Here is a 72089-nt window from a genome sequence, read left to right as displayed (position 1 = left end):
GCCTGTGACTGTTTTCACTTTTCTCCTTAACGTGGCCTTATCGGTAGCTTGGGCCTACGCAATGCGTATGGGAGGTAAAGGCCCCTCGGCCGCACTCACCACTATGCAGGACTAGTCGATCTATTCAGGGATCCAGTGACCCCGGTCCTGTATTCTCGATACTGCGGTCGGCCTCCTGTACAGTGCGTTGAAAGGTAGCGTGGGCTGGTGGACCGCACCGGGAGTTCCCAACTGCTGTGATCGCGGTCAAGGGCGTCCTTTAAGATTGTAAAAAGAGCTCCGGTGCAGGTGCGATAAGCTCTTGCTGAAGGCAACACCAGTTTGCAGGAATATTTTAGGCACGAACCCCCTAATTATAGTTATCTGTGCTGTAACATCAACGGAGCTCGGAATTACACGTCCATCTTGGATGCGCCCGGCTCCGCCCCTCCTTCTAGAAGCTTTTTTAGTGATTCTTAGATCCTCACACATGCATCTGCATGCCTTGCTCTCCAAAAAAAACTGCGCAGTAATGGCGCGAAAATGAGGCTCAGTCTATAACTAGAAAGGCCCCCAGACTAAAAAAGGTGTCTAACACAGTGCCTGCCGTTTTTCAAAACGTTCCCCAAGATTATAATGCCAATTATTAGCTAGAATCTGCATAATATGCCCCAATAAAGCAATCGTTTTAGCCCATAAAAATGTCTACCAGTTTTTAAGCCCTTTTTTTAAGCCCTTTATTCTTTTATGTTTGACTAAGAAAATGGCTTACCGGTCCCCATGAGGGGAAATGACAGCCTTCCAGCATTACATGGTCTTGTTAGAAATATGGCTAGTCATACCTTAAGCAGAAAAGTCTGCTAACTGTTTCCCCCAACTGAAGTTACTTCATCTCAACAGTCCTGTGTGGAAACAGCAATCGATTTTAGTTACTGTCTGCTAAAATCATCTTCCTCTTACAAACAGAAATCTTCATCCTTTTCTGTTTCAGAGTAAATAGTACATACCAGCACTATTTTAAAATAACAAACACTTGATAGAAGAATAAAAACTACATTTAAACACCAAAAAACTCTTAACCATCTCCGTGGAGATGTTGCCTGTGCAACAGCAAAGAGAATGACTGGGGTGGGCGGAGCCTAGGAGGGATCATGTGACCAGCTTTGCTGGGACTCTTTGCCATTTCCTGTTGGGGAAGAGAATATCCCACAAGTAAGGATGACGCCGTGGACCGGACACACCAATGTTGGAGAAAATATGTGTGGGTACAGTAAATGAGTAAGAGGAAAATTACAGCTAAACACAAACACCGCAGAAATGTAGAAATAGCCTTGGTCCCAAACGGACAGAAAATGGAAAAGTGCTGTGGTCATTAAGGGGTTAAATAATATACATAAATCCTTTTTATTTTTCATTATTTATTTATTTTTTATTTTTTTACCTTTCCTTCTGAATTTGTGTTTATTGCTCTAAATTACAGAAATATTGAATCATCCCTGGCAGTTAGCGCTGTTTAATCAGTGTGTTTAGTACTTTTTTCAAACTTGCTTCTTACTAATTTATTTTTTAGATTTGGGGCTCTTTTTGCTATGAGTAGGGGAAAATTTCCCACCACCTCTTTCACCTTATCCAGGTGCAAACTGTACCAATTTTTTTCAAGTGTATCTCTAAGGTTTTTCCATTGATTGTTATATGTTGTAATGAATAGTATTATCCTTTTGTTTACTATGATAGAGAAGATTATACCTATCACCTTTTCTAGCTCTGACATAGGCTTTTTTAATGCATTTCTTGTAATATTCTCTTTTGCAGAACCTATCCATCATGGGTACTGCATGTTCATCAAATTTGTTAAGGGATGAGCAGTTTGGCCTTAGTCTAAGATACTGGCCGACTGGAATACACTTTAAGAGGGATTGGGCTTGAGCACTACTGGCTTCCAATATACTATTGGTAGCATTTGTAACTATAGATAATCCCTCTTTCTTTATTTTTATGTCCAGAAAAGCTAGTCCTTTGGTGTCAATTTCACAGGTTAAAAAATGCTCTGATTGTTTACATTTAGAGTACTTATATATAAGTTTTTCAAGCTATCAATAGGACCATCCCACAGTAGTACAATGTCGTCCACATATCTTATCCATAATAGGACTGATTCCTCAAAGATGTCATTAAATTTGTCAAAAATGTTGTGTTCCCAGGCCGCCAGGTGGAGGCAGGGATATAGGCAAGGTGTCAGTGACTAGCCCTTGCAGTGTCCGCCACAACCTTAGTGTATATTTTCTTTCTGATTAAATAATAGGAATACAAAAAAATATGTAGTGTGAATAAAGTTAGTGGCTTATCAAGAGACTGCTAGCGATATTGGGTGATAAGTTATGGAATAAATAAAGCCTGAGTGAAATACTGGATGTGTATCTGCATCTGTATAATAACACCCAGCTCTATACAAAGACACGGTAGTGACACTGGCACATGGGTATAGCCAGAGGAGGGCTGTTTATAGGGTCAGTGGTATCTGCATCAGTATAATAACACCCAGCACTATATAATGACACAGTAGTGACACTGGCTCATGGGTATAGCCAGAGGAGGGCTGGTTATAGGGTCAGTGGTATCTGCATCAGTATAATAACACCCAGCGCTATATAATGACACAGTAGTGACACTGGCACATGGGTATAGCCAGAGGAGGGCTGGTTATAGGATCAGTGGTATCTGTATCAGTATAATAACACCCAGCGCTATATAATGACACAGTAGTGACACTGGCACATGGGTATAGCCAGAGGAGGGCTGGTTACAGAATCAGTGGTATCTGCATCAGTATAATAACACCCAGCACTATATAATGACACAGTAGTGACACTGGCACATGGGTATAGCCAAAGAAGGGCTGGTTATAGGGTCAGTGGTATCTGCATCAGTATAATAACACCCAGCACTATATAATGACACAGTAGTGACACTGGCTCATGGGTATAGCCAGAGGAGGGCTGGTTCCAGAATCAGTGGTATCTGCATCAGTATAATAACACCCAGCACTATATAATGACACAGTAGTGACACTGGCACATGGGTATAGCCAAAGAAGGGCTGGTTATAGGGTCAGTGGTATCTGCATCAGTATAATAACACCCAGCACTATATAATGACACAGTAGTGACACTGGCACATGGGTATAGCCAGAGGAGGGCTGGTTATAGGGTCAGTGGTATCTGCATCAGTATAATAACACCCAGCACTATATAATGACACAGTAGTGACACTGGCTCATGGGTATAGCCAGAGGAGGGCTGGTTACAGAATCAGTGGTATCTGCATCAGTATAAAAACACCCAGCACTATATAATGACACAGTAGTGACACTGGCACATGGGTATAACCAGAGGAGGGCTGGTTATAGGATCAGTGGTATCTGCATCTGTATAATAACACCCAGCTCTATACAAAGACACAGTAGTGACACTGGCACATGCGTATAGCCAGAGGAGGGCTGGTTATAGAATCAGTGGTATCTGCATCAGTATAATAACACCCAGCGCTATATAATGACACAGTAGTAACACTGGCTCATGGGTATAGCCAGAGGAGGGCTGGTTACAGAATCAGTGGTATCTGCATCAGTATAATAACACCCAGCACTATATAATGACACAGTAGTGACACTGGCACATGGGTATAGCCAAAGAAGGGCTGGTTATAGGGTCAGTGGTATCTGCATCAGTATAATAACACCCAGCACTATATAATGACACAGTAGTGACACTGGCACATGGGTATAGCCAGAGGAGGGCTGGTTATAGGGTCAGTGGTATCTGCATCAGTATAATAACACCCAGCACTATATAATGACACAGTAGTGACACTGGCTCATGGGTATAGCCAGAGGAGGGCTGGTTATAGGGTCAGTGGTATCTGCATCAGTATAATAACACCCAGCACTATATAATGACACAGTAGTGACACTGGCACATGGGTATAACCAGAGGAGGGTTGGTTATAGGATCAGTGGTATCTGCATCAGTATAATAACACCCAGCACTATATAATGACACAGTAGTGACACTGGCACATGGGTATAGCCAAAGAAGGGCTGGTTATAGGATCAGTGGTATCTGCATCAGTATAATAACACACAGCACTATATAATGACACAGTAGTGACACTGGCACATGGGTATAGCCAAAGAAGGGCTGGTTATAGGATCAGTGGTATCTGCATCAGTATAATAACACACAGCACTATATAATGACACAGTAGTGACACTGGCACATGGGTATAGCCAAAGAAGGGCTGGTTATAGGATCAGTGGTATCTGCATCAGTATAATAACACACAGCACTATATAATGACACAGTAGTGACACTGGCACATGGGTATAGCCAAAGAAGGGCTGGTTATAGGATCAGTGGTATCTGCATCAGTATAATAACACCCAGCACTATATAATGATACAGTAGTGACACTGGCTCATGGGTATAGCCAGAGGAGGGCTGGTTATAGGATCAGTGGTATCTGCATCAGTATAATAACACGCAGCACGATATAATGACACAGTAGTGACACTGGCACATGCGTATAGCCAGACAAGGGCTGGTTATAGGATCAGTGGTATCTGCATCAGTATAATAACACACAGCGCTATATAATGACACAGTAGTGACACTGGCACATGGGTATAGCCAGAGGAGGGCTGGTTATAGAATCAGTGGTATCTGCATCAGTATAATAACACCCAGCACTATATAATGACACAGTAGTGACACTGGCTCATGGGTATAGCCAGAGGAGGGCTGGTTACAGAATCAGTGGTATCTGCATCAGTATAATAACACCCAGCACTATATAATGACACAGTAGTGACACTGGCACATGGGTATAACCAGAGGAGGGCTGGTTATAGGATCAGTGGTATCTGCATCAGTATAATAACACCCAGCACTATATAATGACACAGTAGTGACACTGGCACATGGGTATAGCCAAAGAAGGGCTGGTTATAGGATCAGTGGTATCTGCATCAGTATAATAACACACAGCACTATATAATGACACAGTAGTGACACTGGCACATGGGTATAGCCAAAGAAGGGCTGGTTATAGGGTCAGTGGTATCTGCATCAGTATAATAACACACAGCACTATATAATGACACAGTAGTGACACTTGCTCATGGGTATAGCCAGAGGAGGGCTGGTTATAGGATCAGTGGTATCTGCATCAATATAATAACACCCAGCACTATACAAAGACACAGTAGTGACACTGGCACATGGGTATAGCCAGAGGAGGGCTGGTTATAGGATCAGTGGTATCTGCATCAGTATAAAAACACCCAGCACTATACAAAGACACAGTAGTGACACTGGCTCATGGGTATAGCCAGAGGAGGGCTGGTTATAGAATCAGTGGTATCTGCATCAGTATAATAACACCCAGCGCTATATGACACAGTAGTGACACTGGCTCATGGGTATATGCAGAGGAGGGCTGGTTATAGGATCAGTGGTATCTGCATCAGTATAATAACACCCAGCACTATATAATGACACAGTAGTGACACTGGCACATGGGTATAGCCAGAGGAGGGCTGGTTATAGGATTAGTATCTGCATCAGTAAACTAACACCAAGTACTATAAAATAATGTTTTCTTCTTAAATGGAAAGAGTCTACAGCTGCATTCATTACTTTTTGGAAACAAGAACCTGCCACCAAGAGGAGGCAAAGACAACCCAGCCAAAGGCATTCTAGCCAAAGGCACATACTGCCCCCATTGCTGTGCCCCGCACCTGCCTTTAGATCCTGCCATTGAAAGAGAATATGTTATTTTCCAATATAAATTCAAGTAACTCACAGACAAAGTCAGTGTGTTTGTCAAAATGTGGACCTCTTGTTTCCAAAAGGGACCTTACTGCTCCTACACCAACATCATGTGGTATAGAGAAATAAAGACTTTCTACGTCTAAGGACACTAATAAAGTGTCTTCAGATGCAGTTATTCCGTCAAGTTTTTTTAACAGGTCACCTGTGTCTTTCACATACGAGGGAAGGTTAGCTAGTAAGGGGCGCAGAAAGAAGTCAACATACTGTCCAAGGTTCTCAGTACAGCTCAGTGGCGTCACTAGGGTTGGTGTCACCCGGTGCGGTAAGTTATGGTGTCACCCCCCCCCCCAGAAAGCAGACACACACAAAAACACAGGCACACACACATACAAACACTCAGACACACTAAAAAACATACTCAGATGCACACACAAACACTCGGAAACACACTCAGACACACACTCACAAAAACACTGAGACACACACACACACAAAAACTCAGACACACACTTACAAAAGATGTAAACTGCACTGCATTAATTATAAAGCTCATGCCTAGAGCTGCTCCCTGGCTCAGCAGAGCATCAAATGAAAGATAAACAGAGCACTCTAAAAATAAATCACTAAAGAAAAGGGTTAGGCGCAAACTATGAAAAGTCTGCTCTCTGACTCTGTTCCAAGCCTGTCAGTGCACAGCCCCGGGCCGCGTGCCTACCGCTTCATATGGCCAATCACCTCTGCACTCTGCCCACCCCCAGACCCCCGCCCGCCCTCCTACCTGTTCAGTGTGCACTTAGTGTACCGTAACCGTAATGTTCTGGTGGGCATCATACATGGCTCCTTCACTTTAAAGACAGTGTCAAACAGTCATGCGGTCAGGTGCCAGGCATCCCCTCATGATTTGCCAGTTCCCGTTTAGAGAGACAGCACAGCAGTGAGTGACTCCACTGCTCCACATGTCACTGAGCAGTGAGCACAGATAGGCAGGCAGGTTTAGGCTAGCAGCGCAACTTTGCAAGCCCCACAGCATGCCCACAACATTCATAGCGAAATTGGGCAGGGGAGAAGAAAAGTACAAATAAGCAAAAGCAGCCGGGAAAACTATTTGTTGAAATTGCAGCACTGGCTCAAGGGGCAAAAAAATTGTGTGTCTACAACTTCCCCAGTCCCACCAATGTTCACACATGCCAGCCCCTCTAATAAAAAAAAAATCTATGCATCTCAAGATTGTATTTCTTTGAATTTCAATAAAATTAAAAAAAAAAATTTTTTTTTTTGGTGTCACCCCCTGGAGGGTGTCACCCGGGTGCGGCCCGCCCCCCCCCTAGTGACGCCACTGGTACAGCTACCAATACCAGATACAATGAGTCTAACCGGTGGTTTTGTCATGCTTTTGTGAACCATTGGAATAGTATAAAATACAGGCATTTTGGAAGAAACAGAGGAGAGCCGCTGATATCTCCTTTAATTTACCTGCTTGTAATGTAAAGGACTCCAGGGGCTTTTTCTCCCTGAGGCAGTAAATTGTATATGTATATTTAGCTATACTAGGTGCCTTCTTTCTGTTTATTAAGTAAGCATTATATCCTGAATCTAAACCCCTTAAGGAAGCTAATTCTAGGGGTGCATTGAAAAAAAAAGAAAAAAAATTTTTTTTTTTTCGTTTTTGTATTTTCTGCAGTGATTAACATGTTATGATAGAAATATTCATTTGTTAATGGCCACCCTTATAAATCTTCATTATTCCATCTAGGCTGATTGTTTAGCCAAATTACAGAAGGGTTTAGCTGTCTGGCTCTTATTGATAATATTCAGCAGCCCGGCTTGCTCTGTACCAACAGGATCTGCTAATTAATCTCTAGTGGAATTTTAAACAATTATATAACTGGAGTATGCTTTCCCGGTACCCCTCTACTCAGGGAGTAAGAATATAGCTGATTTCTTAGTTTTGAATTACCAGTTACTACTTCCCTAAAGAGCCATGGTTGTGTCTATGTAAATCAGATAATCATACTACTATAGAATTCTCTTGTGTTGTCTGATTATATTCTGCCATTTACTGTTAAATATCTAGAGGGAAAGGAAAGAAAAAAAGAAAGGGGAAGGAAAGGAAAAGGGAAAAGAAACTGAAAAGAGGGTTCTTTTCTTTTTTATTTTTTTCTTACTTTAGATCAATCTCCTTAATTTGACAGGCCTATTTTCACCTTTTTGCTCTTACCCTAGGTATAGGGTCCACTTCACTTCCTTGTTTTTTATTTATTTACACCATCACCTATACACATATATATATAATTTAGACACAATATATTCATAAAAAAAAAAAAAAAAAAACTATTCACATAATTATTCTCTCTCCTCACTAACCAGGCCCCGCCCTGACGCGGCCCCAGTAATTTTGCCCACGTTTTTTTTACACTTAGTCTTTTTTTTCTTTTTCTCACTTTTAATTAATGGAAAAATTTGTCACACAAGCGAAGAAAAATTCACCTATAATGCCTGCCAAACCTAAGGATAAAAAATCTAAACTAAGTGATACCAGCCTTGACACTACATTAAGTGATTTACCTATTCCTTCTTTTGATATACAGGCCCTGACAGTACAACTGTCTGCCGTATTCGCACCTCACTTTGAAATGCTTAAAAAAGAAATTTCTGGTATGGCCTCCGAACTATCTACTCTCTCCGCCGAATTCAGGCAGTTTCCTGCCCGAATTGGTGAAGCTGAGGAGAGAATCTCGGACTTGGAGGACCGGGTAAATGCACAAGAAGTGACCATCCAGAAACAAGACACCATAATTCAAAACATGCAATTGCGCCTGGAGGACATGGAGGACCGCTCCAGGCGCAATAACATACGTATTGTGGGCCTCCCTGAGACAGCAGAATATGAAGACCTGATGAAATTTACTTCACTAGGCCTTCCCCAAGCGTTAGGAATGGCAGCAGAATATTTGCCCCTGATTATAGAGAGAGCACACAGAGTAGGGCCAAAGAGATCCCTAGCAGATAAGGTAGCTAAGAGCAGAATGTGTATATTTAAAGTTCTTAAATTCCAGGACAAAATCGAAATAATGAAACTTTTTAGGAAGAATGGTCCGATAATGCTAGGTAATAACAAAATCCTCCTCTTTCAGGATTTCTCTACTGAGACATCCACGAAGAGAAAGTTAATGGCCCCATACTGTTCACAGCTGATAAATAATGGAGTTAAAGCCCGAATGGTCTACCCGGCTAAAGTTATAGTGGAGGATAGGGGCTCAGTACTTACATTCCAGGAAATCCCAGATATAAAAGAATATGTCAAATCAAAATTGGCAAATTGAAGTTTGAGAAATTATAATTTTATTTTTATCCTGTTCTCTTTCTCATGTTTTTGAGGTTAATGATTGTTAGGTCTCCAGCTCAGACGTGGATGAATGTGGTATGTGTGTGGTCTTATTTTAATTATAGGTTTTTTTTTGTTGTTTTTTTGTTTTTTTCTTCTTAGAATTACTAACAGATTCTTTTTGCTATATTATGGATAGAGGACAAGAAAGGGGGAGAGGTGTAATCGAGCAAATCTTTAATTTTAAGGCATGTCTCTTCACTAAATGGCTGGAGTAAATATATTATCGTGGAATGTTGGAGGAATAACCTCCCCCATGAAGAGAAAACTCATAATTAAAACTCTTGCAAAAAAAAGGCCAGATATTGCATACATTCAAGAAACCCATCTCAATGAATTAGAAGTAGCTAAACTTAAAATTAAATGGGTGGGCGAAGTAGTAGCCTCTTCAAGTACAAATAGGAAATGTGGAGTGGCGATTTTACTCCATAAAGACCTAGATTATAAAATTTTGTATATTGATAAAGATCCACAGGCCAGATATATCATACTTCAGATCCAGATTAACCAGGTTGTTTATGTGCTTTGTAATGTATATGGTCCAAATAAAAATAGCAGAGACTTCTGGGAAAACATTAAAAGTAAGATTTTCCCCTTTATAGGTGAGAATCTCATCTTAGCGGGTGATTTTAATATGACATTAGTGCCAGAATTAGACAGATTTAATAATACAAATGCAAAAGAACATAAAAAAACCGCCAAATACTTTAGAATCTTCTGTTCACAGCTTAAATTGGTAGATGTCTGGAGAATCAAAAATCCCGATGCTCTAACTTTTACTTGTGAATCTAAAGCACACAGAACCTTCTCCAGGATTGATCTCTTTTTACTATCCGAATCCTTGTCAATTGTACAAGTGGATACTGGAATTGAAGACATACTGATATCTGATCATGCACTATTATATCTTACTCTGCCCCCAGTAATTAATCATACAGATAAAAGCCAATCTCTCTTTTTTCCACAATACTTATTGAATAACCCTAGATTTGCTAATTGGCTTAGGCAAAGATGGAGGGATTATTGTACATATAATATTTCTTACTTTAACAGAATTGAGACCTTTTGGGAAGCAGCCAAGGCTGTCCTAAGAGGCGATATAAAGAGTTACTTAATAAGTAGCAAAAAGAAATTGCGGGCCCTAGAAATACAATTATCCAATAGAGTTAGAAACGCCTATCGAAGATTTGCTGAGGATCGTTCCTCGATTAATTGGAAAAAGTACCAGGAGGCTAGAAGAGAGAGAGATGTTTTCTTAGAACAGAGAGCCCAAAAGGAAGAGATTAAAATTAATGTTCAATTTAGAGGTCTTTACGGGGACTCCACGAAACATTTGGCAAAATTAATTAAAAATAGAAACAGGAAGAATTATATCCCGGTTATCAAAGAAAACGATAACTCATATACAGACTCCAGGGAGATTAGTAGAGTGCTGTTTTCATTCTACCAAAAGTTATACTCTAGGCAGGCTAGCAATACTTATAAGCAAGGCAGATTTTGGTCTAATATAAAGCTCCCGCGAATACAAGAAGATGATTTATCTTCCCTTAATGCTCCAATTAGAGCAGAGGAAATTGGGGTAATGATAGGCAAGATGCGGTTGAATAAGGCCCCCGGCCCAGATTGTCTCCCAGCAGAATTCTATAGACTACTTGCACCGGAAATTATTCCTACCCTGGAAAAGCTATTTAATAGTTATTACGGCTCAGATAATTCCATCTCTCCTTACTTCTCTGCTGCAAACATCACGCTAATTCTCAAGAAAGGTAAAAAACCGGAGGATCCGGTCTCTTATAGACCTATATCTGTTTTGAACACAGATTATAAAATACTGATGGCGATCCTAGCAGATAGACTCTCTTCATTTCTGGGTAATATCATCCACACAGATCAAGTGGGCTTTATGAAATCTAGGACTTCCATGAAAAATATTCGCAGGATAGTGACTTGCCTTGACTATTTTAATTACTTAAAAGAAAGGGAAAAAAATAACTTTATTGAGGATTTTGCTATTCTCTCGTTAGATGCCGAAAAGGCGTTCAATGCTATAGCTTGGGACCACCTTTTTAAAGTTTTAGAGGAATTTGGCTTCAAGAATCAATTCTTCCAATTTATCTGGAAAATATATATAGAAAAAAATATATAGAAATCCAATTTCGTACCTTATTGTAAATGGTGTTCTCTCGCAAAAGATCATCTTGGGAAGGGGAACGAGACAGGGGTGCCCGTTATCGCCCCTCTTGTTTAACCTGGCCCTAGAACCCTTAGCTATTCGGTTACAAAGTATGTTAGAAGGAATCAATATGGGTTCCTATTCTCTCAGGACCCTTTTATATGCCGATGATCTAGTATTATTTTTAAAGAAGTCATCTTTCTCAATACCAACCGCTTTGCAATGTCTAGAAGAGTTCAGCTCTTTTGCGGGATATAAAATCAATTTCAACAAAAGCGAACTTATGTGGATTATTAAATTAAGAAATAGTCTGAAAGAACACCCATTTAAAGTGGTCGAAGCAATTACATATCTAGGCATAATATTACATAAAAATCTGAGGAATTGGTATCGTCTTAATCTTTTACCACTGTTTCAGAAGGTTAAAGCTGATCTGGATCTGTGGAAGGTATTTCAACTTTCTATTACAGCCCGTATTAATTTAATCAAGACAATTATTTTCCCGCGATTACTTTACCCTCTTCAGAATCTTCCCTTGTTCATCCTTAGTAAGGATTTACGTAAATTGTATTCCTGCTTCTCCAAATTTATTTGGTGCGGCAGGAAACCGCGTATATCTTTGGAGAGATTCATGCAGAAATTTGAAGCAGCTGGTCTTGCTCTCCCCAATCTTAAGCTATACAATTGGGTCTGTCTAAGTAAAACAGCTGTGGACTGGATTTTAGAAAAGGAGCTGGTTTCATCCTTAGAGATTGAGAATCACATGGTCTCTCCTCTTTCTTTAAAAGCAATCTTGCATTGTCCCCTACAATCTTTACCAAATAATATAACTGCACTCATGTCTATTAGAAATGTAGTCGCGGCCTGGCAGAAGTGTTGTACATTACTTAAAGTGGATTTCACATTTTAAACATTCATGCCGATCATGGGGAATCCACAATTTTCACCGGGTATTAAGCAGGCAGTATTTAGAGAGTGGGCCGGGAAAGACCTTAAATATGTTTGTCAGATTCTTTCACAAGAAGGGCAAATAATTTCTTTTGAAATGCTCTCCCAACATTTTCATCTAGCCAGATCTAATTTTTTTGCATATCTTCAGCTGCGCCATCTTATTCATACTCGAAAATGGGACAGGAGTGGATTTGGTGCATGGTCGGATCTCAATGTATGTTTTCAAAAATTTTTGATTGGTAATTCCTCCATATCTCTTATGTATGATATTATGCTCTCCAAACAAACATTAATCCTTCAAGATAAGTTAATATCAATTTGGACCCCCTTTTTTCCGGCACTAGACTCTGGGAAAATTAAACAAAGTATGATTAACTTAAAGAAATGTGAAATTCCACGGAGTTGGAGAGAATCCCATTTAAAGCTTATTAATAACTATTATTTATCCCCTGCAAGAATGGCGAAATTATATCCGACTAATGAAGGGGTTTGTCCCCGCTGCAAGAAACCTAAGGCGGACACCTTACACATGTTTTGGTACTGTCCAAAGATTATTCAATTATGGCGGAAGTTAGAATACTGGTTTAATGTATTATATAAGACAACTGTCATTTTCTCACCCAAGGAGATAATTTGGTTAGAAGTCCCTAGTAATAAGGGCTTTCAAGCAAACATTTTAAATACTATTATTCTAGCTGTTAGACAGCAGATTGTTAAACATTGGCAATCTAATGCAGCTCTGGGATTATCCCAGATATTGCAACAGATCCAAAATCAAATTATTTTTGAATCATTTCATTTAAAAAGTGCCTCTGAAGGAAGAATAAAATCGTTCTTAGTCGGTTGGCTACCAATTATCCAATCTTATCCTGTAGCTATACAAAAAGCCATTCTGGCACCATTTCTCTCCTCAAATTCCTTCATGGATTTAGTAGCTTTGGATCTTTTCCCACATGCATGGATAACTGGTTATAGAGTAGTCTAAGGAGGGACAAAGATAATTAGTGTTAAGAGAGGATGAGAGGAAAAGTAAAGTATTCAGATAAGAAAGTCAAAGCAGTTAAAATACGAGAGGGGAAGTGACTAAAAGAAAGAACGAAAGAATCAGGCTCCGTGAGAATATTGTAGGTGAGCCCCCTTTTTTACTTTTTTTTTTTTTCCCTCTTTTTCTATGTTTGCAAGGTAGTGTGAATGGGTTAATTGGTTATTACGTCTGAAAATCCCAACAACATGTACAAACGGATTATATGAGAAGATCTTGTTATTTTTTTTCTTGCCCCATAAAATGATGTATATAAGAAGAGATCTTTATAAACCTTATGTTACTGTTTCTTGTTTATTTACACCTGACCCTGCGTGGTGCACAAAGGTGAAAATGTATGCGTTTGTGTCTGTTGTTGGACATATAAATAAAGGATATAAAAAAAAAAAATACAGGCATTTTGGGGAATTCAGGGTACAAAAACTTAAATTCTTGCTAAGAAATAAGTCTTTCTCTCTTTGTCTTACTCAGTAGCTTAAACAGATCTGACTGTATTGTTTTAGTTGGATTTGTACTTAGTTTTATGTACTGTTCCTGTACTCCTAGTTGTCTTCTCACTTCAATTACATAGATAACCTCGTCCATGAGAACCAGATTGCCTCCCTTATCCGCTGGCTTGATTATGATATTGTGGCTGTAGTTAAAGGGACACTGAACCCAAATTTTTTATTTTGTGATTCAGATAGAGCATGCAATTTAAAGCAACTTTCTAATTTACTCCTATTATTTTTTTTTCTTCGTTCTCTTTCTATCTTTATTTGAAAAAGAAGGCATCTAAGCTTTTTTTTTTTTTTTTTTTGGTTCAGACCTCTGGACAGCACTTTTTAATTGGTGGATGAATTGATCCACCAATCAGCAAGAACAACCCAGGTTGTTCACCAAAAATGGGCCGGCATCTAAACTTACATTCTTGCATTTCAAATAAAGATACCAAGAGAATAAAGAAAATTTGATAATAGGAGTAAATTAGAAAGTTGCTTAAAATTTCATGCTCTATCTGAATCACAAAAGAAAAAATTTGGGTTCAGCGTCCCTTTAACTCTTTTACTCCATGTCAAGTTGTCCCCTGTTCCACAATAACTCGGTAGTTGTTCAAAATCTTTCTCTACCGCTTTAACAAAAAAATTAATAGCTGGAACTTGGGACAAAATTGGCATGAAAGTGGATTTTGTTTCTAAGGGGGTAGATAGATCAGGGGGATTATCCAGATCTAAGTCTTCACTTCTAGGGATTTAATGATCTCAAGGGTTTCTTTATCCACTTTTGTTAAGGTGTCTTTGTCTGCCTCAGATTTTCTCATTATCTGTGCTAGTACTAGTTTCTTGGCAAATAGTTATAGATCTTTGGTGGCCTCAAACTTATCCAGCTGATGAGTAGGACTAAACGATAAACTTTTTTAGCTGATATGTGCCAGATTCAGCTTAAAAGAAGAAAGGTTTATAATCTGAAGCTCATCACCTTTAAACTTGCCTAGTAGCCCCTTCGATACCTCCTCTGTGATCTCCCCCTGTTCATTAACCATTGTTCCGGGCAATACACTCTCCTCCCCTTTTGCCTTCTCGTTTGATATCTCCTTTCATCTGTAGACGAACCTACGGATATTCCGCCTTCTCTTTCTGCTACCTCTCCTCCTCCTCCCTCTCCTATAGTGTCCCTCTGAAAATTAGTCGTTATTCTAGTTCCAATCCCTTCTCCATTTGTATCTGTTGCATTTGTGCCTGAATCATAAGATCGCTTTTGGGATTTATAAACATATACCCTTTTTAACCTATAGACTTTTATTAGTCCACCAGAGGGAGCCCTGCCATCAATTATAGCATAACGAACTGTAAAACTCAAAAATCAATCCTCAATTAAGGAATTATTTACACATGAATTATTTATTTTGCTGCATACCCTGTAAAATACCTCTGAAAAGTGTGCTTATTCCACACTCCCTAGACAGGCTCAAATTCCAAATCTATCATTTAAGTATGCTGCAAAATAGATCACGGGGGTTGGGGGTAGATAAAATTATTTATTCAGTTGCTGCTAAAAAGAGGGCTAATAAAGTGATTTTCCGTGACATTAATAATCTGCTACACATAGATCACATAGATATTATATACTGTCAGAGGCGTAACTAGAAGCCACAGGGCCCAGGTGCAAGAATCTTAGAAGGGCCCCCCCACCACCCCCCAAAAAAGTGAATTTGATACATATCTCTCACACTCACATATCAGTGCAGGCAGTGGCAGGTCAACGTTTTTTATTGTAAAAAAATATATATATATTTTTTTGAAGCTGGGCCCCCACCCTTGGGGGCCCAGTCGCAATTGCGACCTCTGCACCCCCTGTAGTTTTGCCCCTGTATACTGTATATATATATATATATATATATATATATATATATATATATATATATATATATATATATATATATATATATATTACATAGGCCATATAAGTTATTCATGTCGATAGTATATCAATCCCTATGTGGGCAAATCCTTTTCCATATCAGACCTTTCCACTTGCTGAGAAATATTCCATGATGCGCACACAACCCAAGCTCATAGATAAATGATTTCAACTGCTGTTCTCCACAGTATCTATGGAAAACGTTCTCATGAACCAGACGGACTTCCTGTTGGAGGCGGGGCATGCAGGTCGCTGCAGGTAGCTGCAGGTGTCTTGGAAGCTCCGCGCCTCGAGGTGAGGCCTAAACCACCACCAGCATATGCGATTCTGCCCTTGGCCCTCTATAGGCTTGGGCATCAGGATCTTGATCCTGCATGGGAAGTCTGGACTTTAGCCTAAGGGTGCACATTGGCTAGTGCACACCGTTTCTACATAAGCCCGTATGTACTGTAACAAGCAGCCTGAATAAGACACTTAAAGTTGCTTAGGGATCCTGCACCAGCTTCGGTCCAGTGTATTGAGAACCGCCTGAATACCACGGTCACCTACCTGTTATCTATCTATGTCCGATTAGAGGTACCCGGCTTACCTGTACTGGAGGTGTGATCAGCAGAGGCGACACCAGCGCTCTCCCATAGACGCCTGCCTGGTCGGGTGTTCTATGCAGGTGAGCGGCAGTTCCTCTGTGCCTTGCGGGACCTGAAGACGGCGCGGTGTACCCTGAAAGTGGCACGGTTCCTTAGCCTACCTGGATGGGCTTGTATCTCAAGCGGTAGTGCCCCCCTCCCTGGTTGAGAGGAAGATACAGTCGGATACTTTGAAAGAGACCAGGGCCCTTTGGAAGGGGGAATAATAGAAGTATATCCATCTCTTTCAACGTGAGAAGTCACAAGTGTTGCGGTGCACGCCGGACCTGGTTGCTACAGAGCTTGGGCTTCCTCTTTCAGGCCTATACGGGATTGGATGATCGATTGCTGGGGCGGCCAATCGGACTGCAGCACTGGTCGGCTACGGTGGCTGGTGGTCGGCCGCGCTGCGGAGTGACTCTCTTCCCCCCCATCAATGCGGTGGATCTCCGCCCCAGCTGTTTGCACATAGCCTGGGAAAGTGGGTGAGCAGAGACACCGCCGAGGTTTGCGACCACTGTGGCGAGGTACTGTTTCTATATTTGCTTGCTTGCTTACTTTTTTGCTGGGTGCAGAAGAAAACTTAAAGTCGGTGTAAGCAGCTGCTTCTTCTCTGTTAGATCAGGCTACCACAGTCACGGTGAAGTTACTACCTGTTTATTAAAGCGACCATTTGGGCTGGAGTTTTAGCCTTACCTATTATCACTTTTTGGCTTTCTACCAATCTGCACGCACATAAGCTGTATTTTTGCATGCTGAGACTTTTTAAAGCAATATATAGTTAAGGACTCTAGCATTGACAAACCCCCTGTGCAACTTCCCAAGAGGTTGCTTTCATATAATCTCTTATTTAGCAGTATGTACCTTCAGAACCTATTATTGTGGATGTTTTTATGCGATATTTAATCTGGTATACACTGTTTCATTATTTTGCCTGTTTTTGCTATATTTAAAACAACAATTTTTGTTTCTTTTTTTTTTCTTTTCCTTTTGCTGCTGGGTTGTACCTAGCTTTGTGGTATCTCACTTTGACTGCATTAACCTTTTTAGGCACATATTATTAATTGTTTTACACAGAATTCTTTTTATGAACCCTTCTATAGTTTTTTTTAGGGTTAGTTTGAATTTAGGCCATGGAGCTTTGTTTGGACATATATGGGGTTTACTTGTGAATTAATAATAACCTATAATAAGCAACATTTGTACTAATCTATTTCCCGAAAAGCTCAGTGCTACATTTTTCCTAATTATATAGGACTACATGTTAGACTTGATTTAGGACTAGGGAATCTGCTAAGAAAGGGTTACAATTTATATATTTATATAAAGACAAGAATTAGGGGATACACTTAAATAGTCACTAGGAACAGGAATATAAGCACTCTACGACCTCAGAGCACATTCTGTTATATTTCTGTGTGAGTTAAGATAATACAACAGAAATACATGCACCTTAATAGATATTTGCCCTAGGTTCTCTACTCCTAGAGAGCTGGCTTTGATGTGGATTTACTATATATAATAGAAGTAGGGATAGCTAGGTAACACCGTCACGTAATTTGTGTATTTACTATAGATTCACTTGCACGATAGATAACATTTAGAGATAATCTTGCCAGGTTAACACAAGTATGAAGTGCTGATTATATAGAGACTACAGGGATTACCTTCCTGTGCTCTTAGACGAGTAATACTTATATAATTTATATGCCCATATTCAATAGAAACACATAGTCAGAGACTACCTAAGTAAGTAGTAAGCCCCTGCATCCAATACAATTTTATATTTTGTACATTTTTATTGGAATCTGTTAAGAAATACGTCTGGTCTATGGACAGATACTTGCATCAAAGGGGCTCTCCTTCCAATATGCCTCCTAAGTCCAAAGAAAAAAAAGGGAGCAGCAGAAATCTGGATTCTAGCATAGTGTCCCCTCAAGATAACATCCCTTCAAATAACATGGCAGAATTTGCAGCTGAAGTAGCTAAAATTTTGATGCCCCAGTTTGATTCGATCAAAAAAGAGATCAGAAATGAGATATCTAACCTCACTACTGAAGTTAGACAATTTTCATCCAGAATGGATGAAATTGAGAATAGAATCTCAGACCTGGAAGACAGGTTTAATGTTTTAGATCCATCTATAGATGCCTATGGTAAAACTATTACATCCCTTCAAGCTAAGATCGAGGATCTGGAGGATCGCTCAAGGCGTAATAATTTAAAAGTGATTGGGCTCCCTGAAACCCCTGAGTTTCTGGATTTAATGACCTTTGCCTCCTCCACACTACCTCAGGCCTTGCAGATTCCAGCTCCTGCTGCTCCCTTCCAGATTGAAAGAGCCCATAGGATAGGGCAACGTCGTGAGCATAGTGAGTCCCAGAGACCTAGACCTGTGATCTTTAGATTTGTAAATTTTCAGGATAAAATGCTGTATCTCCGACATTACAGGAAATGTAACCCGTTCACTTTAGGCCAACATAAGCTGTTGATGTTTCAGGACTTTTCCTCTGAAACCATGGCAAAGAGAAGGGATATGTCCTTCTTTTATGGTAGACTCCAGAGAGAAAAGTATAATATCAAGCTTCTGTATCCTGCAAAATTAGTAGTACTAAAAGATGGCACTACATACACTCTGAACAATGTTATGGAAGCTGAAACTTTCTGTAGAGAATCAGGGGTATCTTAGCCTATGTACTGTTGTTTAGGTAGTTTAGAGGCATTAGAAAAGAGAGTTACTATGGTTTCTTGTATACGTTCTGAAGGGTATTGGAATCTGAGACAGAAATGGTATAACTGGGGTGTGTGTTTGTTTGTTCCTGCTTATAGAAATATAAATGGGGTGAGTGTGGGAGGGTTTTTTTTTTTTTTTTTTTTTTTTTTCCCCTTCTTCCGCTTTTTCTTTTTCTCTTCTCCCGTCTCTCTCACTGTCTCTCCAGTCCCCTTTCCCCTTTTCACATCCAAGGGTCTGCCACCCTCTCCTTCGGGTTCATTTCTTGACGACCGAGATTGTATATACAATGAGTTCATTTGGTTATGTATTTACGGATTAGAGACAAATAATTTCTCTGATTAGTAAGTTCAATTTACTATCATGGAATATTGGTGGTATTAACTCCCCAATTAAAAGGAAAACTATAATAAAACACCTGGGCAAATTTAACCCTGATATAGTTTTCCTACAGGAGCTCCATCTTAAGGCCCTTGAAATACCTAAATTGAAAGCTAAGTGGGTGGGAGAAGTTCTGGCGGCCCCTTTTACATCTAGGAAGAGGGGAGTGGCCATTCTAGTAAATCGGAAGTTGGAATATCAGGTAATTAATACTGTAATCGATCCTGAGGGCAGATTTTTAATCGCGGAACTGGAAATTAAACGTATAAAATACATACTGTGCAATATATATGGTCCCAATCAAAGCGACCGTAAATTTTGGTCTACACTCTCAGTCAAACTACATAACTATATTGGGTCAAATCTAATTATCGGGGGAGACCTAAATTTAATGGCAGATCCTCTGCTAGATAGCTCAAATAAAAAGGCCCTAAAAAATAGGGACCGGAAAGCTCGGACCTTTCAGAAATTCTGCAGTCAGCTGGGACTGGTGGACATATGGCGAGTCCAGAATCCGGACGCTCGAGATTACTCTTGTGTATCTCAAGTCCAACAGTCTTTCTCGAGGATCGATTATTTTTTAATTTCTGAATCCCTGCTTAACTGGAACTGGGTGTCCAGTATTGGAGACATCGTCATTTCCGATCACGCTGTGATCGGGTTGAGATGTGATACAAATGGTGGACACCGAGATAAGAACCACATATATTTCCCTAAGTACCTGAGCAACAATATCAAGTTTCAGAACCAATTACGTTTAAAATGGGACGAATACTATAATAACAATCACAGTTATATAGATAAGATCGAAGTGTTCTGGGAGGCCTCCAAGGCCGTTTTACGAGGAGAAATTAAATCTTATTCCCTACATCTGAAAAAAAATTGGACCCTAATAACTAGACAACTTGCTAATCGGGTTAAGAACGCATATAGGGCTTATCTTATAAACCACACTAAAGCTTACTGGGATGCATATGTGACTGCTAAAATGCTCCGGGATACGCATATTAAGCAAAGTAGCGTTCAGGAAGAAATGAGAATGAGAGCAATATACGGTGGCTTTACGGGCAGATCGGCGAAATTTCTGGCCAGAACCACTAAATCTTCTCCCAGACATCCAATATCTGCTATTAAACAGGGAGATATGAGATATACCAAACATACTGACATTGAAAAAGTATTCTTTGACTTTTTTCAAGATCTATACAAAAGAGAGCCTACTAACCCCGATAAGATATTGGCATTCTGGGAAAAGATTGAGATTCCAAGGTTATCTTCTGATGCCAGAGACACGATTAATGCCTCTATTACTGAGGAGGAAATCACAATAGCAATTAAGAACGCGAAAACTAATAAAGCGGCTGGACCTGATGCCCTCCCCATCGAGTACTATAGGATTTTACAGACACAGGTGACCCCAATACTGAATAAGTTATTTAATTTTTATTTTTCAGAAAACACTAATTGTTCTCCATCTTTTACAACCGCAAATATCTCATTAATTCTAAAAAAAGGTAAAGATCCGGAATTACCTAGCTCCTATAGACCGATCTCAGTCCTAAACACCGACTATAAGTTGCTGGCATCTATAATAGCCTCCCGATTGAAACCATACATGGGTGATTTAATCCACGAGAACCAATCAGGTTTCATGTCGGGCCGGAATCCTGTAAGAAATACAAGGAAACTATTAATCCTGATCGAATCCTTCTGGATCAAATATAAGTCTTTACGAGTAAGGGAAACGGAAGATAAGGCTATCTTAACGATCGACGCGGAGAAAGCATTTGATCGCGTTGACTGGGTCCATTTGTTCTCCGCGTTGGATCGGTTCGGATTTCCTGAATATTTTATTAATTATATTCAATTAATCTATAGTACCCCTTCCTCGGCGATCATCATAAATAATACATCTACCCAACGCTTTGAGCTTTCCAGAGGGACTAGACAAGGATGCCCTCTTTCTCCTTTTCTATTCAATTTGAGTATAGAACCTCTTGCCATTCGATTAAGACAAGAACTAGATGGGATTCTCATGGCAGATGAAAAGCTAGTGTTGCTCTTATATGCGGATGATCTCTTAATATTTCTTTCTAATCTTAAGGTCACTATACCCATCTTCCAAATGATTATCCAAGAATTTGGGGAGATCTCTGGATTTAAGATAAATATTTCAAAATCAGAATTAATGTGGGTATATAGAAATCCTCCTTATTATTGTAATCATCCCTTCCTTGAGGTCTCCCAGATTACTTATCTTGGTCTTTGTCTATCTAGAAATCCAGAAGAGTGGTACAAAATAAATTATAGACCATGTCTAGATTACTGCAGAAAGAAGTTAGTGGAGTGGACCCCGTTACCTATATCATTAACGGCGCGTGTAACTTTAATTAAATCTGTCCTCTTTCCAAAACTTTTTTATATTATGCAGAATATCCCGTGTTTTCTACATAAGAAAGATATTATCATGTATAATAGGGCATGTTCTCAATTCTTATGGAATGGTAAGAGACCACGCATTGCGCCCCATAGACTTATGAACTCTACGCTTTCAGCCGGCCTCGCTCTCCCTAATATTCAATCATATAATCTGGCTACCTTAGCCAGATTTGCTCTAGACTGGCTAACTGGGAAAGACCAAATCTCCTCGGTTATCTGGGAAAATCAAATGGTGGCCCCGTTCAATTTGAAGGCACTTTTACACTGTCCCCTCACTTCCTTGCCCTCCAATATATTCTATATGACCACCTTTAAGAACGTCCTGGTGGCCTGGCAGAGGCTTTGTGTGGAAAACGATTGCTCCCCCCATATATCACAATATTTAACTATATGTGGTAATCCTGAGTTCGGGCCGGGCTTAACCAACCAGATATTCAAAGCTTGGGCGTCAAAGGGTCTTCAAAATATTTGGCAACTATTAGGTACAGATGGATACCCACGACTGTTTGAGGATATTGCAACACAATACGATCTACAGCCACGCGAATTCTATGCTTATCTCCAAGTTAGACATTATCTGCAGGAGCTAAGATCAAAATACGGAAATAATTGGTCACGGGGCGAGCTACAGGCCAGGATCTCCCTGTATGCGGCAGGAATCTATACAATTTCTCCACTATATCTTCTCACAAACCAGAAAACGTCAAAGACACAGGTAACTGAGATGGTGGCAATGTGGGACACATATTTCCCAGATATAGATGAACAGACCATTATAGGGAGTTTCCAAATAATCCAGCAAAGCTGGGTACCGACTTCGTGGAGAGAGTCGCAGATAAAAATTGCTCTTAAAAGATATCTTACTCCTGCTGTTCTCTCCAAATGGTATAAATCAAGAGTCCTCTGTCCTAGATGTTCCTCATTAAGTGCAGATCTATTCCACTGTCTCTGGAGTTGCCCCAAAATCCATCAATACTGGAAGAAAATATCCTACTGGATGACAGTAATTTTGAAATTGGATCATAAAGTATCCCCAATGGATGTTTTCTTTTTGGTGAAATTTCAGGGAATAACCAAGAATTACAATCTGATAAATACGATAATCCTAACAGCTCGGAATCTTATTTTTAAACAGTGGAAAGCTTCTTCTGCACCTACAATGAAACAATTTAAAAGTGCTATGGTTAACCATCTCACAACAGAGCAATTCAATATTCCCTATCCACAAGATAAATATCTGCCTACATTCTTCAAAAAATGGGAAATACTTGTGAGATCTTGTCCTCTCGCACTTCAGAAAAAGTTAATTAAACCTCTCAGAGACTCGGAGTATGTTATGGTAAACATTTTAGCTGGCCATTTCCCCGGAGATTGGGCGTCAGATTCTGGGTCAGGGGATTAGGTGGGGCGGGAGACGAGAGAGCTGCGGATTTCCCCTTTTTTTTTTTTTTTGTTTGTTGTTATGTGTGATGTGTGAATGCCCGGGAGTGATATTAAATATTAAAAGAAGTAAAGATGAAAAATGATCACAAATTTGCACAAGTGTAGTATGTTTTTTAGACTTTGATACACATAGGATAAACTCTGGTTGATTGTCTAAATTTTGGATTATATTTATTATGTAAATCACTATTGTAAGGGGATTTGCTGACCCTTACCTTGACACGGACTGTTAATGTTTAAACTGTATATGGAATATTTTATTCATTGTGATGTATTTTTACATTGATTATTGTAATATATTATCTTTACTATAAAATAAAAGTTTAAAAAAAAAAAAAAAAAAAAGGAAAACGTTCTCGTGCGTAGATGAAGGAGAATGTAAAGAACACGTTGGGGGCAAAAAATAATAAATACGTTACAAGTTGAACTATTGAAAATGCGACTAAACAGTTCTAATTTAACCCCTTTTTTGGGCCGCCCCAATGCACCTAGTTGAACTTGATGTGTCAGGTATTAATTAACAGTCGATCTACAGTATTTTTAGGCGCAGTTAAGGCGGATAAATATGAGGATGAGATTGTGTGCTCATTTTTAGGTGCAAATTTAGGAGAAATGGATTGATAAATCTAGCTCTAGATGGCAGCACTTTTTCCTGTAGTGCTCCAGACACTATAAACCTAGGCATCTCTTCAACAAAGCTTACAGTGAGAATGAAGCAAATTTGATAATAGAAGTAAGTTGGAAACTTTTTTCAACTTTGTATGCTCTGTCTGGATCACAACTTTCCAATTTACTTCTATTATTAAATTTGTTTCTTTTTCTTGGTATCCTTTGTTGAAGGAGCAGCCGTGCAATACCCTGTCACCTATAGAAAGATCCCCGCCAACAGAGGAAGATTAAATATATTCTGGATCAATCCATTAAAATCAAGATCATTGATAAGAAATTAGCCGAATATCTATATGGGGATAAACCCAGGACTATATCTATATGTGGATAAACCCAGGACTATATCTATATGTGGATAGGACCCAGGACCCAGAATTTTTTACACGATCCCAAAAATCCATAAGGATCTCAATAGACCCCCGGGGAGACCTATAGTATCCAGTATAGAATCTGTATTTACGAATATTTCTAAATTCATAGACAAATTGCTGCAACCTGAGGTCATTAAAATGGCCAGTTTTGTAAAAGACACAGGTCACTTTTTGGAAAGAGCAAAAATGCTAGAATTGCCTACTAGCCGGTATCTACTATTTACCATGGATGTGAGGAGTCTATACACCTCCATTAAGCACAAAACTGGATTAGCAATTATAAGAAAGACACTCATGGTAAGTGGTAGATACACGGCTGAACAATGTTGTTTTGTTGAAAAATTACTCTGCCTTGTCTTATACTGGAATTATTTCCTCTTGCAGGACAATTGGTTTGTCCAGGTCAAGGGAACTGTGATGGGCTCCAACGTCGCCCCATCATACGCCAACTTGTATATGAATGAGTTAGAAGAAAGAAGGGTCTATGTGAATCAGCTATTTAAAAACAATGGCGCTGTTTGGCTTCGTTACATAGACAATGTGTTTGGCGTGTGGTGGGGCGACGTGGGATCCCTAAAAAGATTTGTTGCGGAACTTAACTCAGAGGTAAGGGACCTACATTTCACTATGACTTACAGTGAAGAATCTGTCACCTTTCTTGACACTAGAATCACCAAATGTGCAAATGGTTTAAATTTTGATCCTTTTACAAAAGATACTGACAAGAATACATTACTAAAATATGATAGCTTCCATCCTAGGAGATTAATTGATTCTCTCCCTAAAAGCCAACTTCTCAGAGTACAAAGGATTGTAAGTGAGGAAGATGATAAAACATTAAGATTAAAACAGATGAAGGATAAATTCTTGGAAAGGGGATACCCTGCAAGCCTCATAGATAGAGTAATGAAAGAAATTCAAAATTGTGTACATAGGGTGGATGAAAATAAGAATAAGAGAGATAGAATTGTATTTGTGTCACAGCATAGCTGTGAAAAGGGCCATAATATCAGCCAGCTACGCTGCCAAGTCATTGAACAGATCCAGATCCAAAGGAATGGTGCAGATAGGGAGCTACTCCTTAAACAGAGAAAGATGTGGTGGATTTTTAAAATGGAAACCATGGCACCTAAAGGGTTAAATCGTGACTTTGATCTCTCATGCTTTCTATAAAAAGTTAGTAATGTACATACAGTCATGTTGTATGTTTAATCATTAAAAGTTGCTATTGCATATATTCATATTATTATTACATTGTAAAGGCATATAATAGATTGCTGTTCAGTAGTTGAAGGTGATGCTTTGTTTTTAATATGTTGCATTATTTTGGAGATAAAAATGTCAAAATGTAATGTAAACAGTACGCCACTAGATGGTGCTAAGTGCACATCCTAGGAAACGTTTGGCGCGAATATGAGAAGGTTTAAAAGGATACTAAAAATCAAGTGTAACAGATGGCATGACTAAGGGGTTAACCCTGAAATGTTGCTATTTTTAACATGGGTCTTGAATAAAGATAATATCTTTTACCATACTGTGCTGGTACTCACATATTTTTTTAGCCGTGCAATACTGGGAGCTAGATGATCACAAATAGCCAATGAGGCCAGACTGCTTGACAGTACCTAAGATGGTTGCCACTAGTGGGGGGTGGGAGGGTTAGAGAGGTTTTGAAGAGGGGATCATGGAGGTGGGAGGTGTCAGGTAGGAGGTTAATACCTACATTAATAAAGTATTTCCATTACTAGCTAATTAATTTCAGAACTGTGGTGCACAATTGCAATTAGTGACCTTCTAATCACCAAAAAGCAATGGCAAAGCCATATATGTCTGCTATTTCTGATCAAATGGGATCACAGAGAAGGTTTTTGTGTTATGACTGCACAAGTGCTGCACAAGCGATATGTAAATCATTTCAGTGAGAAACCTAAAATTTGTGAAAAAGTTAATATTTTTTATATTTGATCACATTTGGTGGTAAAATGGTGGCATTGAAATATACCAAAATGGACCTAGATCAATACCTTGAGTTGTCTAATTAAAATAAGAATATAGTTTTGATAGGTAAATAAAAAAAAGTGAGTGATAGCAAAAATGCTAATAATTCTATGGTAATTTTTTATGTTTTTCTCTGAAATTCCCGGTAGCGAAGGGGTTAACTGTTATAAACTAGGTAAAGTTACCAAAAGTAGATATTAAAGGAGATAAAGCTTTGCATGTAACTTGTATCCGAATTGCCTCCTCCAACAGCAAACTCTGGTTTCTCTTCAGAGCGAATAAATCTTTCGCCTTTTACTAAACATTTCCGTGGAGAGGGACAACTATGAGTTTTCATCAATTTTTTGAGGTTCTGCCACATGCAGAGCTATTTTTTTATGGAAAAAGATAGAATAAAGAAGCTTGTTTCAGTTGTCATGTTGGATGTTAAATTATTACTATGGTCAGATAAATCTTTTACTTCTATAGACTTTTTTTTACAGATATGAATGGAATCAATAGTCGTTATGTTTTATTAATTGGAGCTAGTAAATATAACATTATAAGTATTGAAATGCTCTGTTTTACTGCCCCCTGCTGGACACACACAACGCGAGCAAGTGACAACAGTAACTGCTGTTTTTTCTCTACTGTATGATCATTTATAAACCCAAAATGCTTTGCACATTTTTCAGTTTCCAGCTTTTTTTTGCGCTCTCTGAAATATATAATTTATGAACATTTTTCAAGGTCCCCATACATTAGGATTCTTCATAATTCATTACATAAAACAGAATTTATCTGATTTCCCGCTAGACTAACAAAGCAGTGTCTTTAACTATGTATTAACCTCAAGCACCTACTTATTAGCCACTATTAGTTAATAACTGATTATGTAATCACTAATAAAAAATGTATAGGTCTGTGTTTTGCAGCAGACTAAATAAGCTTCCTAAAGAAAGATCTGATGCTCCTCATATCTACTATAATGCTTCAACATATATATTTATTTAATGATACCAAGTTTTTTTTTCTGTCTGCACTAATCACACCTTCTAATTTTACTAATTTCTTTTACATGCTTGCGTTTCTCTCAAGATTTATTAAATATTTTGCCCTTTAATGAAGGGACAGTCTACTCTAAAATTGTTATTGTTTAAAAAGATAGATAACGCCTTTGCTACCCATTCCCCCGCTTTGCACAACCAACATTGTACTAGTAATTTTACTTTATAACATTTAAACCTCTAAATTTCTGCCTGTTTCTAAGCCACTACAGACAGCCTCTTAATCACGTGCTTTTTTATTTGCTTTTCACGATAGGGGAGTGCTAGTTCATGTGGGTCATATAGATAACATTGTGTTCACACCCAAGGAGTTATTTAAGAGTTAGCACAACGCAGTACTAACTGCAAGTCAATAGATAATAAAATGTCATGTGATCTTAGATACAAGGTAATCACAGAGGTAAAAAGTATATTAATATAACAGTGTTGGTTATGCAAAACTGGGGAATGGGTAATAAAGGGATTAACTATCTTTTAAAACAATAAACATTCTATCGTAGACTTTCCCTTTAATGATTTCTGTGAAGAGGAACAATTATGAGACTAATAGAATTCGTTGAGGATTTGTCACATTCATAGCTACATTATCATTGATATAAAGTAGAATGGGAATTCATACAATAATAGAGTGTGTAAGCAGTTAGGTTTCTGGAGTAAATAGGTTTTTTCTATTAGAGTGTTGTGATCATGAGAGAGTGCTGTATACTCACTGACCACACAAGTGATCTAGTTTATTACACAGAGCAGATTTACTAATGGGTCTTTCTAGATTCACCGATCCTCAAATGATAAATACAAGAAAAAGCAAATCTAGTGCTGGTATCAAGAGAAAATAAATACTGTATTAGATGAAACCCCAGAGCACCTGAGCAATTACAACTCCCCTATAGGCTGTTAACTCCAAAAGAAATAAATAACAATAATTTGTGATTATGATTTTGCCTAATAAGATGTCAGGTAAATAGTTTTACAGTTCTGTAACTGCAGACAATAATTAACTATATTAATAGGGAACAGAGATCATTTGGTAATAATATGTGACCTGTGGAATATATAGGGATGTTATTAAATAACCACTTATGATCCACAGCTAATAATAATGTGAAGACAGTGACACTAAAATTTTGTGAACAGTAGATGAGAATACAAATGCCATAATATTGCTAAGATTACCACGGAAAACAAATGCCAGCAGTTTCAACAGCTCCCAGCTACACAATATTATGTTAAATGTATATTAAAGGGACACTCAATCAAAATTAAACTTTCATTATTCAGATAGAGCATGCTATTTTAAACAGCTTTCCAATTTACTTCCATTAACTAAATGTGCACAGTCTTTTTATATTTAAACTTTTGGAGTCACCAGCTCCTACTGAGCATGTGCAAGAATAAGTGTGTATGCATTTGTGATTGGCTGATGGCTGTCACATGGTACAGGGGGAGTGGAAAAAGACATAACTTTTAAAATTGTCAGAAAAAAAAATATACTACTCATTTGAAGTTCAGACTAAGTACTATTGCATTGTCTTGTTATCTTGCATTTGTTGATAATGCAAATCTACTGTGTTGACTGGCTCTTTAATGTTGTAAATTAAGTACTATCCTGTTATTAACACCATTATTAGCCAACTATATGAATAGCAGGCCTACAAAAATTATTTAATTTAATGAGAGTCCACGATCCATTTTTTTCTAAAGCACTAATCTAGAGGATGTGCCCTAGGTGTGAGCAGGGGGCTTTTGTACTGAGAGTGAGGAGTGAGAAACTTCATCCTGAGTAGCTTTTATGTCAATACAATAGGAAAATAATATCATTAGGTGCACAATGTAAATAATTCTGAATGTTAGAACAAATAAGCACCTTTTCTTTTTAACTAAACTTCGCAATGCATTATGGGTATGTAAATGAACCTTACACCAGAAATTGATTTTCCCTTTTTACCAATTGCAGAGTCTAACATGCATGACAATTTGCCTTTTAAGGTTTATCTGTGCATATGAAATAGCTGATTTTGTATTTTGAAGCCACAACCTAATAAAATAAGTTGAGCTTGTAGGTATAATCAGATCTCATTACTTTATCACATTGTGTACATATACATGTGTCTGTATCTTATATATGTAGGTATAATCAGATCTCATTACTGTATCACATTGTGTACATATACATGTGTCTGTATCTTATATCTGTAGGTATAATTAGATCTTATTACTTTATCACATTGTGTACATATACATGTGTCTGTATCTTATATCTGTAGGTATAATCAGATCTCATTACTTTATCACATTGTGTACATATACATGTGTCTTTATCTTATATCTGTAGGTATAATCAGATCTCATTACTTTATCACATTGTGTACATATACATGTGTCTTTATCTTATATCTGTAGGTATAATCAGATCTCATTACTGTATCACATTGTGTACATATACATGTGTCTGTATCTTATATCTGTAGGTATAATTAGATCTTATTACTTTATCACATTGTGTACATATACATGTGTCTTTATCTTATATCTGTAGGTATAATCAGATCTCATTACTTTATCACATTGTGTACATATACATGTGTCTTTATCTTATATCTGTAGGTATAATCAGATCTCATTACTTTATCACATTGTGTACATATACATGTGTCTTTATCTTATATCTGTAGGTATAATCAGATCTCATTACTGTATCACACTGTGTACATATACATGTGTCTTTATCTTATATCTGTAGGTATAAGCAGATCTCATTACTGTATCACATTGTGTACATATACTTGTGTCTTTATCTTATATCTGTAGGTATAATCAGATCTCATTACTGTATCACACAGTGTACATATACATGTGTCTGTATCTTATATCTGTAGGTATAATCAGTTCTCATTACTGTATCACATTGTGTACATATACATGTGTCTTTATCTTATATCTGTAGGTATAATCAGTTCTCATTACTTTATCACATTGTGTACATATACATTTGTCTTTATCTTATATCTGTAGGTATAATCAGATCTCATTACTGTATCACATTGTGTACATATACATGTGTCTGTATCTTATATCTGTAGGTATAATCAGATCTCATTACTGTATCACATTGTGTACATATACATGTGTCTGTATCTTATATCTGTAGGTATAATCAGATCTCATTACTGTATCACATTGTGTACATATACATGTGTCTGTATCTTATATCTGTAGGTATAATCAGATCTCATTACTTTATCACATTGTGTACATATACATGTGCCTATATCTTATATCTGTAGGTATAATCAGATCTCATTACTGTATCGCACTGTGTACATATACATGTGCCTATATCTTATATCTGTAGGTATAATCAGATCTCATTACTGTATCACATTGTGTACATATACATGTGTCTGTATCTTATATCTGTAGGTATAATCAGATCTCATTACTGTATCACATTGTGTACATATACATGTGTCTGTATCTTATATCTGTAGGTATAATCAGATCTCATTACTGTATCACATTGTGTACATATACATGTGTCTTTATCTTATATCTGTAGGTATAATCAGATCTCATTACTTTATCACACTGTGTACATATACATGTGTCTTTATCTTATATCTGTAGGTATAATCAGTTCTCATTACTGTATCACATTGTGTACATATACATGTGTCTTTATCTTATATCTGTAGGTATAATCAGTTCTCATTACTTTATCACATTGTGTACATATACATGTGTCTTTATCTTATATCTGTAGGTATAATCAGATCTCATTACTGTATCACATTGTGTACATATACATGTATCTGTATCTTATATCTGTAGGTATAATCAGATCTCATTACTGTATCACATTGTGTACATATACATGTGTCTTTATCTTATATCTGTAGGTATAATCAGATCTCATTACTGTATTACATTGTGTACATATACATGCATCTTTATCTTATATCTGTAGGTATACTCAGATCTCATTACTTTATCACACTGTGTAAATATACATGTATCTTTATCTTATATCTGTAGGTATCATCAGATCTCATTACTGTAGCACACTGTGTACTTATACATGTGTCTTTATCTTATATCTGTAGGTATAATCAGATCTCATTACTGTATCACATTGTGTACATATACATGTGTCTTTATCTTATATCTGTAGGTATAATCAGATCTAATTACTGTATCACATTGTGTACATATACATGTGTCTGTATCTTATATATGTAGGTATAATCAGATCTCATTACTGTATCACATTGTGTACATATACATGTGCCTTTATCTTATATCTGTAGGTATAATCAGATCTCATTACTGTATCACATTGTGTACATATACATGTGTCTGTATCTTATATCTGTAGGTTTAATCAGATCTCATTACTGTATCACATTGTGTACATATACATGTGTCTTTATCTTATATCTGTAGGTATAATCAGATCTCATTACTGTATCACACTGTGTACATATACATGTGTCTTTATCTTATATCTGTAGGTATAATCAGATTTCATTACTGTATCACACTGTGTACATATACATGTCTTTATCTTATATCTGTAGGTATAATCAGATCTCATTACTATATCACATTGTGTACATATACATGTGTCGTTATCTTATATCTGTAGGTATAATCAGATCTCATTACTGTATCACATTGTGTACATATACATGTGTCTTTATCTTATATCTGTAGGTATAATCAGATCTCATTACTGTATCACATTGTGTACATATACATGTGTCTTTATCTTATATCTGTAGGTATAATCAGATCTCATTACTGTATCACATTGTGTACATATACATGTGTCTTTATGTTATATCTGTAGGTATAATCAGATCTCATTACTGTATCAGACTGTGTACATATACATGTGTCTGTGTCTGTATCTTATATCTGTAGGTATAATCAGATCTCATTACTGTATCACATTGTGTACATATACATGTGTCTGTATCTTATATATGTAGGTATAATCAGTTCTCATTACTATATCACATTGTGTACATATACATGTGTCTTTATCTTATATCTGTAGGTATAATCAGATCTCATTACTGTATCACATTGTGTACATATACATGTGTCTGTATCTTATATCTATAGGTTTAATCAGATCTCATTACTGTATCACATTGTGTACATATACATGTGTCGTTATCTTATATCTGTAGGTATAATCAGATCTCATTACTGTATTACATTGTGTACATATACATGTGTCTTTATCTTATATATGTAGGTATAATCAGATCTCATTACTGTATCACATTGTGTACATATACATGTGTCTTTATCTTATATCTGTAGGTATAATCAGATCTCATTACTTTATCACATTGTGTACATATACATGCTTCTTTATCCTATATCTGTCCGTAAACCAATCACCAATACTTGGAGAGAACAATGGAAAATTAACATTTTATAACCTTATCTCTCCTATACCCCAATGTGAGTGAAATTTCTTCTGCTGGCTGTGTTTACACAGCTTGGCCTTAAAGGGTCACTAAACCCAAAATCTTTCTTTCATGATTCAGATAGAGAATAGAAAATTAAACAACATTACAACTTACTTATATTATTTATTTTGCTTCATTTTTTAGATATCCTTAGTTGAAGAAAAAGCAATGCACATGGTGAGCCAATCACACAAGGCTTCTATGTGCAGCAACCAATCAGCAGCTACTGAGCATATCTAGATATGCTTTTAAGCAAAGAATATCAAGAGAATAAAACAAATTAGATAATAGAAGTAAATTAGAAAGATGATTAAAATTGCATTCTCTTTCTAAATCATGAAATAAAAAAATGTGGGTTTCATGTCCCTTTAAGGCCAAAAACTTTCAGGAAAGGTGGGGATACCACAGGCTAAATCAACTATTTCAGATGCCAATATAAGGACAAATTAAATACTTGTAAACAATTTAATGCACCCCAGTAGGTAATGTGGATCATTGGGAACAAATTAAAGGGAAAACATTTTTAAGTAAACTGTCCCTTTAACTGTATAGAAGATGAGAGTGTAGTTGCTATTCAGTGCTGGAGGAGAATTTAAGGAAACATGTAAAATAGATAATATGAAACCGATTGTGGTACTAATTTAAATAGTAAGTTATTTGGGTAAAAGTGAATCTGGATTTAATTTATCACTTACAACGTTGTATCTGATATGTAACAATAAAAATATATTTCTGACAGCCTTTATAACTGTTTAGAGAGGGGACAATTGTTTTCAGATCCAATCAATAGAGTTTGGTAAAATATATCCTGACATTTTCTCCTCTAACTAACAGATTTACTAGTACTGAGCATGTTGTCTAATACCTTTCAGAGAGGAACAAACACCAGCAATGAAAGAACAAGAATTTGCCTAAAAAGGTATCAGGTAAATGGTTTTTCAGTTCAGTAACACGTTTGTATACATGAAAAAACTGTAGAAATAGTGCACCGAGGTAATAAGGTTTATTAGCATTAGTTTGTAGGATGCCCAGTACGCATGCGCAAGACTGACAACGCTTCAGTAAAGCTAGTACTCACCACAAGGCTAATCACAGCTAGACTGCTCTCATTTGCATACCCATAATTCTGTGCGCCTTGCTGTAACAATCATCTAAATATATTGACTTTTTAAATAATTAATTGCATCTCTTGGGATTTTATTTATTGGTTTATGTATTTATTTGTTACAATTTCCATACCTAAATACTTAGCTATACATATTTTTAAATAATACAGTGAACATCTATCTCTCTTTTATGTTAAAAAGGTTTGAACTAATCCTCCCTTTTAATTTGTGATCGCCTAAAAATTCTGGTTTCACTTCTGATCATATAAAGCTTTTGTGGTATATTGGGGAATCATCTGTGGATTGTTTATAATTATTAGATACTCTGTCACATGCAGAGCTATGTTTTAAAGGGACATTCTACAATAAAGTAATGATTGTTATGAAAAATAAACTCTTTGCAACTTGTTCTTCAGTTTTACATAACTAACAGTTATAGTAATTTACGTTTAGTTTCAGTGATTCCCTTGCATCTAGGTATCTTCTGATGGCTCTCTAATCACATCACTTTGAATTTATTATTTATGGACTTGCATTTAGTATCTTGTTGTGCTAACGCTTAACCCTTTCATAACAGGGTTGTAATGTCTATATCGGAACAGCGTTCCGATGTAGACAAATTGAAATCACGCGATCATGCACACGATTGCGAGATTTCAATTATTGGATTGGGTCTGGGGGCGTACCTATGATGGTAGGAACGCCCTCCAGACTGCGATCAAATCTAGGCAGCGCAGTTGGTTATGATGTATTCTGTCATAACGGCGCTAAAGCCCAGCGCCGTTTTGACGGAATACAATGGCATAAAGGCGGCAAAAGGTTAACCTTTTAAAGTCGTTATATCGTTTTATTCCATCCTAACTGCGCTGGGCTTTAGCACCGTTAGGACAGAATAAAACATCCTAACAGTTTGGCTGTCCTGAAACCAATGGCGCTTCCTGGATCTGATTGCGGTCTGGGCGGCGTGCCTATAGCGTCATAGGGATGCCCCCCTGACCCGATCCCATAACTGAAATCTTGATTGCAGGATTTCAATTTGTCTACATCGGAACATTGTTCCATTGTAGACAAATTGACCCTGTCATGAAAGGGTTAAATAACTCCCCGGACGTTAACACAGCATTATCTATATGGCCCCCATGAACTAACAGTCTCTTGCTGTGAAAAGCAATTAAAAAAATCATGTAATAAGAGGCTGCCTTCAAGAGCTTAGCAATTAGCATATGAACCTACCTATGAAGTCCTATCTGAATAATGAAAGTTTAATTTTAACTAAACTGTCCCTTTAAATTAAAATATAGAAGAATAAGATTATTAATGATTTATTCTCTTCTCTGCCTTTCTTTAAAGTGTAATATTTATTTCTCTAACCAGTCACAAAATTTACAGATTATCATTCAGCTGAATTGTTACTTGAGTGACAGTGTTATCTACAATGTTACTCTATAAGAAATTAGGTAAATAGTTTTGCAGCTCAGTAGCACAGTTACAAACACTAATAAATTATTTGAATAATGAACAAAGCTAATGAGATGTGAGCTGATAAAATAAACAAGATTGTTACTAAAGTACCACAGAAAATCAGCAGCATAAAATAACGTGAGGCTGAAATGACAAAACTAACGAAGCTTGAGAGGTTCCTGGTGAATCTGTTGTGCAGTAAATAATATATCTCACTCATCCTTGTAAAGAAAATAATCATTTACTAATAAGTTATTCTGTAATTATATAGACAGAGTTTTTCTCTCTCTTATCTGAAACAGGTTTGTACTCTTTGTACATCAGAATTTTTTGTTTTTTTATTATTAAATCATTATTTATATTTAACATGTGGTTACAATCACAAATAATATTGCTGTTTATCCCCACGCAGAGGGAAGGATATTACATTTCAGAAACAGGAGTGATCATCCAAAAAATAATAACTTAATCAGTATTACATGTTATGTTTGCACAAAAAGGAAAATATTTTATCCACATTGTTAAGATTTTGTCTATAAAATAAGAAACATAAAATAACATACAATAGGGAGAAAAAAAGAGGGAGGGGAAACACCCCAAAACCTCTCACCACCTCCTCTTCCCCTCCCTTCTTTCCTTCTTTTATTATGGTTGTGTTCACAAAACAGAAAACAGTTTGTCACAATAATTCCAAAAAAAGCTCTTTAAGAACCACTGTTACTGTAGTTACTCTATCCTCTATTATATCAGGAGGACCTATCACTCGTCTATAACAAAAACAACACAAACAACAACAAGAAAAAAAATAAAAAAAAATATAGTGTATCCACTCCTCTCCCCCCCCCCCTCCCCCTCAATCTCCCCAAAAGTCTGGAAAATCCCTGGTTAAGAGTGCCATGCTAAAGTAATCAAATTTCCTAAAGGGGTAAATTATCTGTTTTTGGACCCCAACTGGGAATGTCAATATCACTTTAAACCATTTCTGAAAAAAAAATAGCCACCCTCTTCTCCTGTGTTATATTTACATTGAACTGCTCTAAATTCCTCTGTATCATTATTTTGTTAGTAAATTCTTTAATCGTGGAACTATATTTAGATTTCCAAGACTTCAATATGACATTGCTTCCGATCAAGATTGCAGTGTTAATTAGGGCTAAATTCTCCATATCATTTATATTGGGGTGTAGAAAGAATATATACTGTAGCTCTAACTTACATTTCCTTTCCAGAAATCTATTAATCCAAAAATTAACTCTACTCCAGAATTTTTTATTTTGGGACATGACCAAAAACAGTGGTTAATATCGACATCTGGAAAATTGCATCTGGAGCATCTCATCCTATCTTGTTTAGACCACTTTGCAATAGTTGCTGGGGTCATGTATGACCTATAATGAATTTTCACATGCAATTCCTTCCAGCTGATTGAGTTAGAGGTTTTATGAACTCTTTTGATGCTCAGTGTGATCTCTTTTACTGAAATCTCTCTAAACTCTTTATTCCAGTTGTCCATAATTCTCTCTGAATTATTTTGTCCAGTTTTCTGCATTATTAGATTATACCATATTGATATTGGGGTCAGCCCTGCTTGATATGCCTTCAGACAGGCAACTATTACTCCCAGTGACCAGTTAACCCCATGTGTCTCTTTTAACTTATAAAAGAAGTGTCTAATTTGTAAATAAGCATAAAATTATTTTGGAGATAGAGCAAATTCCTGTGCCAATACATCAAATGTTTTAATTGTCTGTAATTCTGGATCTGTTAGTTGCGTAACATAAATCAAGCCCTTCTGCTCCCATTTCTTAAAGATACTTTGTTCTAGCACAGGTACAAAGTCTGGATTACCTCGTATAGTGAGATAGCATGACAACTGATTATTAATATCAAGTTCCTTGTTATGTTTAATCCAAGAGACTATTACATTATATACTGTTTTCTTTCTAGTCACCTCTTTGGGTATGTTTCTGAGATTGAGATGGAGTAACCCTTTTAGTGAAAATGGGTGTATCAAATTGTGTTCTAGTTGTGAGTATGACACTAGGTCTTTTTCTACTAACCAATCACAGACGATCTTAACCATAAATGCCCTATTATAAAGTTTAATATTTGGAAAACCGAACCCACCATATTCTTTTTTCTGCATTAATCTTTTTAGTGCTATACATGCTTTCCTGCCTTTCCAAAGAAACTGTAGACAGTTTGAATGAAATTTCTTAAGATCTTTCTCTTTTATAAAGAGAGGTAAATTTTGACAGAAAAATAATATTTTGGGGAGAGGGATCATCTTCACCTTATGAATTTTTGCTGAGATACCGAGGAGTAAGGCCTTCCAGTTATGTAAATCTCTTGCTGCAGATACCCATACTTTTTTATAATTTAACTCATTCCAATTGCCTGGATTTTTGCTTAAGATAATACCTAAATATTTAATCTGTTCTTCTGCCTCCTTAAATGAAGTGAGGGGAATAATATTTGCATTTTTATGCAGCCAGAGTATTTCAGACTTGGAGAGATTAATCTTATAGCCGGAAAACAGACTATAGTGATGTATAATGTCTAGTAAAATAGGAATATTTTTCTGTGAGTTTTCTATAAATACTAATAAGTCATCCGCATAAAGTGAGAATAATACTTTCCTTCCCCCCAGAAAGATGCCTTCTAAATCTTTTCTTAAAATTATTGTTAATGGCTTGATTGCAAGATTAAAAAGTAAGGGAGATAAAGGGCAGCCTTGTCTCGTGCCTTTAGAGATATTAATCGTAGGGGAGTATTGCCCATTAATTGAAAGTCTCGAAATTGGCTTCGTATATATCATTTTTACAAATCCTTTAAAATGCCCTCTTAGACCAAATTTGTCTATAGAGGTCAATAGATGATCCCATGTGATGGAATCAAAGGCTTTTTCCGCGTCAATTGTAATTATTGATGTGTCTTTATTCTTAATTTAGATTTATTACACCATATATGCTCAATAACTTTGAGCACTCCGCATATTTTTTTGTGGGGTTCCTTCCTAGCATAAATCCAGGTTGGTCTGTGTGTATAAGAGGGTCCAAAATAAGTTTGTCTTTTAGCCACTATAGCTGTTAATAGTTTATAGTCATTGTTAAATAGGGAGATGGGTCTATACGCATCCAACAACTCTGGATCTTTATCCTTTTTAAGAATGTGTTATTATAGAAGAGGAGAAGTAAGGCAAAGACATTTTATTTTGTGTAAAATACTCATTAAACAGGTTTTGTAAGACTGATAAAATAGAATCTTGTAATATTTTATAGAATTCAGAAGGCAGTTGGTCAGGTCCTGGGGCCTTATACAACGCCATATGTTGAATCCCTTCGCGGATTTCTTCCTGTGAAATTGGTTCATTTAGACTATCTAAGCTCTCTTTAGACAGTTTAGGCAATTTAATTTTCTCCCAAAAGGCATATGTTTCCTTACTATTTACTCCTGTGCAAGTGTACACTTCCTGGAAAAAGTTATGGAATATTTTAACTATATCCTCATTAGATACAAATCTTCCTATTTTGTTTTTAATGGCCACTATGTGGTTTTTCTTTTTATGTGCTTTAACTATATATGCAAGCCATTTAGTAGTTTTTCCATTAAAATTCAAAAAGGAAGCTTTGTTTTTTATTTCCATTTGGTGCTCCTTTTGATATAAGTAGCTGTCTCTTTCTTTTTTTAGCTTCTTGATATTGTTGCCAGTTTCTTGAGTTAAAGTTCTCAATATATTTTCTATAGGTGCTCTTTACAGTATTCAAAAGTTTTAATTCTGTTAACTTAGCAATCTTTTTCCATTTGGACATTAAAGATTTAATCTCACCTCTAAAAAAGGCCTTAGCAGCTTCCCAGAAGATTTTGATTTTATTTAAGTATGCCTTATTATTATTATTTAAAAATTATCTCCATAATTTTCTCAGCTCATATTAAAATTTAAGGTTGTCCACCATATATTTAGGAAAAAAGAAATTATTATTCCCTTGATTCAGATCCCTCTTATTAATCTGAAGTGAGTTACATGTATGATCTGTTAATTAAATGTCATGTATCTTAGTTCCAAGATATATTTTCATTAAAGGGATACTGAACCCACATTTTTTCTTTCATGATTCAGATAGAGCATGCAATTTTGCTTTCAATCTCTATATTAGAATTTTTAACATATTATAAATAATACTTTTTCTAAGGGTACAACACATGATTTAAACACAGTCGTTGTTCATTTCACAATCATCAGTATTACTAGATCCAAAAAAAACCCCCAAACTATAAGCCTATGGAGGTTACACAAAAAAAAAAAACCCACACCACACAGGAGGGAGAGGGGGAGGAATTACAATCCATCTCTCTTTACCATATTCCCAGAAGTACAAATTCCGAGTTTTGAAAGGGGAATATTATTTGATCAATTTCTGACACTGTGAGTGATTTAATAAATGGTGCCCATTTTTTAAAAAAAAGACTTAATATCTGATTCCTTATCAATGTTGGTATCTCGCTGCTCTAGGATACATTGTTTTTTAAGAAAGTTTTTAATCTCTAGTACTGTTGGTAGGTTTCTTGACTTCCACTTCTTGAAGATTAAGTATCTAACTGCTAAGATAATTGAAATAATTAATTTTCCATTAAGCTGATGTTCTTCTTGGTTATTTAAGCAGAATATAGCCTGGGTCAATGAGAGATCCAGAGAGGAGATCTTAATTGACGTCTTCGCCCAGAATTCCATTTTGTGCCAGCACTGTCTGATCAATGGACAGTCCCAAATCATATGTCTCAAATCTGCAGCCTTCATAGAGCATTTAGGACATTTATCAAAGTTTGGGTTCTTAAGCTTGAATGCTTTTTCAGGGGTGTAATAATATCTGTGTATAAGTTTCAGATGGGCCTCCCTCCATATAGCTGAGATTGTAGCCTGAGACACTCTATAGATGGAGGTTTTTATGAATTGACTGTCGATATGGTCTTGCATCAGGACTAGATTCCAGTCCTGGGCTAATTTTTCGAGAAGATGTTTCCCTTTGCCATCTCCCAGTAAGTGATAGCATGGGGTGATTGACATCAGCCCGTTCTTTACTAAGGTGAGCCATCCCTCTAGGCTGCCTAAATCCCATCGCCACTTAGCTATCCGCATCATGTCTATGATATAATGCCTTGTCTGTAAGTACGCAAAAAACTCCTTATTTAAAATTATTTTTAAGTTCATCAAATGCTTTGATGCATTTTCTCTCTTGATCCACAAAGTATATGTCTATCCAATCCTGATATATACCAGTTTTTGATCACAGGTGAATCAAGGCCTGCCTGAAATTTGGGGTTGCCTATTAAAGGTAAATATTGTGACACCTGACAGTTTATATCCAAAAGCTTTCCTATCCTCCTCCAGGCCCTCAAGGGATTAAGAAACATTTTAAGTGCTCTAATATTAATTGGCCACTCTTAGGGTTCACAATGTAACAGAGCTGTTGGTAAGTATGGATAGCAGATTTTCTCTTCAAGTTTATTGTTCAACACATAATCCTTAGAGAAGATCCAATCAACTGCAATTCGTGCTAAAAAAGCCAGATTATACAGCCTTATATCTGGCAAGGCAAAGCCTCCATAAACTTTTGAAGATGACAATTTGTTCAATGAGATCCTGGGTCTGGCTTTTTGCCAGATAAATCTCCTGAGCATGCTATTTATTACTCGTATATCTCTTTCTAGTAGCATTATTGCTGTATTCTGTAAAACATAGAGCAATTTAGGAAAAAGGACCATCTTGAATAATGCTATCCGTCCAGAGATAGAGAGTGGCAGACTCTCCCAGTTTCTAAGCTTTTCTCTAAGTGTTGATATAACTGGTGGGATGTTAAGCTTGTATAGATCTTTTGGATCACTCGGGATATTGATGCCCAGGTATTTGAATGAATCTTTAACTAGGCAAAAAGGAATGTTGCTAGGAGAAGAGTTATTTTTCCTAAGCCAAAATAATTCTGACTTCGTAGTATTCACTTTATAGCCCCGAGAAGGAACCAAATTGACCAATGATTTTTAATAGTTTAAGAAGGTTGATTTTACTATTTGATAAATATATAAGAATATCATCTGCATACAAAGCAAACTTTATTTCATAATTCCCTATTTTAATGCCTTCAAGTTGTTGCCTGATCGTAATTGCCAAGGGTTCGATGCAAAGGTTGAAGAGGAGAGGGGAGAGGGGGCAGCCCTAACGAGTTCCCCTGCCCAGTACAATTTGCGGGGAAAGTAAATTATTTACAATTAGCCTCGTGTAGGGCTGGTTATATAAATTTTTAATAAAATCAAAAAAACTTCCTGTGAACCTAAACTTTTCTAAGGAGAAAAAAAGATGATCATATTGAACCGAGTCAAATGCCTTCTCGGCATCAACTGAGATGACCGCTAAGTCCGGTGGGGTCCTCTCCCCCCTCCTCCCCTCCTCTCCCATGTAAAAAAAGTATTCTGATGTTACCAAGATCTCTCTAATTTGTGCCGAGGCGTTTCGAGAATTTAAGAACCCGGCTTGGTCTTTATGAACGATATCACCTAATATTTTTTGTAATCTTTGGGCAAGAATTGATGTAAAGATCTTATAATCAAAGTTTAATAAAGCAATTGGCCTATATGACTCCCTCAAGGTTGGATCCTTCCCGCTTTTGAGTATTAGAGTTGTATAGGAGGATGAAAAAGATTTTGTCACCCCTTCTCCATCTATGTACATAGAGTTATATAGTTTACAGAGATGTAATGATATCTCTGAAGATAAAATGTTATAAAATTCATTGGGTAGCCCATCCGGCCCAGAGGCTTTGTCTAGGGCAAGGTCAGAGATAGTTTTCTTAATTTCTTCCTCTGTGATTTGAGCATTAAGGGTTTCAGATATATCAGTAGATATCTTAGGAACTGATATTTTGCTCCAGAAATCCTCCGCTCGAGCTGAATCAGAGGGTCTGGAGGAGTACAGTTCTTGATAATATTTTTCCATCTCTTCCGCTATTTCCTCGTATTTAAGTGTTTCCTTCCCCCCTAGAACTAGTTTATCAATTAGCGAGGTTTTTTTTCGCTTTTGACCAGTTTAGCTAACAATTTCCCAGATTTATTTCCATATTTATATAATTTAGACTGTAGTTTTAATTCTTTCTGAGTTTCTCTATATAATAAGAAAGCATCTTTATTGCTTTTAGCTCTGTTATAATTGACCCAGTTAGCTGAGTTTTGGTCGAGGAAGAATCGGTTATATGCATTTGTTATTGCATTTGTTAGTTCCTTTTCTCTTTGTTGCATTTTTTTGTTTAGCATAGCCACATAGGCTATGATTTCACCTCTTATTACGGCCTTTGCTGCCTCCCAAAATATAGCAGGGCGGTCTCTATATTCTGAATTGCAGAGATCATAATCGTTAAACTTGACTCTAAGCCAGTTCTTAAATTTCAAGTTCAAATTTCATTTGTACTTTTTATGTATGCATATTGACTATGTGTAAATTCTATGCTTGGCTTTTATATATATTTTGGTAAATGACCACTAGGTGGTAGTATTATGTGAAGGTGTTCTATATATTTCAGTAAATGACCACTAGGTGGTAGTATTATGTAAAGGTGTTTTATATATTATATACAGGTGATCTAATTAGCTTGCAAGGTGGGGTTTGTACGGGTATTTAAGGATGGAGTTAGTGTCTGTATGTGTAACTATACATGACTAAGGACTTTAGTCCGAAACGTTGTTGATTTTTTGGAAATTGGCTCAATAAATTTGTGAACTTTTTGGTAATTCAGTGGTGCGACTATCTTTTACACTGATACCTTTTTTGGGGGGTTTTGTGCAGTGCCCCTTAGTTTGCACACTGTAAATCCCAGGTGCTGGATCTCTGTAACTTTTTCTATGTATGGTAGCAATGCTTCTAAAAATTTTTTTTCATAAATGGATACTTAGTTTTTTTTATTTATTTATATATATATAGGAACAACAAAAAGACGAGGACCATCAGAAACGATCAACCAAGTGGGTTTATTCAGGCTTGAATAGTAACTCATAGAATAGTGTACAAGGTTAGGTGGTGCTGATCTTATATATATTAATGATACCAAGTTTTTGTCTCTCTGATCTGTCTGCACTAATCTCCCCTTCTAATTTTACCAATTTACTTTTGTATTTTTTTATTTTTTTTTATTTTTTAGAGCCAACAATGTGTCAAAAATACAGGATCAGTGCCTTGCAAGGCAAAACAATGATAGAGTTACAGAAACTATACAAATAAATTGTGTATACATTAAAGTTTAACAGTAAAAATAAACAGGCATATATTTGTAGTTTTACATCACATTGCTGGAGTTTTATACTTTATCTCAAAAAAATAAAATAAAGAAGAAATACACACACGAAAACAACTATATACCTTATAGGGGTGTTAGTATATAAATGCAATAACCATATCTGATAGTGCTTAACAATATTCTTATCAGTCCAATCCCAGATCTGACCATTTATACAATTATATATCCACTATATTAATATCTGACTTTAACCAAATTATACTAAATAAATATCAATCATATACAGAAAATAAAGAGAGACAAACTTATATCTACTAAGTAGTCAAAATGCAGTTCTGGGTACTAAAACATTTTTTAACTTGCTTGTTAAAATCTCAACTTTATTATCCACTCGGAATGATAATTAAACTTAGTTATATTTCTTATATTTATATTTTACCCTATAGGTATATTCCCAAAAAATAAACTTATATCCATACATTATCTAAACAAAGTGGGAAATAAAGAAAAATCTATAACCTATATATCTAATTGGGCTATGAGTCCCCCTCTCTCCCTATTTAGTTGATGTTCTATATATGTTAGGGTATCTCCCTTCGATTGCTCCAAATAAGTAATCAGATCCTCTAAAGGGATAGATTAATTGTATTTGGGATTCTTAAGGATAGGAATTGATAAGTTGTCCCCATTAACTGAATAATAATTTAATTTGGGTTTCAGATTCAATAGATGTATCAGATTGTTCTGTTATCAGTTGGGTACATAAAAGTTGACTAAATTCAGTCATTCAAATATTTTTTTTTACATTTCTAATTCTTTAAGAGCATGTTTCTGCCCTTTAATATTACAATATTTATAAACTTATTGTTCCGCCATTCACACGAGCTAGCCACTAAGAAAAAAACATGGATATCCGAAAAGTTAAAGGGACACTGGATCCAAATTTTCTCTTTCGTGATTCAGATAGAGCATGGAATTTTAAGCAACTTTCTAATTTACTCCTATTATCAAATTGTCTTCATTCTCTTCGTATCTTTATTTGAAATGCAAGAATGTAAGTTTAGATGCGGGCCCATTTTTGGTGAACAACCTGGGTTGTCCTTGCTGATTGGTGGATAAATTCATCCACCAATAAAAAAAAGTGCTATCCCGAGTTCTGAACCCCCCCCCAAAAAAAAAGCTTAGATGCCTTCTTTTTAAAATAAAGATAGCAAGAGAACGAAGAAAAATTGATAATAGGAGTAAATTAGAAAGTTGCTTAAAATTGCATGCTCTATCTGAATCATAAAACAAAAAATTGGATTCAGTGTCCCTTTAAATACAGATTTAGTTTTATTATACCAAAAAAAAAAAAAAATCCCAAAATTGTTGGACTTTAGGGCAGCTCCAGAAACAATGCGTAAACATCTGCTGCAGGAAAGTTACATTTACAACATGATGGAATATCCTTCATACTCCACTTTGAATCTAAGTATGGTTTAATATAAATCTTATTTATTAGTTTCATGTGAGATTCTATCCAAGATAATGAAGCAGTTGCTTGATTTACTAATAAAAAACGTTTCTGAATACTCTTTAATGGATCCCCTTTATATATTGCATACCATTTATTAGCAATCTTTTGTAAATTACCCAGGCTTTGGAATTCCTTAAGCGTCTTATATAGAATAGAGATAGATTTCTTGCCTAACCTCTACAGGTTAATTATAGGATCTAACGAGCCCCAAGTCCAACTATCAGGGTGTTCTCTAGATTGTTCTAAGAAGAAATGACCAATCTGTAGCTATACAAAGAATTCTTTGTGGGAAAGATTAAATTAATTTCTAAGATCTTCAAAGGTCCTGCATTTTGAACCAACTATTTCCTTAAGTTGGCTAATTTCCTTTACAGATTTATTAAATATTTTGCCCTTTTTTAATGATTTTTGTGGAGAAGAACAATCACGAGACTAATATAATTCGTTGAGGATTTGCCACATTCATAGCTACATTATCGTTGAAATAAAGTAGAATGGGATTTCATACAATAATATAGAGAGTGTAAGCAGTTAGGTTTCTGGTGCAAATATGTTAGTTCTATTAGGGTGTTGCTATCATGAGAGAGTGCTGTATACTCACTGACCACACAAGTGATCTAGTTTATTACACAGAGCAGATTTACTAATGGGTCTTTCTAGATTCACCGATCCTCAAATGATCTATACAAGATAAAGCAAACCTAGTGCTGGTATCAAGAGAAAATAAATACTGTATTAGATGAAACCCCAGAGCACCTCAGCAATTACAACTCCCCTATAGGCTGTTAACTCCAAGAGAAATAAATAACAATAATGTGTGATTATGATTTTCCCTAATAAGATATCAGGTAAATAGTTTTACAGTTCTGTAACTGCAGACAATTATTAACTGTATGAAATAGGGAACAGAGATCATTTGGTAATAATATGTGGCCTGATGGAATATACAGGAATGTTACTAAATCACCACAACCAATAATAACGTGAAGACAGTGACACTAAAAGTTTGGGAACAGTAAATGAGAACACAAATGCTATAATATTACTAAGTTTACTATGGAAATCAACTCCAGCAGTTTCAACAACTCCCAGATACACAATATTATGTTAAAGGGACAGTAAACCATAAAAAAAAATGTTATATAATTCTGCACATAGTGCAGAATTATATAACATTATAATAGCGCAAACATTGTAAAACCAAATTTCCCCTTTGAATTTAAAAAATAACTGCTGTTTTACAGACTGCTGTTTTACAGACCCGACCGCGCCATTATACACAGCGCAGCTCGCTCCTGCTGTCTGACAGAGCAGGAGCGAGCTGCACTTAGTGCTATGGCGCGGTCGGGCCGGGCTGTGACTATACAGCTGGCCCGATGCGCTGTTAGAAAAAAACAGACCCGCTCAGAAGATCACAGAGAGCGGGTCTGTAAAACAGCAGTTATTTTTTAAATTCAAAGGGGAAATTTGGTTTTACAATGTTTGCGCTATTATAATGTTATATAATTCTGCACAATAGTGCAGAATTATATAACATTTTTTTTATGGTTTACTGTTCCTTTAAATGTATATTAATGTTATTTATTAAAATTTTATACCATCCTGTTATTAACACCATTATTAGCCTACTATATGAATAGCAAGCCTCCAAAAAATTTTTTTAATTTAGTGAGAGTCCACAATCCATTATTACTAAAGTATTTGTGCTAGAGGATCTGACCTAGGTGTGAGCAGGGGCTTTTTTACTGAGAGTGAGGAGTGAGAACCTTCATCTTGAGTAGCTTTTATGTCAATACAATAGGAAAATAATATCATTATGTGCAACATGTAAATAATTATGCATGTCAAAAACAAATAGTATACAAATAAGCGCCTTTTCTTTTTAACTAAGCATCGCAATGCATTATGGTTAAAATGAGCCGTACACCAGTTAAAGGAGCAGTATACTATAACATAGATTTTACCTTGAAGGGACACTGAACCCACATTTTGTCTTTTAAGGTTCAGATAGAGCAGGCAATTTTAAGCAACTTTCTAATTTACTCCTATTATCAATTTTTATTCATTCTCCTGCTATCTTTATTTGAATAGCAAGAATGTAAGTTTAGAAGCCAGCCCATTTTTAATTCACAACCTGGGTTATGCTTGCTGATTGGTGGCTAAATGCAATAAACAAGTGCTGTCCAGGTCTTTACCAAAAATTGGCTGGCTCATTAGCTTAGATGCCTTCTTTTTCAAATAAAGATAGCAAGAGAATGAATAAAAATTGATAATAGGAGTAAATTCTAAAGTTGCTTACAATTGCTGCTTTATCTGAATCATGAAAGAAAAAAATTGGGTTTAGTGTCCCTATAATGTGTTTCCAGTTACTTTTTTTGCCAGCTGCAGAGTATAAAATGTATGAGATTTGCTTTTTAAGGTTTATTTGTGTATATGAATTAGCTGATTTTGTGTTTTGAAGCCACAACCTAATAAAATGGGTTGAGCTTGTAGGTATAATCAGATCTACTTTATTACATTATGTACATATACATCAGGGGTGTATTATGGCCTAGGCCAACAAGGCCTGTGCCTAGAGTGGCAAATGTTTGGGGGCAGCACTTTTTGACACAACTACCACATCATACTGTGCTCAATATAGGGCACAAAACAATAAAAAAAAATTTTTGGGACTCCCGACAGCAGAAGTTTGCAGGGTCCTTGTGATGAACTAATAAGAGGGTTAGATTTTATTTGGTGCAGTCAACTCCTATACTGCCCCATTTTCATTTTTCTGCTGTTGCTGTATGATCTCTGTGCTGTTTTAAGCCTTGATAACGATCTCTAAAGCAAACAACTACTGCCTGTGATCCCAGATCGCACTAACTGCAAACATTCCATTCACTGTCAGCGTGTTATTTTCTTCTTCCTCAAGAAAATAAAACACTGACAAGTCAAGTATACTTTATTAGCATGACATTATTACATATGTTGCCAAAGTAATATGTTACAATAAAACAGATCAATAACAATTAATAAAGTAGGAGTATAGTGGGTAAATATGGTAACAGTTCATGTAATCTTATTGGTGGTTTTGGTCATGTGACAGTCTGCTACATATTTTGCTACTATCCTTGTAGCTTTGTTTTTTTCTCCTAAGAGAACACATAGTCTTTCTTGTTCCGACATCTGTGGGAAGTCTGTTATTTCTTTCATTATTTTTGGGAAGTATTTATCTCTTAAGAGTTTGTATCTTGTACAGTACAAGAGAAAGTGCGCTTCAGTCTCTATGTCCCCACTGTCACACTGTGCACATTGTCTGGCTGCCCTGGGTCTCCATTTTGTCTGATATCTGCCAGTCTCTATTTCCAGCTGGTGGTCAGAGATTCTGTATTTAGTGAGTATCTGTCTGTGCTTTTGGTTTGGTGACACTTGTGAGATACTCAGCTAGTTTGTACTCTCTTTGTAGAGACCTGTAACACTCCATCTTGTTCTGTTGTCCTACCTGTTCCTCCCAGTGCCCAGTGTACCTTTCCTTCAGAGCTGTTTGGTGACACTCTCTCATGGGCTGTGCTTTTGCTGATGTGGTTTTGCAGGTCTGATGTATATTCTCTAAATGCTTTTGATGCTGGGTCACAGAGTGCTTGGTGGTAAAGTGTACTTGTGTCACTATTTGTGAGGTGACACCAGAATTTGTACACCCTTTTTTGCATTGGTAGCAGCAATGGGAATCTTTCCAGCTCTGCACTGCACCAATTGTTAGGGGCGCGGCTGTGTACCCGCAGTGCATATTTACAGAATTGAAGATGTGCAATTTCTTTGAGAGTTTTGTCCCACTCCCACTGGGTCAGTGTTGGGCCCCAGACCTCACAGCCATACAGCAGGATTGGTACCATGGTGCTTTCAAATACCTTAACTAACAGTTCTGTAGGAGGGTTTAGACTGGCTAGCGGCTTCTTGATTGCATGGAAGGCTCTAAGGGATTTTTCTTGCAGTGTTTTGATGGCCAGCTTAAAGCTTCCTGATGCACTCAGTGTAAGCCCAAGATAGGTATAATTGAATGAGTGCTCTACCTCTTTAGAGAACAATAGGAGTTTTTGCTGGAGATTTTTGGTTTTTTTCTACCATTGCCCATGACTTACAGTATGTCTATTTTTTCTTGCAAACCCACTGCTGTGGGGGACAGGATGAGCAGGTCATCTGCCTATAAGAGACAATGGATTTCCTTCCCATTCAGGGATATACCTGGTGCTGTGCATTTCTCCAGTACTGTGGGCAGATCATTAAAGGGACAGTCTACCTTAGAATTGTTATTGTTTTAAAAGATAGATAATCCCTTTATTACTCATTCCCCAGTTTTGCATAACCAACACAGTTATATTAATATACTTTTTACCTCTGTGATTACCTTGTATCTAGGAAACTTCTTCCAGCCCCCTGATCACATGACTGTGACTGTTTATTATCTATTGTCTTAAATTTAGCATTGTTTTGTGCTAAATCTTAAATAACCCCTGTGCCTGAACACAGTGTTATCTATATGGCCCACATGTACTTTCTGTCTCTTTGTGTTGAAAAGAGATTTAAAAAGCATATGATAAGAGGCAGCCCTCAAAGGCTTAGAAATTAGCATATGAGCCTACCTATGTTTAGTTTAAACTAAGAATACCAAGAGAAAAAAGCAAATTTGATGATAAAAGTAAATTGGAAAGTTGATTAAAATTAAAAGTCCTATCTGAATAATGAAAGTTTAATTTATACTAGACTGTCCCTTTAATGTACAGGTTGAATAATGTGGGGCTGAGGCTGCATCCTTTTCTGACACCTCTCTTTTGTTCAAAGCTCTTTGTTTGTAGTTTGTTTATTTTTACTTTACATTTGAGGGTTGAATACATGGTCTTTATTATGTCATATGTCTTCCCACCAATTCCACTTTGCAGAAGTTTCATTTATAGGCCAGGGTGCCAGATTGAGTCAAATGCTTTTTTGAAGTCCACAAAACATGCAAACACCTTCCCTGATGGTGAGCTTTTCACATACTTGTTAGTGATAGCTTGTAATGTGAATATGTGGTCTGTGGTTCTTTGTTTAGGGAGGAAACCTATCTGACTCATGTGCAGGGTTCTGCTGTCTATTAGAAATTTTAATATTCTCTGGTTCAGGATTGTGCAGAAGAGTTTGCTCACATTGCTGTTTACACAGACTCCCCTGTAGTTATTTGGGTCAGTTAGATCCCCATGTTTGTGGATTGGGGTAACTAGACCTTCTGTCCATGTTTCTGGGAAGTGCCCTGATTGTAAGATGATATTAAAGTTTTGTGAGAGCCTCTTGGAGCTGTGGGCTGCTGTGAATCAGCATCTCATTTAGTATTTGTTCAGATCCACAAGCTTTTCTTGGTTTTAATGACTTTATGCCTTCTGCAACTTCCTGTAGTGTGAAGGGGAAGTCTAGAGGAGTTTGATAGTTCTTTATTACATTTTCTAAATTTAACAGTTTTTCACAAGTTTCTTTTTGTGACATACTGAGCTTATTAGGTTCTAGATCTTGTATAATGTTTGAAAATAATCTGTCCATATGTCACCATCTTGGATTGGAATATGCCCAGTGGCTTTTGAGGTGAGTTTTTTCCACAAGCTCCAAAAGGAATTGTTTTCTGTTGATTCTTGAATTTGGGAAAGTGTTTTATTTAGGTGGTTTATTTTCTTGTGTTTGAGGGTGGTTTTGATTCTTTTAGTTTACGGTTATATGTGCACCTCAGATCCTCTCGCTGTGGTTCTCTGTGTTTAAGGTTTGATAATTTCCTCACCTCAAGTCTTAAGGCTGCACATTCTTTATCAAACTAATCATTTTTATTGTTATTTTTCTTTTGACTTTTGTCTGACAGTTTAAGGGATTTGTTTGCTGCTCTATGGAGAATAGTTGTTAAATCATTTGTTGCTTTATTTGTGTCATATGGAGTATAGCTGTAGCTTCTATTAATGAAAGCATTCATTTGATTAGTTATCTCCTCAGTTTCCAAGCTGTTCATAAAGATTTCCTTACTTTGTTGGGACCACAGGTAATTAGGGGGCATTCTGTACAGATGTGTCCTGGCTTTCCATGTTGGGATTTTCTTTGAACTATTGATGTGTATGACCATTTGGTTATGGTCTGATAGGTAGGACTGGGGTCTTATGGTCAGGGAACTGATCTTTCTGATGTCCAGGTCAGTTATCACGTAGTCAATGACACTTTTACCACTTGATGAGTTAAATGTAAAACTTCTAAAAAAGTGTTGGGTATATGGTGCGCAAATCTGCCCCTTGCAATACACACTAATCTGCTCCCATAAAGCAGATAATGCAAGAACTGGTACAAAGAAAAAGAGAGATGTGTGTATGCGCTAAACAGCTCTGGGGATGATGAATATTCTATAAATATATATTAGTATATTTAGAGATATGAATTATGAAGGTATATATTATGAAAACACTTTGTGTGGCATAAAAATATAGTGTAGATGTTACAGAGTCTACCTGTGCGACTAGTTTAAATCTAATATCCAAGCAACTAAAATGAATCAAATATCAAAGCAATATGTATATCAAAATAAAATTTATTTATCTTAATTAAAATAACAATGAAATATTGTCTACTGATACTATGATATTATGACCGGTCATATATAGTAACAAACTCTATGCTAAAACATAAAAAATAAGCTAAAAATAGCTGACTATTTGTGCAGCTCAGTCTAAAATTATATTGGGATAGTAGCCCTATATGAAAGAGTAAATCCACCTATGGAATCTTGGCTTTTATAACAGTGAAAGTTCCGTTTGGGAAAGAGGTAGATATCAAACTACCTAGGGATGAAGTATTATTATGGCTCCGTTATAGGAGTAAACAGGTGTTAAAAGTCCCGTATGGAGATATTGAAAGTTCCGTAATTGGCAGTTTCTGTGAAAATAAGTTGATACCTTCTTTTAGGAATAACTTACTGACAACCACGCTGCAGGACCGCTACACCTCTATGGTGCCTACCTGCTCTTTAGTCGAGCTGAATCCTCCGTCAGGGTATGGCACAGGTGTACGGCGCGGCTCACTACAGCTGGTGACGTCAGGAACGCTGGATGCGTGTCGAATGTAGGTCCGGTCTCGATGAAAAAACTCTGCGCAGAGTATTGGAAGTGGATCAAATAATCCCAACGAATCCTTTGCAATCCTTGTAGATAAGTTCTTGATAAAGCCATTCTATATGGTGAAACGCGTTGATGGACCTAGAAGAACAATTACAAAGTGAGAATATATAATTATCTACAAGGATTGCAAAGGATTCGTTGGGATTATTTGATCCACTTCCAATACTCTGCGCAGAGTTTTTTCATCGAGACCGGACCTACATTCGACACGCATCCAGCGTTCCTGACGTCACCAGCTGTAGTGAGCCGCGCCGTACACCTGTGCCATACCCTGACGGAGGATTCAGCTCGACTAAAGAGCAGGTAGGCACCATAGAGGTGTAGCGGTCCTGCAGCGTGGTTGTCAGTAAGTTATTCCTAAAAGAAGGTATCAACTTATTTTCACAGAAACTGCCAATTTCGGAACTTTCAATATCTCCATACGGGACTTTTAACACCTGTTTACTCCTATAACGGAGCCATAATAATACTTCATCCCTAGGTAGTTTGATATCTACCTCTTTCCCAAACGGAACTTTCACTGTTATAAAAGCCAAGATTCCATAGGTGGATTTACTCTTTCATATAGGGCTACTATCCCAATATAATTTTAGACTGAGCTGCACAAATAGTCAGCTATTTTTAGCTTATTTTTTATGTTTTAGCATAGAGTTTGTTACTATATATGACCGGTCATAATATCATAGTATCAGTAGACAATATTTCATTGTTATTTTAATTAAGATAAATAAATTTTATTTTGATATACATATTGCTTTGATATTTGATTCATTTTAGTTGCTTGGATATTAGATTTAAACTAGTCGCACAGGTAGACTCTGTAACATCCACACTATATTTTTATGCCACACAAAGTGTTTTCATAATATATACCTTCATAATTCATATCTCTAAATATACTAATATATATTTATAGAATATTCATCATCCCCAGAAATGTAAAACTTCCCAGCCTGTCTTCAGATACCCTTCCATTTACAATGTACAGACCTAATCTTTTACAAACATCAAGGAGTTTTTTCCCATGTGTGTTTATTATTTTATCATAGCTGTTTCTTTGAGTGTCCATCAGGGTGTCAAAATTCATACTTTTTCCAAATATATGTTTATTTCCTTGACTGGGGGTACAGTCCCTTGCATTGCTTGTGCAAGCATTCATGTCTCCAATTAGCATAATTTTTCCTTTTGTTTGAAAGTTTGAGATCTCCCCCTGCAGTGTATTGAAGTATTCTGGGTCATAATATGGTGATTCCCGTGGTGGAATGTATATGGTACAGAGGTAGAGATTGTGAGATATATGCACAAGGTTCTTTGATATTTGTATCCACAGATGTGTTGCACCGCTCTTCACTGGGGTGATAAATGGTTTGTGACTCTCTTTGTACCACACTAATAACCCCCCTGAGAGTCTCCCTCCTTTCTTCTTTTTTGTCGAAGGGATTATAAACTCTTTATAGTCCATAGGGCAAGATGATGCTGTGCTTCTATCTTGCCATGTCTCCTGTAACAAGATAATATAATGGTTTCTTATATTTTGTTGAAAATCAGGATCTCTGATTTTGTCTCCAAAGGTGGAGGAAGTGAGCCCTTGTATGTTCCAGCTGCTAATTGTGAGACTGTTCATCTTGTGTTCAGTCTATAGTGTGCTAATTAAGCTTTCAGGCTGTGAGAATTAAGGTTTGTTTGTTGTTGTTTGTTTTCCCTCTTACAGTTCATTTGTGATATCCTGGTTTGTTTTTAAAGCTTTTCATATAGTGCATGGATTAGTTCTCGAATTTCCCTAAGTTCTGAGTCTGCCTGCGTATTTTGCCTTCCATTTCTTTGGAAGTCTCTGTAGTGGGCACTGTGTTGGCTGTTATTAGGGGCCTGTAGGTTCTCCCTGTACCGTCCATTTGAGGGTATCAAGGATCTTTTACTTTTTTTCCATGTATGTGAGTACCCACTCCAATGTGTATTGTTCTATCCCTGTTATTATCGGGGGGTGTCTCTAAATGTGAAGGGAGTATGTTGCGCTCCAGTGTTGTATCTTTTAGATTTTTTGGCAAACATACGTACCCCCGTTTGTTCAGATGTACTCGCTCATATAGGTGTGTACAGTTAAAGGGTCATTATACACTCATTTTTTCTTTGCATAAATGTCTTGTAGATGATCTATTTATATAGCCCATAAAGTTTAAAAAAATAAATAAATGTATAGTTTTGCTTATTTTTAAATAGCATTGCTCTGATTTTCAGACTCCTAACCAAGCCCCAAAGTTTTATGTGAATACCGTCAGCTACCTTCTCCAGCTTGCTCCTGTTTGTGTAAAGGGTCTTTTCATATGCAAAAGAAGGGGGAGGGGGGAGTGTCTTATTTGCCACTTGCAGTGGGCTTTCCAGCTACCTTTTCAACAGAGCCAAACTGACAGCTTCTAAGTAAATTTTTAAACAGTTTTATACTGGATTTTTATATCAGTATCTGTGCATCTTATTCTTTATAGTAGTGTCTATTACATGCAGTTATATGAAAATGAGTGTATACTGTCCCTTTACTGTTGTGGTGTTGGGCCACCATTATGTTTGGGGTTTGAGCAAAAGCCTTTAGTTGCATATTGATGTTTTGGACAATATCACTGTGCATGTCACTCCTTGGTAATAGGCTAGAAAGGATGATTTTTGTTAATGGGAATTTATTTCTTGTGATAGTTATCAGGTCTTCCATTGCATTAATATATTTCTCTGGATCTTGCAGTTCATTTGAGCCAGTGTGGATGATTATATATTTTGGGTTATTAAAATTTGGGTTTAGAATTCTCTCTTTTGCGTTTTCCATGTTTACATATTTGTACTGGAGAACTTTCTTACCAGGGAAGAGGCACTTTCTATCTAGGTATATATTTGAGTCCATTAAGATGAGAACATCTGTTTCAGGGGTTTGCCTTGTGTGCTCTTCTGGTTTATTTTTTGTAAGATTCTGTAGTGGTTTCTCAGGGATTTCCTTAGTGGCCCCCAGCACACTAGCCAACTGCTCTGCTTGGTTTTCTCCTCTGACCTGGGCTGTAGTCTGTTGTTGCTTGGCAGGGGGCTGTGTCTGGTCTTTGGGTGTTTTCTCTTGAGCAGACTGGGTCCCTGCTTGTGGTTTTTCTGCTTTGTTTCTCCCAAGGTCACTGTCACTGGGTTATGTACTATTTTGTTCCATTGAAGATTTGTTGTTGGTCTATGTGGAGCTATGTATTGGTTGTTTGGATGATTTTCCTGATGGCGTTTCAGTTCTTCCTTGGATTTCTTGAGATCACATTTTAATCTTTCATTGTCAATAATTAGATCAGAGATTTGTGATCTGATTTCCTGGATTTCCTGTTTGTGCTCCTGCTTGATGGTCATGAGCTCTTGCTTTACGCATTCTAAGTGATCTTTTTGTGCAAGGTCCTTTTTTGTTGATTCACGGAACTCTGCAAAGTCTCTTTCTATTGAGGCCAAACAGTCCCTTAGAGCTTTGTCAGTTATGGGTGAGTGTTTCACTGTTTTATTCTGTTTGTCTGTGATACCCTTGTATTTTCTGTTGATACAATATCTGATGAGGTTTTATTTAGTTCTTCTTCCCTATTAGCGAGTTCTATATTCACCAAGCTTTTCTGTTTCAGTGTTTTAAACTGTGTTTCAAATAAATCCAGGCAGGATTTGCTTCCTTGTATCATTACTGTGCCGTTATTATATATATTTATTGTATAAAGCGTATTTTCACAGTCTTCTCCATCGTATACAATTATCTGTCTTCCATTCCCATTTCCCTTTTTTTGAATGTTAATAAAGTTTTCCCATAAGGTTTGGTCCCAGGAATCTTTTTGCTTGGTATGAAATAATACATCGGTTTTGTGCTTTTTTTTGGTCTCTATAAGAATAATCAGCGATAAGTAGTTCAGGGTTGTTGATGAGGATGTTTTCTTTAAATTCTTTTTGGGCTGCTCCAGTTTTGAGGTTCTCTGGGTGTATAACTTTGTAGCATTCCTGGCCATTTGGTACAAGGTAATCCAGGGTCTTGCTGTTCATTTTCTGTGCAGTATTATTGCTTAGATATTCAATATATATATTTGCTTAATCCAAAGTAAAAGTGATATAAACCAGCTATAATATCCAAAAGTATTGTATTCCGGTAACCTTTAGATCTTGTTAGTATTTAATTTGCATTCTAAGTAGTAGAAGACTCATTTCCATGCATTAAAAGGATGTGATGTTTCTCTTGTCCCAGGGTATAGAGATGGTAGTAGTATTTAGTTGAGATTTTTACTTTCTCTATGAGTAGATTCTAGGTTTTCCAAGTAGAAGTAGAATTGTATTGTATTATATCCAGTAAAAATTCAGAAAGTTACCTTAATTCTCACAGCCTGTAGCTTAGAAGTTCAGCAGCATCTTGTTTTCATCGTCAAATTTATAATCCTGTATTATCTCCAAAAAGATTGTATGCCAATGTCTCTCTGTGCTCTGACTGACCTGTAATAGCTTCTCCTGCTACGTTATAGCCTCTCTCAGTCTCTCTCTCTGTGCCTCTCTCTCTGTCTCTCTCTCTCTGTCTCTCTCTCTCTGTCTCTCTCTGTCTCTCTCTCTCACTCTCTTTGTCTCTACAGTGAGTAGAATGTTTGCCGTTAGTGCGATCTGGGATCACATGCAGAACCGTTCTCTTGTTTGTTTCAGAGATCGTTATCAAGGCTGAGGACCGCATGGAGATCATCAATTCACTACACAAAGGAATTGTGTAATAGGAATGTAATAGGTATGAATGACTGATCCTGAGAGCTGCACTGTGGCCAAGGGATCCGGATTGAGAAAAACTTTAGACTACTTTTTGCTAATTACTGTAGCTACTGCACTGGCTAGTCTGGCTACTAATCCCCTGGTCCCCTGTGTATTTATTATATTATATGAAAGGATCCTTCTGAGCTGGCTGCCTACCCCTGATAATGTCTGCTGCTTTTATGGTGTTTAAAAAGATGTCTATTCCTGCAAATGTTTAAATTCACCTCCTATATCCTTATTTTATTGTAAAAGCTTTGCTTAATAATTCTTTAGTATAAATAGAAGAGCTGGATGTGTAATTAAATGTTAATTAAGAAAGGGTCCTCATTGACAAATATGATGTGACACTAAAGACTTGGTAAAACTACATAGTCACTTATTTCATATATACACTATATTATAGACAAATTGTATTTTATGGCACAAGAGTGCAGGACACAAGGTAAATATAGTGGCATTTTATTTCAGAGAGGCAAAAAGTGTAGCAGTATAATATATGTATAGAAATATATGTGTGTGTATTGCAGTATGTATATATATATATATATATATATATATATATATATATATATGTGTGTGTGTGTGTGTGTGTATTGCAGTATGTATATATATGTGTGTGTGTGTGTGTATTGCAGTATGTATATATATATATATGTATATATATATATATGTGTGTGTGTGTATTGCAGTATGTATATATATATATATATATATATATATATGTGTGTGTGTGTATTGCAGTATGTATATGTATGTGTGTGTGTGTATTGCAGTATGTATATATATGTGTGTGTGTGTATTGCAGTATGTGTATATATATATATATATATATATATATATATATGTGTGTGTGTGTATTGCAGTATGTATATGTATGTGTGTGTGTGTATTGCAGTATGTATATATATATATATATATATATATATATATATATATATATATATATATATATATGTGTGTGTGTGTGTGTGTGTATGGCAGTATGTATATATATGTGTGTGTATGTATTGCAGTATGTATATATATATATATATATATATATATATATATATATATATATATGTGTGTGTGTATTGCAGTATGTATATGTATGTGTATATATATATATATATATATATATATATATACTGCAATACACACACACATATATATACTGTTTTTGGAGCATGTACTGGCAGCAAGGTAAAGCCCAGGTGAACATTTAATTTGGGAGAAGGGGAAAGTTATGTTTTATTTTGAGAAAAAATATGATGGCTAAAATATGCCTAAAACTGGGGGGGGGGGGGGGGGGGGTCTTAGGGGCAGCAGAATTTGTAGTGCCTAGGGCAGCACAAAACCTTAATATGCCACTGATATACATGCTTCTTTAACTTATATCTGTCTGTAAACCAATTACCAATACTCGGAGAGAACAATGGAAAATTAACATTTTATTACCTTATCTCTTCTATACCCCACTGGGAGTGTAATTTCTTCGGCTGGCTGTGTTAAGGCCAAAAGCTTTCAAGATAGGTGGGGATACCACAGGCTAAATACATTTTTTCAGATTCCAATATAAGGGTAAATGAAATACTTGTAAACAATTTAACACACTCCAGCAGGTAAAGTGGATTATTGGGAACAAATTAAAGGGAAGACATTTTTTTTGAGTAAACTGTCCCTTTCTGTACTGAAGATGAGAGTGTAGTTGCTATTTAGTGCTGGAGATGCTGGAGGAGAATTTAAGGAAACATGGAAAATAAATAATATGAAACCGATGGTGGTACTAATTTAACCTTTAAACGCCGTTGAGGCGTTCTATTCTGCCCTAACCACGCCGGCATTTAACGCCGTTAGGATGCAATAGAATGTCTGAGCCATTTGGCTGTCCTGAAGCCTACGGCGCTTCCTGGACGGGATTTCGGTCTGGAGGGCGTGCCTAGCTTCATAGGGACGGGCCCCTGACCCAATCCCACCATTGTGATCTTGCGATCACGTGCACAATCGCAGGATTTCAATTTGTCTATATTGGAACATTGTTCCGATGTAGACAAAATGACCCTGTCATGAAAGGGTTAAATAGTAAGTTATTTGGGTAAAAGTTAATCTGGATTTAATTTATCACTTACAACTTTATAACTGTTTAGAGAGGGGACAATTGTTTTCCGATCCAATCAATAGAGTTTGGTAAAATATATCCTGACATTTTCTCCTCTAACTAACAGATTTACTAGTGCTGAGCATGTTGTCTAATACTTCTCAGAGAGGAACAAACACCAGCAATGAAAGAACAAGAATTTGCCTAATAAGATATCAGGTAAATGGTTTTGCAGTTCAGTAACACATTTGAAAACATTAATAAAGCTAGCACTCACCAAAAGGCTAATAACAGCTAGACTGCTCTCATTTGTATACCCATAGTTCTGTCTGCCTTGCTGTAACAATCATCCAAATATATTGACTTTTTAAATAATTAATTGCATTTCTTGGGATTTGTTTTATTTATTTCTTTATTTGTTACAATTTCCATAGATAAATAGTTATACATATCCTATAATATAAAAAGCCAAGTGTGTTTGTCCGAAGCTGTCATGCGCAGTAGAGACAGCACAAGGACAGCACAAGGACAAACACACCTGGCCTTACCTGACATGCTGTTTGTGGAGGTGGGGGGAAAGTGGGCGTGGCTGGCGTGAGAGAGAGGGGAGAGAAAGAGAGGGGAGAGACAACAAGAGATAGGAAAGAGCTTAAGAGAGGGGAAAGAGCAAAAGAGAGGGAAGAGAGAGAAAAAGAGAGGAGGGAGAGAGAGGGGGAAAGAGAAAAACAGAGGGGGAAAGAGAGAGAGCAAAAGAGAGGGGAAGAGAGAGCAAAAGAGAGGGGGGGGGGAGAGAGCAAAAGAGGACAGGGGGAGAGAGCAAAAGAGAGGGGGGAAAGCAAAATAGAGGGATGGAAAGAGAGCAAAAGAGAGGGGGTAGAGCAAAATAGAGGGATGGAGAGAGAGCAAAAGAGAGGGGGGAGAGCAAAATAGAGGGATGGAGAGAGAGCAAAAGAGACAGGAAACAGCAAAAGAGAGGGGGAAAGAGCAAAATAGAGGAAAGAGTGAGAAAAAGAGAGGGGGGGAGAGAGAGCAAAAGAGGGAGGGAGCAATAGAGAGGGGGAGAGAGAGAAAAAGAGAGGGGGGAGAGAGAGCAAAAGAGAGAGGGAGAGAGAGCAATCGAGAGTGGGAGAGAGAGCAAAAAAGAGGGATGGAGAGAGAGAGCAAAAGAGAGGGGAGACAGACAGAGCAAAAGAGAGGGGGAGAGAGGGGGAGAGAGAGAGCAAAAGAGAGGGAGGAGAGAGAGCAAAAGAGAGAGAGAGAGAGAGCAAAAAAAGGGGAGAGAGACAGAGGCAAAAGAGAGGGGGGAGAGAGAGAGCGCAAAAGAGAGGGGGAGAGAGAACGTAAAAGAGAGGGGGAAGAGAGAAAGCGCAAATGAGAGGGGGAGAGAGTGCAAAAGAGAGGGGGTGAGAGAGCGCAAAAGAGAGGGGGAGAGAGAGCGCGCAAAAGAGAGGGGAGAGAGCGCAAAAGAGAGGGGGAGATAGAGTGCACAAAAGAGGGGGGAGAGAGAGCAAAAGAGAGGGGGGAGAGAGAGAGCGTAAAAGAGAGGGGGAGAGAGAGTGCAAAAGAGAGGGGGAGAGAGAGAGAGCAAAAAAGAGGGGGGAAAGAGAGAGCAAAAGAGAGGTGGAGCAAGAGAGAGCGCAAAAGAGATGGAGAGAGAGCACAAAAGAGAGGGGAGAGAGCAAAAGAGAGGGGGAGAGAGAGGGAGAAAAAGAGAGGTGGAGCATGAGAGAGCGCAAAAGAGAGGGAGAGAGAGCACAAAAGAGAGGGGAGAGAGCACAAAAGAGAGGGGGAGAGAGAGAGCAAGGGGTGGAACCGCTGTACTGCAAAAAATGGCCCGTGTGAAGGGGCTTTAGGACTAGTTTTATATAATACAGTGAATGTCTTTCTCTCTTTTAAGTTAAAAAGGTTTAAACTAATCCCCCCTTTTCATTTGTAATATTATAAGATCTACAGTTTCACTTCAGATCAAATAAATCTTTTTCTTTATATTAAAGAGTTCCAAGGAGCGAATCAACCATGAGTTGTTAATAATTGTTAGATACGTGCAGAGCTACGTTGTGAAGAGACAGTCTACAATAGAATATTGATTGTTATAAAAGAAAGATAATCTCTTAATAACTCATTCTTCAATTATGCATAACCAACACAGTTATATTAATATACGTTTACTCTCTGTGATTACCTTGTATCTAAGCATCTTCTGACAGCCGCCTGATCACATGACTTTGTATTTAATATCTATTGCATTTAGTAATGTGTTGTGCTAACTCTAAAATAACTCCCTGGGCGGGAACACAGCGTTATCTATATGGCCCCCATGAACTAACAGTCTCTTGTTGTGAAAAGCAATTAAAAAAGCATGTGATAAGAGTCAGCCTTCAAGGGCTTAGAAATTAGGATATGAGCCTACCTAGGTTTAGTTTTAACTAAGAATACCAAGAAAACAAAGCAAATTTGATGATAAAAATAAATTGGAAAGTTGATTATAACTACAAGTCCTATCTGAATAATGAAAGTTTAATTTTGACTAAACTGTCCCTTTAAATTAAAATATAGAAGAATAAGATTAATAATGATTTATGCTCTTCTCTGCCTTTCTATAAAGTGTAATATTTATTTCTCTAACCAGTCACAAAACTTACAGATTATCATTCAGCTGAATTGTTAATTGAGTAACAGTGTTATCTACAATGTTACTCTATAAGATATTAGGTAAATAGTTTTACAGCTCAGTAACACAGTTACAAACACTAATAAAATATTTGAATAATGAACAAAACTAATGAGATGTGAGCTGATAAAATAAACAAGATTGTTACTAAAGTACCACAGAAAATCAGCAGCATAAAATAACGTGAGGCTGAAATGACAAAACTAACGAAGCTTGAGAGGTTCCTGGTGAATCTGTTGTGCAGTAAATAATATATCTCACTCATCCTTGTAAAGAAAAGAATCATTTACTAATAAGTTATTCTGTAATTATATAGACTAAGTTTTTCTCTCTCTTATCTGAAACAGGTTTGCACTTTATACATCAGAATTTTATTTGTTGCTATATCATGCTCTGTAAAGCTTCAGTAAAGTTATTACTCACTACACAGCTAATCACAACTAGACTGTTCTCATTTGCATACCCATAATGCTGTGCGCCTCGCTGTAACAATCATCCATATATGTTGTCTTTTTAAATAATTATTTTCGTTTCTTGGGATTATTATTACAATTCTCATACCTAAATACTATAGTAATGAATATTTTAATTAATACAGTCAACGTTTTTCTCTCTCTTATTTTGATAGGGTTTGAACTAATCCCCCCTTTTAATCCGTTTACTGTTCAGTATACTCTGGTTTCTCTTCAGATCGAATAAATCTTTCGCCTTTTACTAAAGATTTCCGTGGAGAGGAACAACCATGAGTTTTCATCAATTTTTTGAGGCTCTGCCACATGCAGAGCTAAACATAATGGTAAAAGACAGAATAAAGAAATACACTTCTTATTGGCCGAGTACATTTTGATCTCAGTTTGTTACTTAGTTTAATACAAATGCAAGTTGTCTTTGTAACAATTATTTTACAGATAATAAACATTAGTTGCTATAAGATATTTTGCAACAAGCTAGAAACTTTAACAATATACGTAAAAGAAGCGCATCATTTTACCGCCCCCTGCTGGACACACACAGCACGTGCACGTGACAACAGTAACTGCTGCTGAATATTACAATGCAGTTTCCCAGCACTAAAACCAGAAAGATTAATCAGCTTTAATGAATAATCTTCATGCAGTCAGCTATGAACTGTAGAAGCTGATATGCCAGTAAACCTGGGGAGACTGTTAATAAATAATTATTTCCCCTGCAGTCCCCTGAGCATCTGCACTGACCTAGCCAGTTAGATGCTTTTTCTCTACTGTATGATCATTTATACACCCAAAATGCTTTGCACATTTTAGGTTTTCTTTTTTTGCGCTCTCTGAAATATATAATTTATGAACATTTTCCAAGATCCCCATACATTAGCATTCTTCATAATTCATTACATAAAACAGAATTTATCTGATTTCCCTCTAGACTTACAAAGCAGTGTCTTTAACTATGTATTAACCTCAAGCACCTACTTATTAGCCTCTATTAATAAACTACACATCAATTAATTGCTAATATAATGTGTTTTACATCAGACCTAGTAGTCTTCATAAAGATAGATCTGAAATTGCTTCTATCTAGATGTCAATTTATCAAGCTGCAGCGGACAGGGGCGTATTTATGTGCGCCCCTGTCCGCTGCAGCTTTCCTCTGGCAGGCCGAATTCCCCTGGTGGAATTCAGCATTGCACACGAGCACTATTTTGCGCTCGGTTGCAATCCCGCCCCCCTGCCCGCGTACAGCCAATCACGCATGGGCAGGAGCTGTCAATCTCCCAGGGAGATTGAAATTCGCCACCTTAGAGGTGGCAAAAGGTTAGAAAAGCGGCGCTGATGACCGCTGCTTGTTAAATATGGACTGTAGGTTCTCTTGTAAGACTCTGCAGTCGTAGGGGGTTGAAAGGCTTGCAAAGCCATTGATAAATCGACCCCCTACTATAATACTACAACAGCATGTGAGGATACATGATCTATATATTGTGCTACCTTCACCCTGCTATGTGGTCTGAACCATATAGGTGCTGTCTATAGTATCACTGCCATCTCCACGCTGCTATTGAGATGGTTCTGGTGCCAGTCCCGGTTCCTAATGTTATTCTGCCTGGTACAGAGCCAGTGATTCCTGAGATTGTTGTCACTGTCTGTCACTAATGATGTCTCATTTGTTTATGGAGAAAGGTGTCACATAGATCTGATGTTGGATGGGGCTTCTTGTACATCACTGATATCTAATGTGGTTCCCGAGGTCCATGGGTTAAGGTGGATCTTTTTATAGTCACCAGATGTTGCTCCTATGTTCGTTGTTGTAGCAATGCTCTAAATTTGTTTGTTTATAAAGCGCTAATTGCATCTTTACAACTTTTTTTTTTACAATTTCCCATACATGGATAGTTTTATATATATATTTTTTTAAATGACACCAAGTTTTGTCTCTCTGATCTGTCTGCACTAATCTCCCCTTCTAATTTTACTGATTTCCTTTACATGCTTAAATTTCTCTCCAGATTTATTAAATCATTTACTCTTTATTAATGATTTCTGTGGAGAGGAACAATTATGAGACTAATAAAATTTGTTGAGGATTTGTCACATTCATAGCTACATTATCGTTGAAATAAAGTAGAATGAGAATTCATACAATAATATAGAGAGTGTAATCAGTTAGGTTTCTGGTGTAAATAAAGTTTTTCTATTAGAGTGTTGCTATCATAAGAGAGTGCTGTATACTCACTGACCACACAAGTGATCTAGTTTATTACACAGAGCAGATTTACTAATGGGTCTTTCTAGATTCACCGATCCTCAAATGATAAATACAAGATAAAGCAAACCTAGTGCTGGTATCAACAGAAAATAAATACTGTATTAGATGAAACCCCAGAGCACCTCAGCAATTACAACTCCCCTATAGGCTGTTAAAGGGACATAAAACAAGTTAGGATAGAGACAAAATATAATAATATGTACTTAAATTAAAACATTAAAGAAAAAAATTAGTTTTGTATGTCCCTTCAGTCTTCTACTAATGATATTTTACAGTTTTAATACGGAACCAATAATGCTCATGAATCACTGAAGAGATAAAAACGCTGCAATAGTTTTGCAAAGCATTGTGGGTATGCAAATACAAATCCCATTGTTGCTGTTTACTTTTTGTGGAACTGGAAGTGATTTGCTGGGATAGATTCACTAACATCTCTTTAAGGGCTGTTACTCTCTCACCCCACTCGTGTCCGTCTTGCAGGGGAGGGATCAGTCAGATCCCATTACTGCAGCATTTACTGAGCTGCATAATGTTCAGTAATAACAGATCCCACTTGCACAGAGAACTCATTTCACAGGTTATAGAGCTAAAGAACATCTCACATCACATGATCATGACTCAGGTAGAACTTGTCATTATAAACAGCTTTCCAATTAATTTCAATTATCTAATTATTATTATTATTTACATTTGCTCTGATCTGAACACTGGGGAATGGGTAATAAAGGGATTAACTATCTTTTAAAACAATAAATACATTTAGAGTTGACCGTCCCTTTAAGTTTACATACTGTATATAATAAGCACTGCAAGAAGCGTCACAATACAGATCTGTGATATATTTGTTACTCGGCTTTGTAACTGCCCTGTTGTAAATAGGGACACAAAATACTGTGGTTAAAGCATTTAACTTGTGACCTGAAGACAGCCTGAAATAATTTGTTGAGTGAAAAAAGTAAACTAAATGGAACAATGAAATAACTTACATTTTTTTTCTTTTTGATCATTGTCAGTGAATAAACAATTATTTGAGAAGACCATGTTTATTTCCAACATTACTTGTATATTTTTGGGTGAGTAAACTAATATTCCATTATTATACAGATTTAAAAGCCCGCTTTACATCACCGGCTTACAAAAAAATTCCTTTAATAAAAAGGGGGTGTTCTTTGCCTTTTCCTGGTGGAGATTCTGAAGAATGTTCTGTAAAGTTACTGAGCTGGTTCCCTGCAGACACTAACAAGCTGAGGGTGAGGATTTTTTGTTTACTGAGGTTAATATAGTGATAGCATTAAAGGGTCATGCAATTCAGTACAATCATATTTAGGGACTACATTAAAGGTAGTTTAAATATTTTTTTTTCCTTATAAAATGTTTCAGCTAGACAGCCCCTTGCCGAACCCCCTGTAATGAGCCAGAAGCAAGCACCAATCACAGTTCATATTCAAATGAGGAATAGAAGAAAATAGAGGGGCGCCTCATGTGTAGGATCAACAGATATAAAAATAATAATAACAGTAGTAGAGCCAAATGGGTACTCACACACTTCACAAGCACACCAATGTGCTGGTAGTAGCAGGCTGCAGATTCAAATAGGTGTGGCAGCTCACCTCTCAGGTAGTACTGTGATGCTGAGGATGGAAAAGGAGACACAGAAAAAAAGCACTACATGTGCAGACTGTTAAAAATATAACAAACAATTTTCAGTGGTACAGATGGTTACTCACATACTCCATGAGCACACTTATGTGCTGGTAGAAACAAGCTGCAAATTTTAGGCAGGTGTAGCAGCTCACCCCATATCAGATTTCTTAATGCTGTAATCAAATGGCTCCAATAGGTAACACAAAGTCCCAAAAAGGTAGAGAGACTCTTATGTATCAGCAGGGCAGTAGGTAGGTAAAGATATCCACTCAAAGGCGTATTTCCAGTAAAATACAAATATTTATTAAAAACAAAAGTTAAAAAACACAACAGAACAATTGCTGTGTTAGGTGGATAAAAAAGGGGTTAACAGTGACCCCAATAATGCAACGCGTTTCTCGGTTTTGCACCGTTTCATCAGGCATAAAATTGTTCTCCTGTAACCATTGTAACCATCTGTACCACTGAAAATATTGTTTGTTATATTTTTAACAGTCTGCACATGTAGTGCTTTTTTTTTTGTCTCCTTTTCCATCTCCAGCATCACAGTACTACCTGAGAGGTGAGCTGCCACACCTATTTGAATCTGCAGCCTGCTACTACCAGCGCATTGGTGTGCTTGTGAAGTGTGTGAGTACCCATTTGGCTCTACTACTGTTATTACTGATTTTTATATCTGTTGATCCTACACATGAGGCGCCCCTCTATTTTCTTCTATTCCTCATAGTTATACCCGGACCAGTCGGCGAGGAGGAGGCAGCCACCACAGGGCTTTTCCACTTGGTTTTGAAAAGGACTCATTTTTGCCTTGATTTTGTAATTATATTTGGACTTCCCTCATTTGAGAGGATTTTATTTCATTTTTCTTTTATTTTGTTTTATTTTTTTATCTGTATTGTATACACAATTACCAATTTGCATTTTTTAAAGAGTATATAGATTAATATCACTATCTATATTATCACTAGCGCCCCCTTACTTTGCTGTAAGGCTATATACACACATCATATTCAAATGAGCTGTATGCATAATTAATTAGTAAATGTGCGCTCTCTATCGCATGCACAATGGAAATATTACTCTTTCTGCTGGCGTTCTCAAGTCTGTAGCATCACGTGACAAACTATCTGCATGATGTCAAACTGCGCAGAATCTGTAGAATAAAAAATGGCGGTGCATGCTCCCGACAAATGCTGTGCCTGTGGATCACGAATGCACAGAGCGATGATGTCAAACTGCACAGAATCTGGAGAATAAAATACGGTGGCGTGTGCTCCAGAGGGCTACCTGTAAAGACCTCTGTGGTTGGCTTGTATAATAAGCCACATGGAGGGAATGTAAAGAATAGAATTTATCATTCGAAATATCTACACATTAATGGTAATATTGAAAATACATGCCTAATGTTTTTATTAAGTATTCCCATATTTGCAATGTGTTTTTTTGGGGGTTTACTGTGCATATGTTACAGTCATAATATGTAAATAATATAATATGCAAATAATATGTAAATAAGGGAGTCAGGTTTTCATGATGGTCTTTATGTCTGAGGATTCCAGACTCGGTGCAATATCCTAGCTAAAGCAAACTGGTATTTTGTTTTCATTCAATTACAATTGTTATGGTTTGAGACTGTTAAATAATATATATATAGAGGCCTAGTTATCAACGTGTCAACTTACCTGCCTTCGCCGGCTCAATACGCTCGCCTACCATCGCCGCTGCGGACCTGCAAAATTTCGCCTAAGTTATCAATAAATCTGTCAAAAAGCTGCGCACCAAGTACGGGGCGATGAGCAGCGGACTGTGAGAGTTATCACTCATCCGATCTCGCTGCTCTTCGGCTTTTTGACAGCTTTATTGCTAGCCTGTCACTAAGCACCCACACTAAACTACACTGTTCTACCCCCTATACCGGCGCCCCCGGAGCCCCCCGCAACTCAATAAAGTTATTAACCCCTAAACCGCCGCTCCTAGACCCCGCCACAACTCTTATAAATGTATTAACCCCTAAACCGCCGCTCCCGGACACTGCCGCCACCTACATTATACCTAGTAACCCATATCCTGCCCCCCTATACCGTCGCCACCTATAATAAAGTTATTAACCCCTATCCTGCTGATCCCGGACCTCGCCGCAACTAAATAAATAGTTTAACCCCTAAACCGCCGCTCCCAAACCCCGCCGCAACCTATATTAAACTTATTAACCCCTATCCTGCCCCCCCACACCGCTGCCACTGTAATAAAATTATTAACCCCTAAACCTAAGTCTAACCCTAACCCTAACACCCCCCAACTTAAATATTAATTAAATAAATCTAAATAATATTTCTATTATTAACTAAATTAATCCTATTTAAAACTAAATACTTACCTATAAAAAACCCCTAATATAGCTACTATATAAATAATAATTATATTGTAGCTCTCTTAGGATTTATTTTTATTTTACAGGTAACTTTCAATTTATTTTAACGAGGTACAATAGCTATTAAATAGTTATTTAACTATTTAATAACTACCTAGCTAAAATAAAGAGAAATTTACCTGTAAAATAAAAACTAACCTAAGTTACAATTACACCTAACACTACACTATACTTTAATAAATTATTTCTATTTAAAACTAAATACTTACCTGTAAAATAAACCCTAAGATAGCTACAATGTAATTAATAATTACATTGTAGCTATTTTAGGATTTATATTTATTTTACAGGTAACTTTGTATTTATTTTGGCTAGTTAGAATAGTTATTAAATAGTTATTAACTATTTAATAACTACCTAGCTAAAAGAAATACAAAATTACCTGTAAAATAAATCCTAACCTAAGATACAATTAAACCTAACACTACACTATCATTAAATAAATTAACTACAAATAACTACAATTAAATACAAGTACATAAACTAAAGTACAAAAAATAAAAAAAGCTGTTACAAAAAATAAAAAAAATAAGTTACAAACATTTAAAAAATATTACAACAATTTTAAGCTAATTACACCTAATCTAAGCCCCCTAATAAAATAACAAAGCCCCCCAAAATAAAAAATGCCCTACATTAAAAAAGTTCAAAGCTCTTTTACCTTACCAGCCCTTAAAAGGGCCTTTTGCGGGGCATGTCCCAAAGAAAACTGCTCTTTTGCCTGTAAAAGAAAAATACAACCCTCCAACATTAAAACCCACCACCCACATACCCCTAATCTAACCCAAACCCCCTTAAAAAAACCTAACACTACCCCCCTGAAGATCATCCTACCTTGAGTTGTCTTCAGCCAGCCGACCCATCGATGGAACCGAAGAGGAGATCCAGAACGGCAGAAGTGATCCTCCAAGGGGCGCTGAAGAAGTCTTCCATCCGATGAAGTCATCATCCAGGCGGCGCTGAAGAAGTCTTCCATCCGGGCGATGTCATCTTCCAAGCGGGGTCTTCAATCTTCTTTCTTCAGGATTCATCTTCATCCCGCCGACGCGGAACATCCTTCTTCCCCGACAAACTAAAGACGAATGAAGGCTCCTTTAAGGGACGTCATCCAAGATGGCGTCCCTTCAATTCCGATTGGCTGATAGGATTCTATCAGCCAATCGGAATTAAGGTAGGAAAAATCTGATTGGCTGATTGAATCAGCCAATCAGATTGAGCTCGCATTCTATTGGCTGATCGGAACAGCCAATAGAATGCGAGCTCAATCTGATTGGCTGATTGGATCAGCCAATCGGATTGAACTTTAATCTGATTGGCTGATTCAATCAGCCAATCAGATTTTTCCTACCTTAATTCCGATTAAACCTAACACAAGCGCATCACGTGATCAGTAGGTGAACTGATGAATCGGTTCAGTTAATTGAACCGTCCGAAATGAACCGATTCATCAGGATGAACCGAACTTCACATCACTACAAAGTACTGTGGTTAAAGCATTTAACTTGTGACCTGAAGACAGCCTGAAATAATTTGTTGAGTGAAATAAGTAAACTTAATGGAACAATGAAATAACTTATATTTTGTTTCTTTTTGATCATTGTCAGTGATTAAATAATTATTTTACAAGACCATGTTTATTTCCAACTGTATATCTAATTTATTTTTGTGTGAGTAAACTAATATTCTATTATTATACAGATTAAAAAGCCAGCTTTACATCACCGGCTTACAAAAATTCCTTTAATAAAAAGGGGTGTTCTTTGCCTTCTCCTAGTGGAGATTCTGAAGACTGTTCTGTAAAGTTACTGAGCTGGTTCCCTGCAGACACTAACAAGCTGAGGGTGAGGATTTTTTGTTTACTGAGGTTAATATAGTGATAGCATTAAAGGGTCATGCAATTCAGTACAATCATATTTAGGGACTACATTAAAGGTAGTTTAAATATATTTTTTTCCTTATAAAATGTTTCAGCTAGACAGCCCCTTGCCGAACCCCCTGTAATGAGCCAGAAGCAAGCACCAATCACAGTTCATATTCAAATGAGCTGTATGCATAATTAATTAGTAAATGTGCGCTCTCGATCGCATGCACAATGGAAATATTACTCTTTCTGCTGGCGTTCTCAAGTCTGTAGCATCACGTGACAAACTATCTGCATGTGGATCGCGTGTGCACAGAGCGATGATGTCAAACTGCGCAGAATCTGTAGAATAAAAAATGGTGGTGCGTGCTCCCGACAAATGCTGTGCCTGTGGATCACGAATGCACAGAGCGATGATGTCAAACTGCACAGAATCTGGAGAATAAAATACGGTGGCGCGTGCTTCAGAGGGCTACCTGTAAAGACCTCTGTGGTTGGCTTTGTATAATAAGCCACATGGAGGGAATATAAAGAATAGAATTTATCATTCGAAATATCTACACATTAATGGTAATATTGAAAATACATGCCTAATGTTTTTATTAAGTCTTCCCATATTTGCAATGTGTTTTTTGGGGGGTTTACTGTGCATATGTTACAGTCATAATATGTAAATAATATAATATGCAAATAATATGTAAATAAGGGAGTCAGGTTTTCATGATGGTCTTTATGTCAGAGGATTCCAGACTCGGTACAATATCCTAGCTAAAGCAAACTGGTATTTTGTTTTCATTCAATTACAATTGTTATGCTCTGAGACTGTTAAATAATATATATATAGAGGCCTAGTTATCAACGTGTCAACTTACCTGCCTTCGCTGGCCCAATACGCTCGCCTACCATCGCCGCTGCGGACCTGCAAAATTTTGCCTAAGTTATCAATAAATCTGTCAAAAAGCCACGCACCAAGTACGGGGCGATGAGCAGCGGACTGTGAGAGTTATCACTCATCCGATCTCGCTGCTCTTCGGCTTTTTGACAGCTTTATTGCTAGCCTGTCACTAAGCACCCACACTAAACTACACTGTTCTACCCCCTATACCGGTGCCCCCGGAGCCCCCCGCAACTCAATAAAGTTATTAACCCCTAAACCGCCGCTCCTAGACCCCGCCGCAACTCTTATAAATGTATTAACCCCTAAACCGCTGCTCCCGGACACTGCCGCCACCTACATTATACCTAGTAACCCCTATCCTGCCCCACCTATACCGTCACCACCTATAATAATGTTATTAACTCCTATCCTACTGATCCTGGACCTCGCCGCAACTAAATAAATAGTTTAACCCCTAAACCGCCGCTCCCGGACCCCGCCGCAACCTATATTAAACTTATTAACCCCTATCCTGCCCCCCCCACACCGCCG

General features: G+C 37.0%; 3 non-coding genes across 3 annotated transcripts; all 3 read left to right on the top strand.

Moving 5' to 3' along the window:
• Positions 1-26669: 26669 nt before the first annotated feature.
• Positions 26670-26785, top strand: LOC128644591 (U5 spliceosomal RNA). Its single transcript, XR_008400023.1, has one exon. It is a non-coding gene; the product is annotated as a U5 spliceosomal RNA (small nuclear RNA).
• Positions 26786-62655: 35870 nt separating this feature from the next.
• On the top strand, positions 62656-62771 carry LOC128644590 (U5 spliceosomal RNA). The gene has a single exon (XR_008400022.1). It is a non-coding gene; the product is annotated as a U5 spliceosomal RNA (small nuclear RNA).
• A 1673-nt stretch (positions 62772-64444) lies between these two features.
• LOC128644592 (U5 spliceosomal RNA) lies at positions 64445-64560 on the top strand. The gene has a single exon (XR_008400024.1). It is a non-coding gene; the product is annotated as a U5 spliceosomal RNA (small nuclear RNA).
• The last annotated feature ends 7529 nt before the right edge of the window (positions 64561-72089 follow it).

Source organism: Bombina bombina, unplaced genomic scaffold (assembly GCF_027579735.1).
Source record: "Bombina bombina isolate aBomBom1 unplaced genomic scaffold, aBomBom1.pri scaffold_1077, whole genome shotgun sequence".
Taxonomy (NCBI): Eukaryota; Metazoa; Chordata; class Amphibia; order Anura; family Bombinatoridae; genus Bombina; species Bombina bombina.
This window is presented reverse-complemented; position numbering and strand designations above follow the sequence as displayed.